Below are 72,089 nucleotides of genomic sequence, written 5' to 3'. Positions count from 1 at the left end.
CAGTCTAAACAAAGCAAGCCCTTTAGAATAGTAGTAAAAAATATTCATTATTCAACAAATCCTGCCGATATTAAGCAGGACATAGAAGCTCTTGGACATGAAGTTCTAAATATATGGAATGTTAAACAAAACATAACAAAAAAACCATTACCCATATTCTTTGTCACTCTAAAAATTAAAGAAAATAATAAAGACGTCTATAATGTCAAGAAACTAGGACACTCGATAGTTACAATTGAAGCCCCTTATGCTAGAAGAGTTATTCCATAGTGCACCAAATGTCAGAGATTCGGTCATACAAAAAACTTTTGCCATAGAGAAACCAGATGTGTAAAATGTACAGGGTCTTTGCAAAATTACACTTTGGAATGTACCAGGAAAATAAAAGATGAAAATGTGACATGTGTAAATTGTGGAGAACAGCATCCCGAAAATTACAGAGGGTGTATTATACATAAGCAAGTTCAAGAGAAAATGCATCCAAAACTTAGAGAACGAAATGGACAAACATCTAAAGGAAACAGGGCTACAACACAAGGAATGACATATGCACAGGTAACCAATCAAAATAATCAACAAGAAGGTAACACTATATACCAACAAAATAGTATAAGTCAACCCAGTGATATCTCTGAACTAAAAGCAATGATGAGAGATCTCATTACGCAAATGGGAACAATAATGAATATTATCACCGCTCTTGTCTCAAATAGGTCATAATGGTCCAAACACTAAAAATAGCATTATGGAATTCAAACGGCTTAAACCAGCATACTCATGAACTCAAAAGTTTCATAACCAACAATGAAATAGATGTCATGCTAGTTACTGAAACTCACTTCACAAATAAAAGTCACCTAGCCCTAGTTAACTACAAAATTTACTTTACCAACCATCCAGATGGGACTGCACATGGAGGCACAACAATACTAATAAGAAACTCAATAAAACATCACGAACTGGAAAGATAAACAGAAAATCACCTACAAGCCACTACCATTGCAATAGAAGGAGTTACTGGAATCACCAAAATATCTGCTGTATACTGCCCTCCCAAGCACAACAATAAAAGAGACAACTATGAGATTTTCTTCCAAACGCTTGGAAACAAATTTATAGCGGGTTGAGATTACAACGCTAAAAACACAGTATGGGGTGCGAGAGTTACAACTACTAAGGGTCGTGAACTACTAACTGCAATGCATTGCAATAATCTAAACTACCTGTGAACAGGAGAACCCACATATTGGCCTTCGGGCCCTTATAAAATATTAAACCTTCTTGATTTCTATATCACAAAAGGAAGTGACAGCAAACTAGTCACAGCAACATCCAGCTGAGACATGTCTTCGGATCACACTCCAGTCCTTATGAACATGTACTCCGATATAACTCAGAATTCAAATCCACCCGCTCTGTGCAATAAAAAGACCAATTGGGATACTTTTCAAGAAGTATTAGATGAAGCAATAGATTTAAAAATACCATTAAAAACACCTGCAGATGTTGAATGGGCGATAACTAACCTTATAAAAAACATACAGAAAGCTTCATGGGCAGCAACTCCAAACTACAAACAGTCAACAAGAAAAGAACCCTGCTCTCCAACTATAAAAGAAAAAATTTCAGAGAAAATAAGGCTAAGAAGAAATTGGCAACAAAACACAACAGTGAGCAATAAAAATAAATTTAATAAAGCCGCAAGGGAACTAAAAAAAATAATACTTGAAGTAAAAAATGATTCTGTACAAAGATACTTAGAAGAGCTTACACCAACGAAAGCCACCGACTACTCACTGTGGAAAGCCACAAGGAAACTAAAAAGTCCTCAGACACCAATACCACCAATAAGAAAAAACAATGGCAAATGGGCAAGATATAACATGGAGAAGGCAGATGCCTTTGGTGGCTATCTCTCACAAGTCTTTCAACGAAACACCTTGGTATCAACACCTGAAGAATTGGAGGAAATAAATAGAGTAGTAAATGAACCTTACCAAATGGAGCTGCCCATACCGAAATTTAAGTACAACGAAGTTAAGGATGTAATAATGAAAGAAATTAATCCTAAAAAAGCTCCTGGTTATGATCTGATAACGGGTAGGATACTACAAAAATTAACAAAGAAAGGAATAACGGCAATATTACAAATTTTTAATGCAATAATAAGATAAACATTATTTTCCGCAACAATTGAAAATGGCAGTTATAATTATGATCCCAAAACCAGGAAAAAACTAGAGGAATTAACATCATATAGGCCAATAAGTTTACTGCCTGTGCTTTCCAAAGTGCTGGAAAAATTAATAATGAAAAGCATCAAGCCAATACTAGATAGCAAAAATCTCATACCAGAACATCAGTTTGGGTTTAGACAAGAACATGGAACCATAGAGCAAGTCCACAGATTAGTAAAACATATCAGGAACGACTTTGAAAATAAGCGATATTGCTCAGCAGCGTTTCTTGACATAAGCCAAGCGTTAGATAAAGTCTGGCACAAAGGTCTACTCTATAAACTAAAAAATCTATTGCCTCATCCATATTATGAACTTCTAAAGTCTTACTTATCTGACAGATTCTATTCAGTTAAATTCCATTCAGAATATTCAGAATTATACCAAATAAAATCAGGAGTACCGCAAGGCAGCGTGTTAGGACCAATGTTGTACCAGCTTTTTACTGCAGATCTACCAACTTCAAGAACTACAATAACAGCAGCCTTCGCAGATGACACTGCAATACTCGCCTCACATCATGATCCAGTAACTGCCTCAAGAAACTTACAAGTCAGCCTTAATAATATCCAAGCATGGTTAAAAAAATAGAAAATTCGAGTTAATGAGACCAAATCAATCCATGTTACCTTTACACTAAGAAGAGGTATATGTCCAGCAGTGTTATTAAATAATCAAATGATTACTCAGAGAAATGAAGTCAAATATTTAGGTTTACATCTTGACAGAAGATTAACATGGAGAACACATATATTTACAAAACGAAAACAATTGGGTCTCAAACTAAGACAACTTTACTGGCTTATTGGCAGGAAATCACAATTAAATCTCACAAATAAGATCTTAATATATAAAGCCGTACTGAAGCCAATATGGACGTATGGAATTCAATTATGGGGTTCTGCTAGCAATTCAAACCTAGAAATCCTACAAAGATTCCAGAACAAAGTTCTTCGAATTATAACCAATGCTCCGTGGTATGTTTCGAACAACATAATAGAAAAAGACCTCCAAGTTCCATCCATAAAAACTGAAGTCACAAAGTACAGTGAAAAATACAAAAACAAAACTAGTGCTCACTCTAATTACTTAGTGCGCGAACTGTTTAATGTCAACGATGAAGTGCGTCGACTAAAGCGTTTTAAGCCTACAGACTTAATAAACAGATTTAAATAAAATTATTTAACGGTTACCACTACATTATTAACTTTGTTTGTTAATTATATGTTAAAGGAAGCCTCTCACTGGAGAGAATTCCTACAAGTCATTTTTTCTTCTAATTATTGTCATAAAATTTACTTATTGTTACGAGTGATAACAGATTGTAAATTAAGTGGAGCTAAATAAAAAAAATCTGTGTGTTAAGACGTCGGAATGGTCATATAAAGTTTAAGACATCCCGCAAGCCTATTTGCTTTTTGTACTTGATTTCTCACTTCTTTCTCACCACTTTCCAGGTCTCCGTAGCTTGACAATGTAATTCCAAGGTATTTTATTTCCATGACTTCTTCAATAATAATACCATCAACTTCTATATTAAATCTGATTGGTTCTTTACTGATTACTATTGTTTTAGTTTTTTGAGATAAAATTGTCATATTGAATTCTTTTGCTCTTACGGTAAATCTGTGGACTAATCTAGGTTGACTTACATATAACCGGACACGTCTCACATTCCAAACCTAAATGTTGGTTCCAACCGAACCGCACGTTAAATTTTCTTGTAACTAACCCCTTTTTCGATCTCTGAGTGTATTTCCTGTAGTTCTTCTCAGTACTCTGCGGTTTTCAGCAATCTTTGTATCGTGGCTGTGTCCGGTCTTATTTCTGATACATATGTCATTATTGGTTTTACACTGGCTTTATAAATTCTTGACTTCCTCTCAGTGATAATATGTCGGTTTTGCCATATTGTGTTATTTAGTCATCATGCCAGTCTATTTGCTTTTCGTACTTGATTTCTCACTTCTTTGTCCAGGTCTCCGTAGCTTGACAATGTAATTCCAAGGTATTTTATTGCCATTTCTTCTTCAATATTGATACCATCAATTTCTATTTTAAATCTGATTGATTCTTTACTGATTACTATTGTTTTAGTTTTCTGAGATGAAATTGTCATATTGAATTCTTTTGCTCTTACTTTAAATCTGTGGACTAATCTTTGCAGACTATTTTTATCTTGGGCTATCAATATTGCGTCGTTGGCGTAACAGAGTATTTTTCTTTGTTTCCCATTCTGTATCCTACTCCTTTGTTGACGCTTTTGAAATGATTAAATTGAGGAGCGTAGGACTCAATTAGTCTCCCTGTCTTATTACGTTGCCTACGTCTAAATTTTCTGTAAGTTGTCCATCTATTCTAATTTCTATTTTATTGTTTTGGTAGATGGTTTCAATAGTTTTTATGATATCTAGGGGGACTTTTCTATTATACAGAAGATCGATTATATCTTTGAGTCCTACTCTGTTAAATGCTTTCTTGAAGTCAACAAGACATAGAAATGCTGATCTATTGTACTCTAGTGATTTATTACTAATTTGCTTTATGATGAATATCTGTACGCGATCTTCCAGTACGAAAACCCATTGTTCATCTGCTAAAGTCATTATTTCATTCACTAGTACTTGTAAAATTTTAGTTGTAACTTTTAGGGTAGTATTTAACAAGTTGATATCTCTGTAGTTTTGTGGCTGCTTTTTATCTCCATTTTTTAATAGTAGAATTACTTCGCTTGTTTTCCATTCCATTTTCCAGCATCGATTTTGATAATGTATTTTGTTAATATTGTTCTATCATTGCTGCTCCACAATATTTCAGTAATTCGTTTGGTATTTCGTCATTACCTGCAGATTTTTCTGTTCTTCAGCTTTTCAAATGTTTTTTAAACTTCCTGTGAACTTATATTAACATATTCATGTGTGATAACTTCTAGTGCTTCCGGTTCTAGCGTCAAACATGTCAAAATCAGTGTATTAAGGGAACGATTTTGTTATTCGGTGGTTTTTTGAGTCGCTGAACATGAATACGTCATCAAGACCGAACCCCAAAGCCCCTGGTGCCCAAGGTTACTGCTAAGAAACGTCATTTTCTTGAGTTTCGAGGGTTTTCAAAACTAAATTATGCAAACAGTTTACTCGGGGGGTTTTTGGGGTTGCTGAATACGAATATGACACCAGAACCGAACCTCGGAATACCTAGTCCAAAGGGTGACTGTTATGTACGTTATCTTCTGAAATTTCAAAGCGGCTCTTTTGGAATTACGAAGCTTTCCGACACTAAATTGGTGCAAACAGAATACGAGTTTCAAAATTGAAGTACGATTATGAAAACGGATACAAATCAAAAAGAATATAATACTTAATACCGTTTGATCTTAAAAACCAGCTCCGTATTTTCTTTCAATTAAGAATTTGAATATTGTTGAGGACATTTTACATTAACATTTACAGTGTTAATTGACAGATTTGTGATTTATCACATTAGTTTTCATCCTAGTCGGGAAATTCCTCTTTGTCTTCGCTAGTGCCACTGTCATCAGCATTTAGAACGGTGGAGTTGGACCAATTGCTGACTGAACAATTTTTACATGCAACTGTACATGATATTCCGTGTCGCCAAAAATTCCCGAGTACTCTTTTGTATCAATTAAGTGTCCGAAAGTCTCGAAATTCCACAATATGACATGCATATCAGTCACCCTGGGCACTAGATGGGTCAGTTCTGATGTCATATTTGTATTAACTAACCCCAAAAAACCCACTAGTAATCTGCGTAAATCAATTTAGTACCGAAAATCATCGAAACTCTAGAAGATGATGTGCTGTAGCAGTACCTGGTGCCCTAGCCACCAGGTACCCCGAGGGTTGGTTCTGATGACATATTCATGTTCAACGGTCCCAAAAACCTCCGAAATAAAATCTGGCCCTTAGTATAGTGATTTTGACATGTTTATGCACTTTTGGATGCATTTTATGAAGTACAAATATGCACCCATTTTTCTATCGTAGATTTTTTTCTGGCGTAATCCCTGGTATAATGCAGAAAGTTGCAAGTAGGTGCTGTATTTAAAAATCGATTTATTCCAGTGGTTTTAGTTCTAAATGCCCTGGTCTATTATATAAGTGAAATAGTTGTAGTTAATAATATTACAAGTTTAGTAATTCTCAATATCCGAAGAAATTGGCATCATCATTTTATTTTCTGGTATCAGTTTATTTTTCTGGAAAGAGTGAATAATTACCTAAGGTTTCCCCAAGAGGAACGCCCGCGTCCAGGGAATATTTTTAAAGGTTTTGCCGTTATCGGAAAGCCGTAAAAGTGAGAGCCACGGAACTTTGTGGACTAATGAAATTTTTCGCGAACATGTCATCTCAATAAAAGTGTTCTGTTAGCGACACAAAAATTTTATGGGTTTGCGTTTTTATGGGACAAATGTTGCTTATGTCTACTGCTCTCTCCAAAATATCCGTTCCTTGGGTTCCATGCGATCGACCCGGCGAAACATTAAACTTTTATTATTGGAATGGGATATTTTGTCTACTTTCTATAAATTGTATCGATACTTGTATGTAGCATACGTGAAATACAATAAAGAAGCAATTGGACTTCGTAAGTTCTAGGTTTTCACCCAATGTGACCGGAAGTAGAACTGGAAGTCGATATATGAACTTTTCGTGTAACTTTGCGTCGATTTTTATACGATTTCACTAATATTGAGTAATTTTGGCCAAACTTCCGGTCATAACTTTTTAATCGAAAATCACATCAAAAGCGGAACTAAATATTCGAGCCTAACTTTTCAATACCCTTAGATTGATACGTGGTTGAATCAAATATGAACCGACCTTTCCGTCCCCGCTTAGCATAAACTGGCGATATTGTCTAAATTAGTCCTTTGGTGGAAGCTTATAGTCTAATGCTAATGTATGACTGAGCGCCACCGTCTGTTCTCTAATGACGTGCAGTCACATGATACAATAAATTTAGGTTTCATTATATCATGGTGCAGTCAGTTACTGTTGCGATGGCCGAGAGTGTAGTGCCATGTTCGGTTGCACAACGCATTGTTATCAAATTCCTTGCAAAAGAAACTGTTGGTTCCGCTGAAATTTGCCAAGGATTAAAAAATTAATATGGGGAATCAACACTGTAAAGTACACAAGTACAATTTTGGCATAGACAAGTTCGTGAAGGACAAGATGCCGTGCAAAACAAAAATCATCAACGACATCCTAAAACAAGCACGTCTCAGGAAAATATTGACGCCATTAGTGACCTTATTGCGAATGACCATAAAACAAATTCAGTGGCCTTTTGTTGCTGGATTTTCTTCACAAGACACGAACCATTAATGTCGCTTATTACTGTAGTCTTTTGGACCGTGTTCGAGCTGCCTATAGGTCCAGAAGACGGGGATGTCCTATGTCCTATACGAAATGTGTTGCCCTTGCATGACAGCGCCCGACCGCATACAGCTGCCCTAACACAAAAAAATAGCGAAAATGCATTGGACTCTCGTTGCATAAGCATCCTGCATACAATCCTGATCTTTCACCATGTGATTACCACATGTTCGGTCCATTAATGCCTGGTTGCACCAACAGATTTTAAGCTTAAGACGTGCTTTAAGCTCAACTTTCGAAACATACGCGTTGCATCATTGAGTTTTGGATCAATTTTCAGCTTGTCGCAATTGGATTGGATCCATCAGAATCGAAAATGGTGGTGCAACGTAAGATATACTTCTTCTTTTTCACGTGCCATCTCCGCGACGGAGGTTGGCAATCATCATGGCTATTCTAATCTTAGATGCTGCTGCTCTGAATAGTTCAGTTGATGTGCATCCGTACCATTCCCTCAAGTTACGCAACCATGAGATTCTTCTCCTCCCTACACTTCTCTTGCCCTGGATTTTCCCCTGTATAATCAATTGAAGTATGTTGTGTCTCTCATTACGCATAACATGCCCCAGGTATTGCAGCTTTCGTGTCTTGATGGTTTCCAATATTTCCAATCTTTTGCTGACTCTTCTAATGACTTCTTTGTCAGAGATACTTAAGGCAGCCCTATCTATAAGTTGAGCTTAGCTAAGCTGGAGCTTAAGATTTGTTGGTGCAACCAGGTATTAAAGGTGCACTAGGCGGAGCGCGTTTTGATGATGAATATCAACTGGAGCAACTCGTAAGCAATTGGTTACATATAGTTCGTCCACTATAACTTTTCCCATCTGTCACGATTCATTTTCAAACAAATTAAGTCAAAGCATAAAGTGAAACGTACGCCGATGTGTGTAGTATATAGTCTATATAGTATACAGTATACAAAATGTATGTACACATCGACGTTCGTTTCTCTTTATGTTTTGACTTAATTTGTTTGAAAATGAATCGTGACGCATGGGAAAAGTTATGGCGGACGAACAATACCCACCCTCATACTTTTTATGAAAATAAAATACAGAAACTTCCTAGCTGCTGGAAAAAATGCATACAGAATGAAGGAATGTATATATATATATGAAGTATTGTTTAATTGTAATTATAATTCAATAAAAAGTAATTAGCAAAGGTCGGTCCATATTTGATTCACCTCTCGTATATCACATGTACTATTTCTGCGAGTATAATGTAGCACTTCCGATTATACCTTTTTAACTGTAAGTAATACAAAAATCGTATGTATTTACCCTCGTATTGCTAAGGCGCGTCGGTAATATATCGCTTGTTCTATTTCGGCGACTTTAAAACAGTACTTCCATTTGCAACTCTGCAACCGGAAGTCCGAGGTTAAATTTTTCATCTTTAATAACATTCTTGAGTAATAAGTAAGCTCTCTCTCGGAGTTATATTCGCAGACAAACAGACGGACGACAAGTATGAAACCGGCTTGCTAAGGCGCCTCTTATAATATATCGCTTGTACTCTTTCGGGGACTTTAAGTACTTTTGTTTGCAACTCTAAAAACGGAAGTCGTAAGTGACATTTCTGACCATTAATATAATCATTCCTGTTCCGAGGCATAATCCTGTTTCTGAGCTGTATGGTCTTAAAGTCTATCAGTAGGGTGCTAACCAGGCTGTAGACCCCCTCTTCCTTAGTAACACTGTATGGCGAAACCGACATAATAACACTTAGATGAAGTCGAAAATTTATAAAGCCAGTGTAAGACAAATAATGACATATGCATCAGAAACAAGACCTGATACAGCCACAACACAAAGACTACTGGAAACAATGAGAGTACTGAGAAAAATTACAGGAAATACGCTGAGAGATCGAAAGAGGAGTGAAGACATTAGAATACAATATAAAGTACAGTGTATAAATGAATGGACACTAAATAGAAAAAAAGAATGGAATAACCATACAACCAGAATGGGAGAGACACGTGTGGTCAAAATACCAAGAGATAAATCACCAATCGGTAGAAGTATCGGCCGACCGCGTAAAGGATGAAGTGACAACCTTCCATAGAGTTATCAGTCCGCCAATTAACAAGCAAAATTGCTTATAAAGAGGAAGAAGAAGAAGAATACCATCCTTGTGTCATATGCTAGTCTAATGATGGAAGAGTTGTGTTTCCAAAGTCTTGTTCCTAGTTTCCATAGTTTCAGAGATTTTTTACTTCAATCAGTGGTGTGTCGGCAAGTACATTCAGTGTTATAGTATCAATTTTTAAAAAAAAAGTCTTTAACACTGAGCAGAACTATTCAGAGCAACGAGTGTAGATGAGGGTGACTTAAGAAGCATTACAAAAATCTACTGGCATGGCTAGTTGCCTCCAAGATCGAGGCTACTAGCTGTTAAACCCTTATAAGCATGCAATAGTGCATCCCATCCCATATTTGCATCCCATTGATTTGTTACCCTTTCATTAAACTCTCATGCAAAAATCAGACTGCTACTTATCACCTGTCATAATTCCTGTCATTTGACATGTTCTACATGTCGGACTTATTATTAAAATGCCCAATATATTTGTCGGGCAAAAAGTTTTTCGTATAGTGTATAAAGTTTGCTAATAAACTTGTCAGAATGACATGTTCCACAATTAAAGTCGCGTTCCACAATTAAAACTTCCCTGTTTCAGTGTTCTTATACATCAAAGTTTGTCCGACTAGACACCGTTAAGGGGCTATTCTAGTGTAAAAGTACGAAATTCATATATTTTTTTGGGTATTTCTAAAATAAAAAATACTGTACCAATTGTTTTGACGATTTGCATGAGCATTAATTATAAAAAGAAGTACTTGAACAACAATTTTCATAAAAAAGTATTAAAAATTAAACGATTTACGTGCTATCGACTGGCACCGATGGGTCCCTCTTTCTCGATTTTTGAGAAATAAAAACATGGCTCCACTGCTGCAGTGATTGGGACTAATAGAGATCCTGAAACATGAAATTTCAAAGGTACTATTGAAATAAAAGATATTGTCTATACCATCAACTAGGATTTTTAAAAAATAATAAAATCAAAAAACCCCTAGTCGACAGTATAGAAAATAACTTATATTTCAATAATAACTTTGAAATTTTATGTTTCAGGATCTCCATTAGTCCCAATCATTGCAGCAGTGGAGCTATGTTTTTATTTTCACGGTGGCAGTAGATGGCGGATAAATTGTTTAATTTTCAATATTTTTATTATAAAAATTGTTTTCCATATATTTCTTTTTATAATAAATTCTCATGCCAATTTTCAAAACAATTGGTACAGTACTTTTTAGAAATTCCCAAAAAAGTATATGAATTTCGTACTTTTACACTAGGATATCCCCTTAAACTATTAACAAATTTTCAGCTTGCTATTAATCAACTTTTTTTGGTACGCGGGGTGCAGGCCTATAGTGACTTATCATCGATCTGTGTTGCTTGCTCGTGCTACATCCAGTTCGGTGACTCGGCACTCGAGAAGATGGTCTTCTCTTTCTCGATTTTTGAGTTTTGTTGGTAATGTAATGTTTTATTTTTTTTTTTTTTTGGTGACCGCAGCCGTTTTTTGTATTTTTCTTTTTCGTAGATTTTTGTCGAGGGCTGTCTGAAACATATAAAATCAACACTAGTAAATACACTGCGACGTCAAAGGTGCGAGCGCGTTCTCTGCTTTTGATAAAACTACGATTATCTAGACTTGTATGTTTGTTAATATATTTGCTGTTTGGGTCTTCTCTGCTTCTATCCATAGTACATAATATCATACCTTAATATCTCTCGCAGGATCCGGTTTGAGTGGTCTTCTAGCTCAGCAAATTTTGTTTTGATTTTTCCTCCATCATATCCAGTAGGTACCATTGTTTGTTTTAGGTCTCTGAATAGGAAACGTTCAGCAAAGGGCTTATAAGCTTATGAAATTTAAGAAAATCCTGTGCAGTCATGATCTCAATTTGGAACTTCGCATAAGACTGGTTTGATGTTATATATTCCCAATACTACTTTACGGGGTTGAAGCATGGACCCTGACCGAATCTCTTTTAAAAACCTAGAAGCATTTGAGATGTGGGTCTACCGACGTATTCTGAAGATCAGTTGGGTAGAAAGAGTCACAAACGGAAGGGTTTCGCAACGTTTGAATAAAAGTTTCGAAGTAGTAAACACGGTTAAAAGGCGCAAATTGGAATACTTTGGTCATATAATGCGTCACCCAAAAAATATGACATACTTCACCTTAATGTTGTTCTGAAGCTATTTTCTTGTGGCATTTTTATAATCAAGTATATTCAAATGGGAAATAAGCCACAATTTTACCTAAAAATGATTTTATTAACGTTTCGACGCCCAAGTCGGGTGTCGTTGTCAAAATACAAAATAGTACTAAATAAACAAAAATGTTGTTGCTTAGTAAAAAATTCTTCTAATAATTTATTTAATCTGACTCATTTATATCGGCAATTCAGACACGTATTATACATTTGAAAGTAGACGACTTTAAAATGATATTGCCAATATTGATGAGTTGCGTTCCTGGGACGACTTTACTAAAAGATAGTTCATTCGATTACATGAAATCAATCCCAACTCAAGAATATCCGCCACAAAAAATCATAGCATGTGATCTGTCTTTAAAAAGACAACCAAATGCAACGGTGGCACTGAAATTCTCGCGTTAGAGATTCCATAGTAAATCACGAAGGAAAATCACAACGACACCCGACTTGGGCGTCGAAACGTTAATAAAATCATTTTTAGGTAAAATTGTGGCTTATTTCCCATTTGAATATACTTGAATACTTCACCTTGTCACGCAAAGTAAAATAATGGGAAAAAGAAGTGTGGGCCGCCGTACAACTTCTTGGCTTAAAAACTTACGCCAATGGTTTGGGAAAACTAGCACTGAACTATTTCGTGCGGCTGTGAATAAGACAGTGATTGTTAATATGCTGGGCAACATGAGAGCCAACGATCGACAAGCGGTCTCGGCACCTTAAGAAGAAGTTAAGGGTTAGGGTTAAACAACTGACATAAGTTGGTACATTGTCAGCTTCTTTGAGGTAGTTGTTGTGCGCTACTTGAATCTTCTTTTTGTTGTTTTGTGCCTTAAGAGATGCATATTCAATTACTGGTGGTATGATGCTGTTTATTAGTCTAAAATTTTCATGGAAAAATTTGTCTTCTTTATGTGAGTCCTCTTTGCGGCTCTGGCCGTTGCTGTTTTCTCGACTGTCGCGTTGACATGCAGTGTGAATTTTTGACCTTGGTTAGTTGTGATTCCTAGTTAATTAGCTTCGTTTTGCTAATCGATAAGTCTATCTGGTAGTGTTAGCTGTTCTTCTGGGTTATCTCTTATCTTTTTGAAAATAACCACTTGGGCTTTTCTGGATTTATTGCTATTTTCTATTGTATACTCCATTTTTCTATTATCATATCCAGTGCCGTCTGTAGATTTTTTACAGCTATATGATATCCAGGCTCCTGTATTTTCTCGCTAAGGGGTGCCAATTTTTTGTAATTTTATTTCAGAATTTTTTTTTAAAACGTTAAGTTTCATGTAATTGGTAACCGCTGTTTGCTATTATGTAATACTATATCGGCGACATAGGTAGATGGTTTAATCGGTGTCCACAAATATTGATACATTTTTGCCCAGGTTAAGTTTTAAAATACATATTATACAGGGTGCCCCAAAAAGATTGGTCATAAATTATACCACATATTCTGGGGTCAAAAATAGGTTGATTTAACCTCACTTACCTAACAATAGTGCACACAAAAAAAGTTACAGGCCATTGAAGTTACAAAATGAAAATCGATTTTTTTTCGTATATCGAAAACTCTTAAAAATTTTATTGAAAATGGACATAAAAAATTTTTATGGCAGCAAAATCTTAAAAAAAATTAAAGTTAAATTTGTGCACCCCATAAAAATTTTATGAGGATTGTGTACCCTTAAACACCCCCAAACTTTTGTGTACGTTCCAAATAAATTATTATTGTGGCACCATTAGTTAAACACAATGTTTTTAAAACTTTTTTGCCTCTTAGTACTTATTTGATAAGCCAGTTTTATCGAGATATTTTGAATATTTGTCGAATCCACCACATATTTGTTGTTGTTCTGAAGCTATTTCCTTGTAGCATTTTTATAATCAATTATTTTCAATGGGAAATAAGCCACAATTTTACCAAAAAAAAAATGATTTTATTTTAACGTTTCGACGCCCAAGTCGGGTGTCGTTGTCAAAATACAAAATAATACTAAATTAAACAAAAATGTTGTTGCTTAGTAAAAAATTCTTCTAATAATTTATTTAATCTGACTCATTTATATCGGCAATTCAGACATATATTATACATTTTAAAGTAAAAGACTTTAAAATGATATTGCCAATATTGATGAGTTGCGTTCCTGGGACGAATTTACTAAAAGATAGTTCATTATGGTCAAGTATGATTATAGACACCTGTTAATAATCTGAAAATTTATTTGTAACTTAAATATTTAGGTATATTTTTAAAAAGAAGCCACATCTCGATAAAAGGTGACTTATCAAAAAAAGACTAAGAGGCAAAAAAAAGTTTTAAAAACACTGTGTTTACCTAATGGTACCACAATAATAGTTTAATTGGAATGTACACAAACATTTGGGGGGTTTAAAGGAACAAAACCCCCATAAAATTTGTATGTAAATATATTAAAAAAGAAGTCGCATCTCGATAAAAACTGGCCTATCGAAAACATACTAAGAGGCAAAAAAGCTTTAAAATCGTTTTGTTTAACTAATGGTACCACAATAATGAATTAATTGGATGGTACACAAAAGTTTGGGGGGGTTTAAGGGAACAAAACCCCCATCAAATTCTATGGGGTGGACAAATTTTACTATAATTTTGTTTTAAGATGTTCCTGCCATAAGAATGATGCATGTCCATTTTCAATAAAAAGTATCTAATAGTTTTCGATATATTGAAAAAAATCGATTTTAATTTTGTAACTTCAAAGGGCTGTAAATTTTTTTATGAGCACATTTGTACTAAGGTAAGTTAGGTTTAACCGAACTATTTTTGACCCCAGAATGTGTAGTATAATTTATGACCAATCTTTTCGGGACAACCTGTATATACATAATATACATATACAGGGTGTTTGGTAAAGAATGGACCATAGCTTAACCTCAGGTTCCTGAGGTTAAAATAGGCCGATTTAAGCTAACTTACCTTGGTACAAAGTTTAAAATAACCGAGATACAGGGTGTCAAAGTTAAACTTTTTTTATTTATTATTGAATATTTCCTGACAGGAATGAGATAACAACATGAAATTTGGTAAGTGGGGGTTTTCTGGGTCGAGAAAACTAAATTCCCTACCAAAAATTATGTATTGTCCAGAGGGCGCTACATACGACTTTCAGCACTCATTTATTACGTTCAAATTTTTTTATCCCTCACTCTGTATAATTTTGACATTAAAATTTTTATTCTCCTATTAGTTTTACTTAAAAAAGGTATACTTCTTTCATCTCCCTAAACTCAACCATTTTCGAGATAAACGCATTTTAAATCTGCGATACACCATCATTTTTAGCATAATATCATTGTAGTTACACCCGAAAAATAACTTAAAACCATAATAATTGTGCCAGTTCTCAAATTTATGTCATTGCATCGCCAAAATTTGCGATACATTTTTGGATAATTTTATGGTTTTAGTTATTTTTCGGGTGTAACTACAATGATAATATGCTAAAAATGATGGTGTATCGCAGATTTAAAATGCGTTTATCTCGAAAACGGTTCAATTTAGGGAGATGAAAGAAGTATACCTTTTTTAAGTAAAACTAATAGGAGAATAAAAATTTTAATGTCAAAATTGTACAGAGTGAGGGATAAAAAAATTGAACGTAATAAATTAGTGCTGAAAGGCGTATGTGGCGCCCTCTGGGCAATACATAATTTTTGGTAGAGAATTTAGTTTTCTCGACCCAAAAAACCTCTACATACTAAATTTCATGTTTTTCATTTCATGTACAAAACTCTTGTATTTAGGTTCTAAATGTTGTGACATTGTGACTAATTATGAAAAATTCCTAAAGGCAGTTTTGGAATTTCTTTTCTCGCCGTATCCGTAATATGCTGTCCGCAAATGATTTACGGCATCATCCATACAAATGAAATACTATCAGATAACGCCCTAGCCTACACCTATTATTTTTAAACCTGTCATTACGGTTGTCGTGTATGCGGTCGCCAAGTTTGAAGTAACGTTGGCGTCACCTAGTCTAATTTTGGCTTTAACTGTTTTCGAGACTTGTCTGAGGGCGGATCTAGAAACCTCCGAAACGACATGCTACATTACAAGAAGCGTCTTTTATCACTTTAATGAGACGTGCAACATGCGCGTTCCTCTAAGAAAAAAAAATAGGATGTTGAGACATTTCTGAGACGGCGTTGAAGAGTGTGAGAGATTAAATAATGGAAACCAAGTAAGGATGGGTGGTGCTGTTGGATAGCTAAAACGGCACGGGAGGTTGGTGTAATTAGAATAGAAATTAGTAAAAATAACCGTCCAATTTTTAATAAACATATTTCACAATATGTAATTACTCCAAATTATAACTTTTATTATATTTTATCGATACATTTAAGGGGATGGGTACGTATTTTCGGCTGCAATGCTATTCAAATGGGGATTCATTTTTTTTTCGAATCCTGAGAAAACTAATAAGTATTGTTGAAAAATTTAAACGCAGAATAAAAGATTACGTTCTTACCGAGGGCCGAAAGTCCCTGAAAACTTCTATAATGTTTACTTTAATAAATTACAGGGGTGAAAACCTAAGAGAAAATGTAGTGTGATTTTTAATTTCAAATATCTCATTCAAAAGAAACTGTTTATTTATTCTAAGCAACTTTCGGCCCTCGATAATAATTTAGTCTTTCATTCTGCGTTTAAATTTTTTAAAAATATTTATTAGTATTTTCAGGATTCGAAAAAAATTGACACCATGCCCGTGGTGATATTTTCCTAACCCCCTCCGTGGCTCAGTGGTAAGAGCGCCTACCTATGGATCGAAAAATCCGAAAAAGGCCGTGAGTTCTAATCTCACCAGGGTCAGAAATTTTTCGTTTATTATAAATTAATAAATGAAAATAGTTTCTGTCCTTGTGGGATCGGTATTCACCGGAGGGACCGCAGACGTTCGGATACAATTAGCGTCTCTTTGCAAAGACAATGACGTCGACTTTGCAAAGTAACAAGACACTTACTCAACAAACACACTACACATTACTCCCCTGAGTTAGTGGTAAGTTGTAGTCTAAAAAACAATTATGAAATTGACTGGCCAGTGGGTTGTGAAAACCAGTACCAATAAAACACAAAACACACACACATATTTTCCAAATCGAATATTCGCTATCTTTGTCATACAACGCACTGACTCAAATAGAATATGATGACAAAACAGTGACAGTTTTAAATATTTGACATGGCATCGGGAATATTTTGAGTTGTTGGTTAAAAAATATTGATAGCGTATTTGATAAATAATTGATTTAAGACGTGAACTTAATAAAAAGTTATTTATTGTTTATTATTTATGGAAGATCCAAGCAGAGAATACATCAGAATATATTCTGTGATCCAAGTATTTTTTTTTGTTAAAGATGTTCAAAATTGTAAGCGTTCCATAGTAACAATATATTATTAAAAAATCACTTTAACACTTTTCCTATTTTCTCGATTGAGTATTAGTTTTTGTTGTACATACAGTCGGAAAAATGAAAGAATACCCATGAACGATCACATCAATCACTTATTTTGTATTGGCTATATTTTTCTGTAACAAACGTTTGTTATTTATAGAAAAAGACAGCAAATACAAAATAACTGATTGATGTGCTCGTTTATGGGTATTCTTTAATTTTTCCGACTGTATAAATTATTAAAATCACTGAATCCATAGTGAAAAAATTATGACATTTATTAAGTGAATTAATAATTTGCAATTATACAAATAACAGTTATCCAAGAACATTCAAAAGCCGTATCTTTAAAGTTAATGATGACATTGTCAAGTAGAATGACATTCTATCTAGTAATGTTTACATATTCATACCAGTGTGAATTTTACTACACGTAATTTGTCGTGTAAAGACAGAAACAGTAGGGATAGCCGTAAAATATTTTCGAATTTGTACCGATGACCTTAAACAGGATCGTACCAGAATTAATATTACAGTAATAGAAATATAAAAGATGGGTACAAAGAATGATTCGATGAGGAATGTGAAATAGAACTAGATGAACGAAATAAATTAAGATTCAAAATGATACAAGTAAAAACACCTGAAATAAAAATGTGTGTACCATTTTTATATATTCGGCTGCAATACGAAGGAAAAACAATCTTACTTTTTAATTAGAATAAGGAGTGCAGCCAGTCCCTTTAACTGCAATTTTCTGCTCTTATTGGAGCTTCATCAGAAGGAACGTAGGCACTGTTCTCCTTAATCCAATCAAATCGCATCGAAATGTTTTTCCAAATATTGCAGCCAAAATGATGGTATTGGGTGGCTAGCGCCATCTGGCCGTAAAAATACGAAGCAAGCTTTCAATCCTAATAGCAAATAATTAATATTGAAAAATATCAAAAATTACTAAAAGATTTTTAAATTGAAAATATGTATATGTATATATATATGTATATATGTATATGTATATATATATAAAAACACCTGAGTTGGTGTTTTTTGAAAAGAAAAGATAGACGGAGAGTTAGAGCCAAAAAATCATCGTCATAAGTAATATGGAGTTTTTCCTCTGAAATGTGTCCATTGTATATTGACAATTATGACCCCTTTCAGGCTGACACCTCAGTGGATACAGGAAGTAGCAATAAGGGATGAAAGGGGAAAGTTAGTGCAGTCATTAAAGGTTTTCACCTCCTATTTTGTTAAACCTCCATCGATTTGCATGAAAATTGGTGACTAGTTAGAGCATACCTCAAGAAATAAAACTGATTTGGTGCCAACTTGCACTTTTACCCTGGGGTGAATACCACCCCTTCCCGCGGGTGAAAATAATTTTATTAAAAATAACCCAACAATCGATAGAGGGACAAATTTTAAGTAAAATTTGATATATCATGTTATTAAAATAAATCAATACTTTTTGAGTTATTAAAGATCAAAGATTTGTCTATTTAAGAGCATATGCGTGAAGTTACGGATGATAAAAAGAACATATTAATTAATTGTTTGTTATTAAATAGTTACTTTTATATTATTTCTATATTTAATTGAATTTTTTCTATCAATATAAACTGAATATGCCCAGAACCTGTAGGGGAGTGCATATAGATTTTCACTTCGGAAAAAATCAAACAAGATAGAACTTTTTGTAATTTCATTAAGACATGTTTAATAAACAACATATCAAAAAGTTCTACTCGAGAAGTGGGTGCTTCATTTTTTATTAAACAAATAAACTACGAAGTTTGATGTTTTTTTAAATGACTCCGAAAATATCAACTTTAGAACAAAACTGACTTGACCACTGGAAAATTCAGAAAATTTTACAAAAAAAAAACCTTATATAAAGAATTTTCTAAAATTAAATCTGTATCTTCTATAATTTTTTATTTATGATGCTAAAGTCACCCTTCTCACAAACATTGGCGCACTGTAAACTAGCGTACGGCAAAGTGCACGGTTGAGTTATTTTAATGTAATTCTTTAATTAATGGATCAAATGAAATTTTACCAACTGAACCTAATACCAGAAGAATAATTAAGCTATCTTATGGTTATAAAAAAAATAAATAAAATGTATGGGCATAAGTACGGTGGAGGCGGAAAGTGAGCCTTACATGAATTTTGTTTAAAAATGTTTTAAAAATGTGTAACTAATACAATTTTTCTTATAAAACTCTCAATTTTGCACAACTTACCTTTCAAGCATCGTACTAAATGATGTTTCATTCAAAAAAAAATCTCAAAAATTTAATTCAAATGATATGACGACTTAAAAAATGTAATTTTTGAAATCTTCGTAGTTTTATAGAATTACCACCATTTTAACACGGTATTACTCAAGTTTGAACAGATCTATTACAGTTTTATAAGTGATTTTTTAAAGCTTAGGATGTAATCTTTAAAATGCACTAAATTATTTTACTTTAGAAATGAAATAGACTATTTCTTTTTAAGAAAATTAAGAAAGATAACAAAAATGTAATACAAAAACCGAAAATTACCAGCTAAAAAATGTTTATATAAAGCTACCAAAACTTTTTTCTGTAAAACTTACCTAAAATAAATTTAATAATAAACTTCAACAATAATAAATGTTCAGCAAAAATTTTTTTTAGCTCTTATACACTATGTCTGCGTAACTTGGAACCTATTGATAACTTTTTTATTATCAGTTTTACGAAAAAAAGTTATTCTTTATAAAATACTCTGCAGCATATATAATCTAAAATACAATCATCAAATATCAAATTTAATGAATTTTATACGAGGTATGTCAAAAAATATGAATTTCACTCAAGAGTAAAGTATCGTTAAATTTCACAATATCGAAAATTGTTATTAAGAAAAGTTGTTTGTAATTATAAAATTTGTTTTAGTGTTCAATTACATCCTTCTAATTAAAATATTGTGAATAATAAAGGCACTCAACTCTTAAGAAAAATTCATATTTTTTATTCGTATAAAATTGAAAAAAATTTTTCGATTAGAATAATGTAATTGTATATTTAAACATAGTTTTTAATTTCAAACAACTTTTCATAATAACATTTTTTGATACTCTGAAATATAAAGGTACTTTACTCTTTAACGAAATTCATATTTTTGACATAACTCGTATAAAATTGATAAAATTTGATATCTGATGGTTGAGTATTAGATTTTTGACTATCCAGAACATTTTATGAAGAGTAACTTTTTGTCGTAAAATTAATAATAAAAAAGTTTTCCATGTGGTTCCTACCTACGCAGACATACTGTATAAGGGCTTCTGTATAAGAATTTTCAAATTGCAATGCCATATTCGGATTCAGTATAATCAAAAACAAAATAGAAACATATTTGATCAAAGTAAAATGATGAATTTAACGATATTTTAAAATTATTAATACAAAACAATTGTTAATGTTTAAACAATTAATAAACAATTAGCGGCCAAATCCGCGAGTAGAACTTTTTACTTTAACATGTATAATATAAACTAACAAAAAAAGTTTTAGAAAAATATAAGCTTGTTTGAATTTTTCCGAAACAATGCATGTTTTCGTTCTAATTGCACTCCCCTACTGGGGGTGTCCAATAATGGGTACATTTGACATATTCGAATACAGTTTTGCTAAATTTATAATATCGAAATAATATAAAAATAATATTTTAGTAACCTACAATTATTAATTAATATGTTCTTTTTATCATGCGTAACTTCACGCATGTGCTCTTAAACAGACAAATCTTTGATCTTTAATTACTCAAATAGTATTGATTTATTTTAATAACATGATATAACAAATTTTACTTATAATTTGTCCCTCTATGCTCTAACTAGTCACCAATTTTCATGCAAATCGATGGAGGTTTAACAAAATAGGAGGTAAAAACCTTTAAAGACTACACTAACTTTCCCCTTTCATCCCTTATTGCTACTTCCTGTATCCACTGAGGTGTCAGCCTGAAAGGGGTCATAATTATCAATATACTATAGACACATTACACATGCCAAACTCCATATTACTTATGACGATGATTTTTCGGCTGTAGCTCTAAGACTAAGACATCAGAGTTGGAAATTGAAATTCATAGAAGAATAGAAAAGAATAGAAATGGCATAGAAAAATAGAGAAATTAGAAACTTATATCAAGGGGCAAAAATGAGAAAAAGGGTTGCCAAAGAAGTCACTACTAAAGCAAAAATGGAAGGAATTTAGTAAGTGACGAGAACATACTTAACGGATGTCAGGATTTCGAAGAGCTTTTAAATGAAATGCCCGCAACAGAATATGAAGAAGAACAAAGACTAAATGTAAATACCATTTAAAAACGAACAAAGAAAAAACCGCCAATTGAAAAAGAAATAAGAGAGAAACTAAAGAAAAATAAGAGCCCAGGACAGGATAAAGTAACAACTGAAATGTTTAAATAAGAGAGGTGTAGTAGGTACTAAAATAGTTAAGCATTTTGAAGTTGTTAAAAGAAATATGGAAACAAGAAAACATATCGAAATAATTAGTCTAGTCGCAATATTTGATGGTGGTATTATAGGTTTTTTGGGTCGCTGAATCCAATGGAAGTGGTCTGGAAGCCCAGATGTGGTGCGTTTAATTGTTATTAACAAATTATGGTAAAATTAGGTGTTTTTCAAAAATTATTAGAAGCCCTGTACATAAATTGATAGTGTTAAGGTCTTCTCTGGTGTATTTTTGGTCGCTGAATCGAATGCGACTAGTCGCGATTACTCAAAATGTGTTCTTATTTTGTTAATAACAAAATAATTGTTTATTCGCCGAAAAGCTAGAAATGCGTTATCTACAGCAAGTTTGTAGTCTTTTTCGTAGTATTTTTATACGCTAAATCGATTGTCACTAGTCGTGATAGCTTAAACCACGTTCCGACTTTGTTATTAATAAATTATTGCAAAAATAATGGTTTGTAGTACGTTTACTCACGATTTTTGCTCTAAATTTTAAAAAACCACTTTGAATGACATGAAATTTGGCACGCACGTAGCTAACATGTGAAACAAAATAAGTGATGTTGTGCCGATGTGTGCTTTACCCTGGGGTGAGTTTCACCCCGTTTCGGGGGTGAAAAAAGAAACTTTTAAAATAAGTCCGGAATATGGAAAATCTTTAGTGGCCCTATTCATCGACTTTAAACAAGCTTCTGACAGAGTTAAACGGAAAGAAATATACAAGACACTGCGTGAAATGGTAATTAGTGAAAAACTAGTAAGAACAAAAGTACCGGCGCTATGGTATAAGGTGCCAGCCTGAAAAACTAGTATAGGTGCACTTCGTTTTTTTTAATTAGTATTTTGTATAATACCAGCAAAAAAGCTCATTTTGGCGCCCTCCAAGCAAGGGCGCCCGCCTGCAGTGAATCCCTTGCAGGTCCGTTATCACTGGCCCTGAGAACGATTTCACCCAACGAAATAGATAAGTTTGAAGTCAGTGTGAAGAGGCTACAGGGGCATCCTCTATCATCACTGTTATTCAGTATATTTCTTGAAATTGTCGTCAAAAAGCCAGAATCAACAGAACAGGATTTATATATCGATGAAAATATTAATACCTAGAATTTGCTGATGACGTATGTACCTATTGGTAGCCAGAAGTAAACAAGAATTAAAAGAAATACTAAAGAGACTTGAATCGAAAGAGGGAAAGAAAGGGATATACAATATATAAATAAAGAAACGATGGAATGGATAGAACGAGAATACATACAAGGACAATAATACCTGACAATAATCACAAACGAAACTTTTAGGCCTGCCTCCCGCGTATCAAAAAAAGTTGATTAATAGCAAGTTGAAAATCTGTTAATAGCTTAACGGTGTCTAGTCAGACAAACTTTGATGTACGGGAACACTGGAACAGGGGAATTTTTAATTCTGGAACAGTTTAAAAATTTGGAACGTCAGATTACGAAAACGTCCCATGTATTTTGTCGGACAGAACATCCAATTGATTTATTAACCTTTCTTTAAACTCTCATGCAAAAATCAGACTGCTATTACTAACCAACACAATTCCTGTCATTTGAAATGTTCTTCCTGTTCCACTCATTAAAATGCTCAGTTGGTGATAAACACCAGTCTGATTTTTGCATGAGAGTTTAATGAAATAGTAACAAATCAATTGGAAGTTCTGTCCGACAAAATATATGGAACCTTTTCGTAGTCTACCGTTCCAAATTTTTAAACTTTTCCACAATTAAAACTTCCCCTGTTCCAGTGTTCCCATATATCAAAGTTTGTCCGACTAGACACCGTTAAGCTATTAACAAATTTTCAGCTTGCTATTAATCAACTTTTTTTGGTATGCGGGATCCAGGTCTATTTGTAACTTTGCTCTAGACAAGTTTTTAATGAATAACAAAATATTGGAAGGGCTAAGAAAAGGATAATAATATATGGCAGTGATAAGATCTATATAGCATTACATGCCAGTGAAACATGCACGAGGAACAATTCCGAACAAGTTATACTACAAGTGTTGGAAAGAAAAGTCATCAAGAAAATATTTGGAAGAAAGCTAAGGAATGGAATGTGGATAAAAAGACCACATTATAGAACTAGAGAAAATGTAAGGAGAACAGAATATCGTATAGATAATAAAATCATAAAGACTGAGATTGTTGGGTCATACCCAAAGGATACCAAACACGTGACTACCCAACAAAAAAAAAACGGCAGAATAGAGGGAAAAAGAAGAAAAGTAGGTCGAAAACCAGGTGGAAGGATATTGAAAAAGATAGAAGAAATTATAATCTTCAATTGTAAAAATAAAGCAGCAAACAGGAAAGAATGAAAAATAATAGTAAACAGGGCCTTCACAGCTTGAGAAAATATCTTTAACTTTAAATGTTGATTGTGATAGTACATCTAAGTCTTCAGCAAAGGCGAGAACTACAGTACCTTATAAAATTATTAGGCCAAGTAAGGAAAAATTTACTATATTATGAAGTTATTTTTCTCATGATTATGAACATATTTGAAAAAGATACTGTTGTATTCCTTTTTTTGTGGATATTAACTTTAAGGTGCGTATCCATTAGGTTTTCTGCTTCGCGCTCCCTGCAACTGCTCCATTCGATACGGCATGCGCTCCTCTACATATAAATCGCCACCAATTGGAGCGCCGAGCGGAGGGCGAACCTAATCGGTACGCACCTTTATCTGTAAAGGGGCGCATGTCGTATCGATTGGAACAGTTGCAGGGAGCGCGAAGCAGAAAACCTAATAAATACGCACCTCAAAGTTAATATGCACAAAAAAGGAACGCTGCTTAAAGTTACAGAGAGCGCGGAGCAGCGAACCTAATGGAAACGCACCTCAAAAGTTAATATCCACAAAAAAGGAATAAAACAATATTTTTTCAAATATATTCATAATTGTGAGAGAAATAACTTCATATAGTAAATTTTTCCTTGCTTGGCCTAATAATTTGGCCAGGTACTGTATCTTTACTCCCCAAACAGCTCTATCTAGTTTGATTTTCTCTGTCTCGGTCCAGAATTTACGTAGTTTGCAAAGTAAGTTGTAAACATTTAATATATTTTCTTATATTCTAACTTGTGTGAAGGAATTACTGATACACATTCGCCTTACCACAACTAGTTTCTTAGGTTTGCCCAGCTCAACGATTCCATTCTATAGTTTTAGATGATTAATTGAATCATAAAATCATAAGTCCGTTTAAAAGTTGTAGAGATCTGATGTACGTCTTGATTATAATACTTCCAATACTTTTCAAGCATTTATCTAATGGTAAATATTTGACCAATTAGGTAATAATTATTGTCGACTTTTAGTCCTGAAGCCACACTGGTCACCGAAAATATTTCTTCGGCGTAATCTTTTAGGAATAGTAATCCTTTTCGCAATACCAAGGCCAATATTTTAAAGCTACTGTTGATTAATGAAATTGATACTTTTTCCGTTGTTTCCATCATTTTCTTTGTTTTCATCATTGACGTTCTGAATCTATTTTCGATTATGTATTATTTTTTTTTTCAACGGTGAGTATTTCTCTATTTTTATATCTTATGAAATTGGATGTCCGTATGTAAGAGCCTATCTTATGTTGTGATACTTCATAGAATGTTTTATAGAATGTTAGATTGTGTATAGGTATGTTCTTCTTCATTTTCAAGTTGTCGTTGTAGATATTGTTTCTTTTTGGTCTTACTGTGTGTCTAGTTGCTATATTGTGTACGTTTTTAACTTAATGGGCCCGATAGCTAATTCATTCTTTTTTTTTTGTTTCTTTTAGGGCTCTTTCGTATCTTTAATCTAACCTTTTGTTTTGTTTTCATCTTTTATCCGATATAATTATCTGCTGCTTCTCTAAGGCCTCGACAAGCAAAAAGCACTTAACGCGAGTTTTGGTAACGAGCGATTACAACTACATACATTTTACTTGAGACCGTTCACATGCTAACGCGCGTTTTAGATCATTAAAACACGCGTTGGCATGTGAACGGTCTCAAGTAAAATGTATGTATCGCGCGTTATCAACACGCTCGTTAAACGCCTGTCATGAGAACGGGGACTTATAGTTCTCTATACGTTGGTAATAAGGTAAAAAATATGAATAAAAAAATTAAACATGGTCACTTTATAGCAATACGTATATCTAATAAAACCAACATTTTACCTTTCGCTTATATTCTGTCGGATTTAATTTATATCCAATAATAAAAAAATCCAGTAATAAAGACAGTGCATTCAACCTTCTGAAACTTCGACTATTCTTTTTAATTTAGTTTAGTTAGATAATCAAAGATCAATTTTGTTTCTGTGCACGCTTTAACAACTACAGACTATTAATTAATTTTAAATTCTGAATGAAACTTGATACTAAATCAATACAATGGATTTATACAGACCTCTAGGGGCACATATATAAACGCGAGCCTAAATACAATAAATTTGTAACTAGTCGGGTTTTGAAAAGTGATCAAATTTTCGGGCAATTGTGTACAGTTGAATATTTTGTTAATATTTCACAAATAATAAATAACCTTTTATTGTACTGACGATAGCAGGATCGAACTTTTGAATTTAAATTTATATATTTCTATAGTGAGGGAGGAAACTCATTGTGTTATTCAACATGATGGAAATCTATTGTAAATTAAAAATGTGTTTTATTATAAAATAAAATATTATTTGTTGTTCATGGATGTTACACTAAAAACAAAAATTGGATACGATATAATAATGCAGTAAATGTAAACTAAGAGAGATATTTAATTAATTTAAATGAAAGATAAAAATAAGATATACCGAAAATTTTTAAATAAAAAAGTTGATGGCTTTTATGTACCTAGAGCACAAGACTTTAAGGTTCAATAAAAGGACTGTATTTGGTTCAAGTGTCTTGACCAGGTGCCAGAGACAAGAAGTGTGTGGCTTGATCTAGAAAAAACAAGAAGTGGAGAGAACCAGTTAATAAATAAAAAAGAAAATTTAGTAACGGAAATCAATAGAAATCAAGCTAGCCCATAAAATGTTTCTGCTGAACATTGTGTGGAATAGTATCAAAGAGGTTTTGATAGCTATTACTTTGGTAGCTACTGCTCATCTGGCAAGGCCACCAGATTCATCAGACTCCATCAGGAATACTCCTGCACCAGATTCCACCACACCCCACCGGATGCACCCATTGTTCTGCAGTTTTAAATCAGTCTGTGTACCAGGTAATTCATCATCCACTCAATATTCCTGACTTCATTTATTATGTTAATATTTCTTCATCTCTCCTTTATGTTGCCTGTAAACGATATTCTCGCCTCTTCCCTTATAAATATGTATAAAGAAGAAAGGTCTAATAGGGTTTCCATAGCTGCACAGTACTGAACTGAGACAAGTAACGTCTATTAACTAACATTACCTACCATTAACGTAATTACTGGTTTCTTGACTATTCGTCCTATATGCTGATTACGTATACTCTAATATTAACCCAATATATCTTAGTTACCAGATTTAGATGTGAACTATTAAGGAATTGAGGATTCAATCTCTCTAAATTCTTTGTTTTGCTAAATTTCATGATTTTGGATGGACTTCTGGGGGCTTATGTTAAGCCTTACATTCGAAGTCCATTCTGTAACTACAGTCATTATATCTGTTGCATTGTATATCTGACTGTACCAGTAAATATATATTATTGTGGACTAAGATGAAGAGGTCATCCGCATTTCCCGCGACATGATGCCTGTTGTTGCTAAGTCTAGCTATCGTCCATGACCAAATCCACAAGAGAGGATATAATAAAGCTCCCCCTATTGCGTTCATACGGCAGTATCACACGGCTCCTCAGTGGGCAGTCTGACGATTTGCACCTTGTTTCGTCTATTCCTTTTAGATGAATCACCGTTGGATTGCTTCGTAGTGTTCCACATACGCGAGTACGTGGTGTTTTCTAAAGCTCCCTCTATGTCAAGAAATGCACTCAACAAAATCTCTTGGTTTTCCAGAACATACCCACCATCTGTACGAGATAGTGTAGTGCCGTTTCTGTAGAGATACCTTCTTGATACGCATGCTGTCCGCGATGCATCGGACTTTCCACAATACTTCATCTCTAATATGCATATTAAGTTGTTTTTCTAGACTTTGGGTATAAAAGCAACCATATAATCCTCCATTCTATTGGTATGTTGTTCAGTGTTCAGAATAGTCTGAAGTATCATACATAATTTTTTGTACAGAAGGGCACTTCCCTCCTGCAGAAGTGTTGGATAAATCAGAAACATACAACTATAAGTCATGATATTCAATCCAGTCTGCTGCCATGTGTCTAGTGTTATCAGTTTTGATTTAGACTCAGAAAAGTGCACCCAGAAAAGTTGTGTCAGGGTATTTTTACCATTCTTTCCACTATTATGCAGTGAGGACGTTTGAGTTTGCATAAATTCATTATCTCGAGAATGAGCAAATTTGAAGAGAAATCCTCAGATAGGTCGATTTTATGTTTAAATTAGGACATTTTGGCATATATATAATACTACTGACGTCATCCGTCTGGGCGTGATAACGTAATCGATGATTTTTTTAAATGAGAGTAGGGGTTATGTGATAGCTCATTTGAAAGGTAATTTAATTCTCTATTCAGCAATATAAATAATAACCTAATTATTTATTCGGGGTGCCCAAAAAAATCTTTTTAAATTAAATTATTGAGACAAAAAGAAGAATGTATGTGATTTATTTAACGCAAAATACATTTTACTGTTGTCCGAAAACAGGAAAACATGTTTACTTGATAAATAAATATTGTTTTTCGCTTAAATTCAATATTAAAGCTGCACCCACCTGCCTCTTAGCAGTTTGAACATTTAATTTAAGCAAAAAGCAATGTTTATTTTTCAAATTAACATTTTTTCCTGTTTTTATGACAGCAGTGAAATGTATTTTGCATTAAATAAATCACATACATTCTTCTTTTTGTCTCAATTAGTTTAATTCAAAAACTTTTTTTGGGCACCCTGTATAAATAATTACGTTATTGTTTATATTGCTGAATAGAGAATTGAATTACCGTAAAATGGGGTGACTTTGACCGATTTTGTACTTTAATTCTATAAAAATCATTTTAAATTTTGCTACATTTTTCTATATACAAATATGTTATGGGTTTAAGCGTCTACTTTCAGTAGCTTAGATTATAATTACAAAAAAATAATCATGACTTAGAAAAAAAAAATAAAAAATGCCTTTGGTCAAGTTCACCCCATCTAGGGGGAAGTTGACCGCATTTTACCTGTAAAATTATTTTTCTTGTAAGTGGTGTTAATTTGACCGTTTTTTAAACCATTTTTTCTTAATTCGTTATATCGGTGGATTTAACAACCCTTGGAATATTAATTCTTTTTTTTTAATTAAAAATGAATTCTTAGATATTTATAAATTTGAATCGTTAAAAATAATTTTAAAAATTATAAAGGGTGGCTGAAGTATATCACAATAGATATTTTTCTATGTTTTCGGTCAAATTCACCCCAGTGGTCAAAGTAACCCCATTTTACGGTACCTTTCAAATGAGCTATCACATAACCCCATAAATGATAATATTTCTTGACTATGATCATCAACTTTAATTTTACATGTAGGTATGGCATTTTTTTTATTAGACCATGGCATTTAACACTAAAAACACAGGAATAAATATATTTTTAAATATAGTAGGTACATAGAGACTTGCAACTATTTAGGATTAGGCATTCGGGATTAGCGACTTGCGTTATTACATTTTAAAGTGTATAAAACTCAACAGATTACTCGAGATTACTGATATTGTGGAGCAGCAATGACAGAACAGTTACATATCATTTAATTTCTATCCATTAAATAGATCGGTGAAGGTCGTTATATCGGATCTTATACTTATACGAAATACTGAGAAATGCGATTCTCTATATGATTACCGGTATACTCAAATACAAGAGTAATCATAGTAATCAAAGTGTCCTACTAATACTAATACAAAATATTTACTGTAAAGTAACAAAAGTAATCAAAGTCATCAAAGTAATCAAAGTAACGGATACTTTAAATGATTACTTTATACAAAAGTAACGATTTGTAACGAATACTCGAAAGTAACTATAATCCAATATCACTACTGCCTAACTACTCTAGAGATTTGTTTATTTCATGTCGCTACCTCTACTTTTGAAATGCTTTCTGACAGTGGTACGAAAAATTTTAAATTTAGAAAATATTCCTCCTTACTAAGCGAAAATTGTAGGCAAAATTTCACAATTGTATAATATACCTGGAATAATTGAATTGGAAGGAACAAACATGCACAGGCGCATTGTTAATTTAATTCATTATTTTATGTGCATATTTACGTTAACATACATTTATTGAATTTATTAACTCCAGTGGTGAATACAACTCCAACCATTTATATCGTGGTTAGCTCAATGAAAATACTGGGGAGCGCTGAAATGGTCCTTTGAGATATATGGATGCATAAATATCTAGAGAATTCACGGCTGTATATCTCTTAAGTTAAGAATTTAAGGTATACTTTACATCTGCTTCTGTTTAATTTCTACATGTATATAGGTCAAAAATTTATGAAGCAGAATGTGTTGCTATTTTATTTGGATACAAAAGTGGTTAAGTGCTAAAAAAAAGTCCACGAGGAAAATAAACTTCCTGTAGCTGGCTGTATACCATAAATCACAAAAATACTAGATTTGTTGTAAAAGGTATATCGTGGGCGTACTGGGAAAATCCACTAACTCCATTTTTTTCAATTTTGACATTTTAATACCATTAAATCCACAAACATCAATATGTTAACAGGAAAAACCGTATATCTCCAAATTCGTCATCTACTGTGCTTAAATCGGTACATTCAATGACAAAGAAAATCAACTAACTCCATCTTTTTCTAAGTATTTATGAATAAAATAATGTTTTTCCAAATATTTTTATGTACATATTATGTGCACACTACCTGTGGTTAACATCCTTGAAAATCATAACCAGGTACAAAAACTTGAACAGCCAGAGTACCCGATTTTTAAGAGGTAAGTCAAAAATTTTAACCACGATAATTTTAAAATACCCTAAATAAGGGTTACAAGACAAAACGTTTTCGGATTAAGAAATCTATCGTCACTGTTCTAAAAGCCCTAAAATTAAGTATAACTTAATTAATTGAGAAAAAGTTAAAAAATTGACAGAGGTTTTAAAAAAACAAGAAGCCATACTTACAAAAAATAGCATGCCTGAGCCACCAAAATGTGTTGGGTAAAAACCCTTTAAATGTAAAAGATTATGTTATGTTACATATTTATATAAATTGCAAATTATGTTCTGTTCAATGGCCAACTGACAACTGAATTCAAGAGCAACCCAGAATGACCCGGGAGTTTGTTGAACTCCTGACCGTAATCACATATATTTGGAAAATATTTGGGAGCTTTTTTTTAAAGAGAAATTTCCATTGAAAAGGTCACCAACGAAATTGTTTTGGTTGAAGAACTAATATATCATTGAAACCACAATGACAAATTGGAGCAAAGTGAATTTAACGGCATTTAAAGTATGCCAAGACGGGTACTAGCAGTAATCAAAGGTAAAGGGGGCTCAACAACATATTAAAAAATACAAATATCTGATATTTTAAAATTGTTTATTGCTGTTTATAATAAAACAGCAATATCTAATAATTAACAGCAATAAAACATTTGAAAATATCACATATTAATTTTTATTTAATATTTTGTTGAGCTCCCTTTAACTTTGATAACCGGTTGTATCCGTCTTGGCATACTTTAAATGCAGTTAAAATTACATTTCTTCAATTTGTCATTGTGGTTTCAATGATATATTAGTTTTTCAATCAAATCAATTTTGTTAGTGACCTTTTCATTTTAAATTTCTCTTTTTAAAAGCTCCCAAACATTTTCCATGGGATTAAAGTCAAGAGTTCAAAAAACTATTAAAAAAATATAAATATGTAATATTTTTAAATGTTTTATTGCTGTTTATTATTAAATATATTATAGTTAATGTATAACATTAACATTACATAACAAAATTAAATTTAAAAATCATATTTTAAACAAAATGTACCTAGTAAATAGTTGATTTTTGTAAAAATTCATAGGTGGTCATAATATGGCCAGAGACTGTACCTCTGAACGAACTGAAACAAATCCAGCCATTTGGCCATGATGAATAGGCCAGGTAGTGAAGTGCAAATTTTAGACCTCCCCGTGTCTTCTTTTATTTATAATTCGCTTGGTTTGCTAGTAATAGATATCACGAATAGGCGTTACCAGAAACTTGGTCTCATTAAAGGTTTTATTTCTCCTGAAATAAAACTTTGAATTGTTTTAAGCAAATGTTGCTACGGCATCCATGTAAGTTATTTTGTTGTAATTCAATATTAAGACGTTGGATTTGTTTCAGTTCCTTTAGAGGTAGTCATACATATCTACACCCTCGCAGGATCTCTAATGCAGTGATGTTGATTATAGTTACTTTTGAGTATTCGTTACAAATCGTTACTTTTGTATAAAGTAATCATTTACAGTGTTCGTTACTTTGATTACTATGATTACGTTTGTATTTGAGTACCGATAATCATATCAAGAATCGTATTTCTCAGTAGGTAGGTATTTTGTATAGGTATTCCGATATAACAAGATCTACTATCTAATCTACATCGGCAAATGGCGTAGATATATACAGTTCTCGCATTCAATCTTTGTTAATGACATACATTACATATTTTACGTATACCATTATACCTCCCTCTGTTTCATCTTCTACCTTTTCCTCGCTCTCACACTCTTAAAACTCTTCATACCGATAACGATATTCGATAACCGGTCCCGTCGGTTACTCGCTGGGATACGATTGGTAAAAAGTAATCAAGTGTACTGGTTGTAGATACAATAGTCGTTACTCGCTCTGATACAATTACAATGGTACGAAGTAATCAGAGTAATCAAAGTAGATACAATAGGGCTTTTCATTCACAGTCATTTGTTTCGAGCTTCTGTCATATGTCGTAAAATTCGTGTATATTAATATTATACAGAGATTATACAATATATGACAGGAGATCGAAACAAATGACTGTGAATGAAAAGCCCTATAGTCGTTACTCGCTATGATACGATTGGTACGAAGTAACAAAGTAATCAGAGTAATCAAAGTAGATACGATAGACGTTAATCGCTCTGATACGATTGGTAGGAAGTAACTAACTAATCAGAGTAATCAAAGTAATGAAAATAACGATTTGACTCTCTCTATAGTAATCGTTACTTTCGGTATTCATAAGTAACGAGTACTTTGTAACGAATAGATACTTTTTCAACATCTCTACTCTAATGAGAGCGAAATGTATGTAAGGGCGTTTATGACACTCTCTGAACGGACTGAAATATAAGACGTCTCTTGATTTCGTTTTACAGCGTTTTTTTTTACTCCTGTTTAGCTACCTCTATTAAATAAAAATCAACTGTTTCTTTTCTTCTTAAAAATAATTTAATTTTCGCTCCAGTTCTTTGCCCGCTCTAAGTAAAAGAAACTAAATCCACCAATGTCTTCTTCCAAGATATTTTTTGTGCGTTTTTATTGATTTCGTCTTTCGTCTTGTATATTTGAGACAAACCTAACTCAATTTTTGCACTCACCGTGTAGGTATTTTCCGAATTGCGCTTGACTAGTTTTCATACCGCAAGCAACAAAGAGCAGAACAATGAAAGAAAGTTAAAAAGAGATGAGAAGCTTGGTGCAAATCGTCGACAGCTAGTCTCTTTTGTTTTCATTTTAGTTCTTGAGGTTGTTTCTCGAGACGTTATAAGGTTATCGAATTAAATGCAGCTGCTCGAACTTTACAATGCACAAGCGTACTTAATATTTTTAATATCGTTTTCTCTAAGTTTTTTCTAAAAATTAAAATTGTTTCTTGCTACTCATAGTTTCTAACTTTAAACTGCAAAAAATTATAAATTTCTTTTATGTTTTTACAACGTTACATAAGACTTTTACAAACTTTTTAATGTTTACTTCCTGTAAGATTATAACAATGTACAAACTATAGGGCCATAAAACTACTTAATCACACCAGAAAATATGGGTGAAAGAAATTGATAGACGAATACGTAAAGAAACCGAAATATCCGATAATCAGATTAACTTTATGCAAGGCTGATTAACAACAGATGCACTTTTCATTATAAGGCAGTTGAGGAAATAATACAGGCATAAAGATAAAAAATAGCCCATATGGTATTCATTGATCTTGAGAAAGCATATGATGGAGTTCCCCGAGAGATTCTGTGGTGAGGAGTACCTGGTAAATATGTAAAGATTGTGAGAGACATGTATGAGAGAGGAACTAGTGTTAGGATGAATGTGGGAGAGATTGATAAATTTCATGTGAAAGTATGATTGCACTAAAGGTCAGTGCTTAGATTAGTTTTGGGTCAGATAATAGCGAAATAGTAAAAGCGACTTTGAGCAAAAACTTGACCAGTGGTGACAAGCTCTTGAGCAAAATGGTTTTAAACTTAGTAGAACAAAAATGGAGTATATGAAACGTTCATTTAAAGATGCAGTTACTACAAATAAAATTATGCCTTTGGATGGTTAAATGATTGTGAAAAGTAGTAGTTTTAAGTACCAGGATCGGTATTACAAAGTAATGGGAAATTAGAGGAGATACATGCAGTAGAATTAGGGTTGGAAGGATAACGTGAAAGGAAGCGAGTGGTGTGTTGAATGACAGGAAAATGCCAATGAAGCTAAAGGCAAAGTTATATAAAACCGCCATAATATCACCTACGATGTTCGCAACTAAATTTTGGGCAGCTAAAGAGAAAGATGAACAACGAATGCATCAACGAACGCGGAAATAAGAATACTTTAATGTTTGAGTGGAGTGATAAATAAGATAAAATGAGAAATCAGTATATTAGGAAAAGTCTAGGGGTAGCACCAATTGATGCCAAAATGAGAGAGCATAGGTTAAGATAGTTTGGTCATGTTCCCATCGAGACCTGAATCACCCAATATGAAGAAACTTTTAGACTTTTACAAACTTTTTAATGTTTACTTCCTGTAAGATTATAACAATGTACAAACTATAGGGTCATAAAACTACTTAATCACACCAGAAAATATGGGTGAAAGAAATTGATACACGGATACGTAAAGAAACCTAAATATCCGATAATCACATTATCTTTATTCAAGGCTGATTAACAACAGATGCACTTTTCATTATAAGGCAGTTGATGACATAATACAGGCATAAAGATAAAAAAGCCCATATGGTATTCATTGATCTTGAGAAAGCATATGATAGAGTTCCCTTAGAGATTCTGTGGTGAATGAGTACCTGGTAAATATGTAAAGATTGTGAGAGACATGTATGAGAGAGGAACTAGTGTTAGGATGAGTGTGCAAGAGATTGATAAATTTCATGTGAAAGTAGGATTGCACTAAGGGTCAGTGCTTAGATTAGTTTTGGGTCAGATAATAGCGAAGTAGTGAAAGCGACTTTGAACAAAAACTTGACCAGTGGTGACAAGCTCTTGAGCAAAATGGTTTAAAACTTAGTAGAACAAAAATAGAGTATATGAAACGTTCATTTAAAGATGTAGTTACTACAATTGGGTGGTTAAATGATTGTAAAAAGTAGTAGTTTTAAGTATCAGGATCGGTATTACAAAGTAATGGGAAAATAGAGGTGATTCATGCAGTAGAATTACGGTTGGAAGGATAACGTGAAAGGAAGCGAGTGGTGTGTTGCATGACAGGAAAGTGCCAATGAAGCTGAAGGCAAAGTTATATAAAACCGCCATAATATCACCTACGATGTTCGCAACTAAATTTTGGGCAGCTAAAGAGAAAGATGAACAACGAATGCATCAAGTACAAAAAACAAGTATTTTGACAACGACACCGCATTTGGGCGTCAAAACGTTAATAAAATCATCTTTTTAGTAAAATTGTGGCTTATTTTCCATGAAAACTAGTTAATTGCAAAAATGCCACAAGAAAATAGCTTCAGCTTCAGAACAACATTATACTTCTTCCATTTAATTTTGGTCTAACGCTTGATATCGAAACTTTTAAAGTGTATGTCTTTTTGATGATATTCTACAAATGACGTACAGTGCACAGATTCTAAAGGTGCCAGTGGGGGATGGCGATGGCGTCTATGCGCAGTATTATAGTCGGTGCATGAGAGAGAAAGTAATGGAAATAATGAAATAACAAATTTTATATTAATTGTTATTTCATTACTTCGAATACTTTGTCTCTCAAGCAGAGTGTGGGTCGGTTGGGCATGGGAAAATTTTGACAGCGTGGGAAAAATTTTATCTGCCACGCCCCACGCCACGCCCACCACAAAGCCACGCCCACCACAAAGCCACGCCCACCGCAAGCCACGCCCACCACAAAGCCACGCCCACCACAAAGCCACGCCCACCACAAAGCCACGCCCACAGACCAATGGTTGCCCACCGGCCAATGATTGCCCACCGACCAATGAGAAGGAAGCCTCGCCCACCCACAGCATCGCCCATGGACCAATGAGATCAAAGTCCAGCGACCAATGAGAACTTAGCCCCAATCACCGACCAATGAGAACTTAGTCCCGCCCAACGACCAATGGGAACACAGCCAGGCCCACCTACGTCACAAACCCTCGCCTTCCAAGATGGCCTCCTCTTTATTTCGTTTATCGCAAAATATACAGGGTGTAGTCAGAAAGCCAAATAAGACACTTATCCATGAAGCACCTATCTGCCATCTGCGTTGTTATTGGTTCGTTTATTACATGTAAGACATTAAACGAAAGAGGAGCAATCACAAAGACATTAGCAAAAGAGCATTAGAGCATGTCTCCGACCTGACTGATCATATATTGTTGGAAAGAGGAAGGCATGTTACCATATAAACAAAGATGTCAGCAATGACAAAACGGCACTATATCATATCTTCGTGTCTATTGGTCCAATTCGTGTGAATATGGTCTCGTTGGGAAAAAGAGGGGATATTGAATATGTTAACATAAAAACAAAGATGTCAGCAATGCCAAAACGACACTATATCTTCGTTGCTATTAATTTTAGCGCAACAGACATCGAAGGGAAGGAGAAACATGGCAACACTGCCAAAACGGTGATATATTAGTCCTATCACAGTTCTTCATCTTATCATGCCACCTGTCGGCTGCAACATGTAACTATGCCCAAACCATCTAGAAGAACGTATACCAGTCTTACAGTATGACCAAACCATCAAACATCCTATCACAGTTCTTCATCTTATCCTGCCACCTGTCGGCTGCAACATGTAACTATGTCCAAACCCTCTATAAGAACATATACCATTCTTACGCTGTGGTCAATTCTTCATCTTATCCTGCCACCTGTCGGCTGCAACATGTAACTATGTCCAAACCCTCTATAAGAACATATACCATTCTTACGCTGTGGTCAATTCTTCATCTTATCATGCCACCTGTCGGCTGCAACATGTAACTATGCCCAAGCCCTCTAGAAGAACGTATACCATTCTTACAGTACGACCATCAAACATCCTATCACAGTTCTTCATCTTATCATGCCACCTGTCGGCTGCAACACGTAACTAATTGACATTGCCAAAACGGCATTACAACATATCTTCTTGGCTAATGATCCGATTTTGACGTATGGGATATCAAATGAAAGCGGTGGCGACACAGATGGCAACTGTCAATTCTTCTTCTGTCAACGTTCAATATTAATTGCCAATTCTTCTTCTTCTTTTCCGTATAGTGCCTAACAGAACGTGACAGTGCCTAACAGAACGTGATGTGCATAACGTCACGTGAATCACGCGACGTAAATAACGTGACGAGAATAACGTGACCTGATGGTTTCTAATGGCCTCTAATGGTCTCTGCTACACTCTATTCCCTAATGGCATAGACTATTTATCTTTAAACCATCCTAACAGTGTACCTCTTTAACGTGACATTTTACCGTGAATAACGTAACGTGAACGACGTTCGACGCAGGAGATGTGCTCCAAAGTTGGAATTTATTGAGACATTTCACGCAGAACATGATCAGTACTAGTATGAATCCCATCGAGTACATACATAGGGTAATGGAGTTTCAAAGTAAACTCAGCCTGTTAAATAAAGATATTAAATCATATGAGGATTTAAAACAAATTAATAGCCAATTCAATAGTCTGCATATTGAGGGGCAAACGTGGAGGTCTGAAGAGCAGCAGCAGCAAGGTCTTTACGCCTTTAGAAAACTACCACAAGCTACATATCCGTTAAGACGTATTCAGCCTACACCATGGGAGCCACCAACAGCGAGAATATGAAAAGTGAAATAGACAATGTCTTGTGTAATATTAGCATCTGTATTTATTTTATTTTTGAAATTGTAAAAAGAAAATTTCAATCTTCATGTAATATAAGACTTGATCAATAAATAAGGTGTTTAAATAAAAAAACCAACATAATCTCCAACATATTTATTAATACATAGAAAAAAATTACAACGGTATTACAGTAGAAGAAAACCAGTGTCGTAGACGATCCACATTTCTTTCGGTGCATGAAAATAGACCAACAGCGTGGCAGGGGTTTGTAGCAGGACCAACGTTTCCAGTAGCAAGAGGCGTACCATCAAACTTGCAAACATCAATAAGAAGGGGAAAAACTCCAAAAATGTGGCATTTCTTGCTTAAAAATTCGGCCTTTTGTTCTCCTCGGACATATATGTAATCAGCGGCACACAACAACTTGGTTTCAAGTATTTCATTTAGTTTGGACAATTCTACATCTCCATAAGTTTTTATTTCATGTTATATATTACAAAGTTATGTATAAAAAGAGCCAACTTTATTCAGTAAATATTTCAACTGTGTAATCAGGCTGTCATCTGGACAAGGAATTCCGAATAAGTTCCAATTAAATCTGCCAATTTCGATGATCTTCTTTGTAAATTCATTATATTTGTAATACGTGCTGCCATCTAGAAAGTATAAATGTCCATCTATATATTTAAATACCGATTTAACGGTGGTCGGTACTCCAGGGAATATGTCCTTTATAAGTCCTCTGCTAATGACTAGGTCTATTATGTCGTCATATTCAATGAATGCTGTATTGTCATACCATATATACGTCTTTCCTGTATGAGTCTGAAATACAACGTTTATCTCGGCATGGGGTGGTAATATAAACAGAGGTATATCTCTTGAAATAGTTATGCTGGGAAATGATACTGAGTACATAGTATTATTTGATGTAACAATTAAGTTACCAGCCGTATTCTGAAACACATACGAAATATTTCTTATTTGTTTAGGTAAATAAGTACTCAAATGGTCGGGATTATTCGGTACCATGTGACCATTTAGATCATTCTTCCATACAAATCCATCATGTATTATATACATATGATGGTTCTTAAACTGAGGATCATATGCCAGAAAGAGAATATTAGGATATTCAATAGCACAAAAAGGCGGTGCAGTTTTCGTTGTTTGGTGAGGTATAATCTCGGTTGGTATAGGACGGGGTCTTGTAGTATGCACCCTCGATTTATGCGATCGAGTTGATGTACTAGCCTGTGTAGGAATATAAGATGTACTTTTTCTCGGTGTTGCCTGGGTTGATGCACTAGTTTGCTGCGTAGTAATATATGTACTTTTGCGTCCGTATAAAGCCTCCATACCGTTAATATCATCCTGAGTAATAGTGAGTAATTTATGTGAATACCAGGGATACATTACAGCATTCTTATCGTTACTATGCGATAAACCTAAACTGTGACCAATTTCGTGAAGAATAACCATAAAGAGATTGGCAGAATCATAATCTGTATCGTTCACATTATAACTCCATTTTTCATCCAAGTCTATATGTATTTCTACGCAAGTATCATTAATGAGGGGAAAATATGCATGTGCTAATTTTCCACCACGACCATCAAACTGCTGTCCACACTCTCGGTTACCCATACAGTTGGAGCGAAAATAATGCTTTCCTTTAACGGCTGTTATAGTGATATCTGGTGTCGGAACAGGAAGAGTTACTCTGCTAAAATGCAAATTTGAAACATCTTCCCACATTTTAAAGGCTCGTTCAACTATTTGAATTATATGGTGCGCTCGATCAGCCTGAGGAAAATACCATCGTAGATTATGTTTATACCATTTTCCAGTAAGAGAGTAATCGTTTTCACCAGTTTGGCATCGAGGTTTTTGCATTAATGCTATGGTTTCATCGTTTAATGTACCATCAACATATAAATTATATCGTTCTTGGAAATGTAGGAGCGTTGTATTGAAATCTGCTAGAGAACCATTTTCTATATACCCATACTGATGAAAAAACCTCATAGCATCGTCTTCGGAAAAGGCGTCGGTTGCTGCTATAAAACGCAGGAGTAGCATACACATGAAAAACACCTCCATCATTGTTTACATACAAAAATAGACTAACCTATATTTGTGTAAGCATCAATTTATATATAATCCCATAAAACATATGATAGAGTGCCAAAGAGACCTTATACATAACATGCTGTTAAAACAGACATCATAACGTAATTTGCCATTCAAAATCCTGTAATGTGAGGTGCTACATGATAAGATTTGACATATAATGCGAATAATATAAGATAGAGGGTCAAAGAGGCGTTATACGTGACATGTTGTTAAAACAAACATCACAACGTAATTTGTCATTCAAAATCCTGTAATTTGAGGTGCCATACGATGAGAGTCACCTTACAATGCTAATAATAAACGATAATGTGTCAAAAGGGCGTTATACATGACATGGTGTTAAAGCAGACACCACAACGTAATTCATCATTCAAAATCCTTTAATTTGATGGGTCACACATTGATTTCTGATTATCCATTCCAAAGATACATGGTACATTGCCATAACGGCCTAAGGGATAACTTGGTTGAACTGTAAATGCTTCTTCGTATATCCTAGGCCGAACGTCACCAACATAAAATGAATGTTTTAAAAAAATATATCATATTTGTACAAAACTAATAATCAAAGACTTGGAATTATTTTTATATAAATATTTTAAATAAAAATATGTTTAAACAAAGTGTTTGTTACCAGCACCGGATGTAGTCAGATGATAACATGTAACCACAGATATTAGTATTATAAACTGTTATCAGTATTCGTTAACCGCAAAAATTATGTTTTTCCAGGTTTTGGTTGTATTTAATAAAAATAAAAGACAACATATTTAATAATACCATTTATTTTTTACATACAATCTGTTAAATCATTTACAAGTCTAATTTTATAATAAAATACATATTCTCTTAAAGCTAAACTTAACAAAGTATCTGGACAAATAGCGCAATATGCGTTAAAGGCTTCAACTGGTCCATACAAAGAGTCTTTGACATACAAATTTTTCTTAATGAAAGTTGAAAGGTTTATATAGTATTCGCGAAATTGTAAACTCTTCAACAGCATCACTTTATGGGACATCATGCTCTGGTCTGCTTCTAGAATTTGATTGACCTCTCCTTCCCATAAATAATATTCGACTCCAAATTTCTCAATGGTTACTAACTTTACATTCTCCATCACCAATTGTCGTAGTGTGTAGAAATCACCGCACTTTAATTCGATGGGGTCATACTCATCGGCAAAAGTAGGTAGGTCTGCTTGGAAAAAATCAACCAGTCTTTCTTTAAGCCACTCAATTATGGTTGCCCACTCGTTTGTGTGTAAACTGATTTTGTTACAAGTACCATGACGATACAGCATGATGGATGGTGAAAAATCTCGAGCTGGAGATAATCCAATTTTGATGTTGAAAGAGCTCATTGGATAGGTAGATTCTAATAAATAATATGGTTCATTTGTGGCAGCTTCTTCAAATTTTGCCAATACTCGATCTAATTCGGCGTCAGGACTGGGTGGCTGACTGTCATCATCATCATCATCATATTCTACACTAAATGATTGACAATCGTAGCCGCTATCTTGAGAACACATGGTGTTGTAACTGAATATGCCACTGTCAGGAGAACTCATCAGGTCTGTTGGAACTACGTATGCCGGTTCGTTGTTGAGAGAATTTATACTGTTCCCTTCCCCCACTCTTGCGGGCAATCCTTTTCCAAAAAATGTATTGCTACGCGGCGGATTAAAAGGTAGATCCTTAAACTACATCTGAACTATTGATCCAACTGTTGTGTTTGCTATCCAGTCCTAGCCATTTAACATACATCTTGGTGCCTTTTCGTCTAAGTACTTTTTCAACCAAGTAAATGTCGGGATTTTTCGTTTTCTGCAATTCTTCTTCGTAAAACCCACCGCTAATCGGCGCACCTTGCATGTCTTCTAGCAAATACGTTATGGGATTTGTTATCTTTACTTGTACAATTCTAAATAATTCTGTAGTCCAATTGGGCGTGAAGGCCTTTTCAAAGAAATGTTTTGCCTTTGATACACGTACAATGTCGCCAACTTTAAATTTTCGCGGGCCGGCAATCTTTAAGTGACTATAACTTTTGTGCAAAATAGCTTTTTCGTTGGATTTGTTGACCTGAGAAGGTTTGTATCCTGTTTTACTATGTTTCGTATTATTGTATTCCTCGGTGATTACAGGTAGGGCGTCTAACCATTTGTATGATCCATGTAAACTGAAATACTTGTACAACTTTGCTTTCAACGTTCTAATAACTCTTTCACAAATGGCAGCCTTTTTAATCGTGTAGGTGCTGTAATGATTAATTTCGTGTTTTTTCATTAAATTTTGAAATTTTTTGTTGTAAAATTCCGTTCCCTGATCGGATTGTAGGTTCTTCGGCACTCGTTGAGTATGGGCGAGAATGTCCGAAAATGCCCGAGTAATTTCCTCACCTGCCTTAGTCTTTAGAGGACGTGTCCATACAAATTTTGAAAAACAATCAATTACAACTAGTATTAATTTATAATTTTTATTCTGGTGCGCATAAGGACGCATTTCAGCCAAATCCATTTGCCACAAGTCATCGAGTCCTTTGATTATTGTTCGTCGACGAGGATAGTTTTTGCGTGCATGTTTATGCAATTCGTTCACCACCTGTTCTTTAGACATTCTTATATACGACTTTCAATTGCTTTTAGGCGAGTATCTATATTCATCGAATGAAGATTGTCTACTACACCCTGTAATGCTGCGTTCATTTCTTTTATCGTCTTCTCCATCCGGTCTACTTTCAACGAATTTTTTGCAACTTTATCTGCAGCCATGCTAACGTTTTTATCTATGTCATCCGAATTGTTGATGATGTCTTGTTTAATTGTAGCAAGAGTACCATTAATTTCGTTTATTTTAATTTGCATCGAAGCGTCATGTGTCTGTAGAATGGGAATTGTAGTTTTATGAAGCTCTTTTCTTACTTCATTAAGGCCGATGGTTAAATCCTGTATATCATTAGTTTTTTGCTGCAACAACTTATTTACATTATTCTCCGTATCCTTTTTTACTGTATTTAAATCATCTTTGATTATTTTTTGCAGCTTTTGCTCGAGAAGTGGGACTGTGGTTTTATGAAGCTCTTTTCTTACTTCATTAAGGCCGATAGCTAAATTATGTATATCATCAGTTTTTTGCTCCAATATCACACCATGTGCTTGAATTAATGGCAGGTGTACGTTACGCAACTCCATTATTTGAGCATCAACGTATTTTTTCGTTGCAGCATCACCATTTTCCGATGGGTCCTTAACATTACAAATTTTTACATGTTCGGCATTAATATTACCGTCAGAAGTATGTGGAAATGTAACTCGCATCACCTTTTGGGCGCTACCACCACCACCACGAGAATGATGACCGAATTTGTCGACGCTCATAATGGAAATGATGTTGTCATTCCCAGTTACTCTATTATATTAGCTTCTTTTAGTTCATTGATGATAGCCACGATTTCGTTGTCGTGAGATGTGTTGCCGGCGTCTTTTGAAGCCACCAAGAGTTTCAGCCGATCAACTAACTCATTGACATCATCCCAATAAATATACTCTAAGGGTGCAGCGTTGTATGTTAAACGAGAGTCATCCAACCCCGTTCCTGTGACCGTAGATGAAGATGCTGACCGAGCTGTTTTCGTTCTGGGTTCAAGTTCTTTTTGTGATCGAGTTGCATGCTTTTTCATTGTTGTCTCAGATGGTTTGAATAGAGGTTTAATAATTGCATGGTATTTTTCTCCGCTGGACCCTTTAAGACGTCCTAAGGCATCCAGATGAATTTCTGTGTTAATCAACAGTGTTTTATACTTTTGTAAATCGTCTTCATTATACTGTTCTGGGCTGGCATAAAATAACAGGTGGTATAGGCCTGGCGTACCACCTAACCTACGTTCTTCAAAATCACGTTCTCCAATTATTACTATGTCTCCATTGGTTTTGTCAAAGTTTATTCGACGTTTTCCCAATATCCATCCACTAATAGTATCATAAAATGGACCATAGTTTCTATCGATTTTGTCATCTTTTCTCAAATATTCTTTTATGTGCTTGTGACTTAGTGGAGGATAGCGGCCGATAAATTCTTCTGTGGCATCCATCGGAATCTCGTTAGAACCGGAGAGTGGCTCTTGAATAATGTTTTCATCAGGTGTCGCTATATCGGGTGCATCAAGAAATACATCCTCCTCATCCTGCTCCTCCTTTTTCACCTCTTCTTTTTTAACTTGTCTAAACTTGTTATCGATAGCATGATGTAACGTTTTTGATGATTGAGCAATATCCTTGAGAGGTGTCGAGATTGGTTTAAAAAGTTTATTTAGTGACTCATCTCGTTCAGTCTTGCCTAATTTCAATGCCAAATATTTCTTGCGAATTGCTCTAGCCAACTCGGCGACTTTCTTCTTGCGCATGGCAATGGCAACCGTATCATCTGACATTTTGTTGACGACTAAACAATTAGCTTACAATTTTATATATTTATCAAATCCTTTGCGGTATCGACCATTGTTGAGGGCAAAATCTTTCATAATTACCAGCGTGCCATACCTGTCACGCCAACATTCTGAACACATTTTTTTAAATTGATCAAATGACACGTCTGGTGATACGTGTTCATCAAATATATGTTTTAAATTTATCTCGTCTTGCTTGAATAATACAATCATGTTACAATTGTCTCTTATTAGCTGCTTCGGTATTTTTGAATATGTTTGGCATAAATAAGCGGCATCGATATCTTTATGTCTGCACATGGAATAATACTCGCGAATCTTCTGCTGTCCATCACATGCAACATCGTCAAATAAGAACACAGAGTTTGCTTGAGCTTCGTCTGGACCGATAATTTCTTCATTGTCTTTGAATGGAAAATACCCAACACCTTTAACTTGCGCTATTACATCTTGCAGTATTTGGTATTTCGGTTGAAAGAGGGATTTCGAATAAACATATACATTTTTGAATTTGGCGCCATTTGGATTAAATAAAAGTGATAGCATGACATTAGTTTTTCCGCATCCACTTGGACCGCAAATAATGGCCCTGAATGAGTTTGGTAATAATTTTCCATGTTTACTGGTTGTCACTTTCTGGACAATGTCTAGATTATCAATTGGCAGCGTCTGCTCTTGTTGAACGACCTTCATCGTGTGACATGTGTAGTAAATAAGTACGGCAATATATTATAGATGTCGCCACTTGCATGTCATCAGTCCAATGTTGGTCTTCGAAGGAGGCGGTCTCGTGAACACTCTCATTAATAAACTGCCGATTGAGCTTCATATTCCTGGTGGTTATCAGTATTGTGGACCTGGAACAAAACTAAAAAAACGTCTTGCACGCGGAGATCCAGGAATTAATCCATTAGACGCAGCGTGTAAACAGCACGATATCGCTTATTCGCATCATACATCTCTCGAAGAACGCCACAAGGCCGATAAAGAATTGGAAAATAGAGCCTGGGAGCGATTCAAGTCTAAGGACGCTAGCTTTGGTGAAAAAAGTGCTGCTTTAATTGTAACCGGTGGAATGAAAACCAAAAGAAAGTTGGGAATGGGACTTCGTCGTGGAAGAAAGGGACGTTATTCTTTCAATCGAGATGTTGTCTCACAAATCACAAAGTCCATGAAGAGAGGAGCATCGTTACAAGATACTGCTTTGACGGCTGTACGAATAGCAAAATCGGTAATTAAAAGACTTGGCGGTCGCAAAGAAATTGATGTCCCACGAGTATTGCCACTAAAATCTGGAGGTTTCCTACCCCTCATACCTCTATTTGCAGGTCTTTCTGCTTTGGGGGCTTTAGCCGGCGGTGCAGCAGGGGTGGCGAAGACTGTGGTTGACGCAAAGAATGCCCAAAAGAAATTGGATGAAGACATACGTCATAACAAGGCGATGGAACACATCGGATCAGGTCTGTACCTGCGTAAGAAACCCAGAGGTGGATTTGGCTTGTATTTGAAAAAAAACTTCCAATAAAGCTACCCAATCGTCCGCTGTACGACTTGGACATTGCACATTACGCAAAAATGCTTAAAATACCGCATTTTCGAGGAGTTTTCATGAATGACACTCTGCCTAGAGACGGTCCTCGACAGCGAGAATGTGCAATAGTTAACTTGGATGTGTCCACACATAACGGAACACATTGGGTAGCATATAGAAAGACAAACGATGACGTAGAGTATTTCGATTCATTTGGTAATCTGAAGCCGACCAAAGAACTTGTGAAATATTTGGGTGCACGTGCCAGAATTTTCTACAATAATCATCAGTATCAAACTTATAATCAAATCATTTGTGGACATTTATGCTTAAAGTTTTTATATAATGGAGCATATTAAAGGCATGGAACTGCTTATGGATCACATGTTTCATAAAAAACGTTTTGAGGAATTCAGTAAAGAAGAACTACAATTAATACCGCTAGATTATATTATACGAACTGTAGAACCTATAGAATTGTTATATATATGGCATAAATTGCCGGGAGAATATCGAGGAGAATGGAACTTGCAGATACTACTTCCGTGCTTCGTACATTACAACAGGCCAGATTGGAGGACTCACTGGGATGGACCAGCCAATTCTCAAGCATCTTGCCATTTATGTAAACTTGCTTTGGAACAAATAAAAAATATGCGAACATAAAATTGATTTTTATTCCGCTATATAACCTATTAATCTATTGGTATGAATCAGTCATCATGTCGCAGTTGTTGAGAGTAGTTAGTACCAATTATACATTTTCATTTCAACCTTTCACACCAATCGTGTTGGATCCGAACAAAGATTATGAAATAGCTCTTCGTGCCTTTCATTCCTACAACAGTATACCAAACATTGAAAATAACAAGTTTTATTACTACAATGACAAAAACCAATTGACAAAATTTGATTTTCCCGATGGATGTTATGAAATTGTCGATATTGAAGAATACATACAAAAGAAACTGGGTGCTGGCAATGAGCTTCGACCGGAAACGATATTTAGTCTAAAACCTAACCACAACACGTTACAGTGCCAAATATTTAGCAAATATAAGATTTCGTTTAAGCAACCAGATAGTCTTGGTACAGTATTGGGATTTTCTCCGGCAATACTTCCTCCCGGCAAAACATATTCTTCGGATCTACCTGTTAGGATTATTAAAGTATCTAGCATACGCTTTGAATGCAACATTAGTACCGGAGCCTTCGACGGTAACAGACCTGGTCACACGATCTATGAATTTGTCATACAATCGAATCCTGGGTACGCAATTGACGAAACTCCTCACAATTTGTTGTATTTACCCGTTGTGCCACAGCGTGAACTTACCAATATCACTGTCTTGGCTCTCGATCAAGAAGGACGACCTGTAAACTTTAGAGGAGAAGAGAGCACGTTGGTTTTGGAACTTAGATCACGAGGGAAATGGGCCTAGTAATAAGGCCATCTACTGCTCCAAGAACGTCATTAGTTGTGCAGCAGTCTAAGCGGCAACATCTTACGTTCGCAAACAAATTGTTTTTACAATCACTTGGTTTTAAACTACAAAAATGACAACAATGTATGGAAAACGAGCACGTTCAGACAGCGTAGTAATGCCTCCAATATTTGATATTTATCGTAAGCCAATCTTTGATGAATCAATTCGAAAGGCTGAATACCGAACTTATGCACCATTCATCAAATCATTCAACTGCAATGATATTGTTGAATTTAGCATTAATCAAGTTGACTCGTTTTTTGCCATGAGCGAAACCCTGTTATGCATTAAAGGATCACTTGAAATAACTGGAAATGGCGATGTCAAACTAGCAAATAATGTGGGTGCCTTCCTTTTCGATTCGTGTACGTACAGCGAAAGCGCAAGGGAGATGGAAACAGTGCGGGATCCTGGCATCGTAAGTGCTGTACGTGCCATGACATGTTATACTCAAGAAGATTCTAATTATATGGTTATGGCTGGATGGAATTACCCTAAGGACCCAATTCTTAACGATACTTCATTCAACATACAGATGCCTCTTAAGCACATTTTTAACATTTTCAACGATTATCCAATGATTACGTGTGGTCGTCAAACAATAAGACTAGTTCGAGCTCGAAACGACAACGATTGCATTGTCATTAAAGAAAAACAAAACGCTGACAAAACTACAACTGTTACAACCGCCAAGATTAAAATTACCAACATTGAACTCAGAGTGAAGCACATATTTCCAAATGATGAAATTAAATTGGAACTCATGAAATCCATTCAACAAGATCAGCCTATAGTTATTCCATTTAGAAAGTGGGAATTGCACGAATTGCCTGCCATTACCAAAGGTGCTAGGCGTGAAGTTTGGGCTGTTAAAACTAGCACATCCGTTGAAAGACCACGTTATGTCATTGTTTTCTTTCAAACAGGCAAACGTAACACAATCACATCTGATCCCACATTATTTGACAATGTCAGCATCCAAAGTATTAGATTATCGTTAAATGGAGAATACTGGCCAAACGAGAGAATGCAGTTGGATTTTAACAAAACTGACTACAACGAGGCCTATTTCAACTATACCGAATTTTACCCAAGCTACATACATTCCCAACAAAAACGACCTCTACTTGATTTCTTAGCTTTCCAGCATCATGCGTTGTTCGTTATCGATTGCTCGAAACAAGAAGAAAGCATGAAAGCATCCACCGTTGACGTAAAACTCGATATTGAAGCGTCTACTGGCTTTCCCGCCAACACCAAGGTCTATTGTATTATTATTCACGACTGTGTAATGGAGTACTTCCCTCTCACCGAAATTGTAAAAAGTCTAACTTAGACGCATGAGGTGTCAGTAGTACACGAGCAGTCATCATGAGAGTAGCATTCATAGATATTCAGGGATTCGATGTGGACGGGTGGTTTGTTCCCAAAGAACTTACCATCGAAATAGGTTTTAAACGAAGCCATTACATATTTTTACCTCCGAAACCATTCAATGCGCTAAGTAATGAGGATAAGAAGACGGCATCATACGTGGAGAAAAAACTGCTTGGTATTCGATATTCTGATGGAGATGTAGAATTGTCCAAACTAAATGAAATACTTGAAACCAAGTTGTTGTATGCCGCTGATTACATATATGTCCGAGGAGAACAAAAGGCCGAATTTTTAAGCAAGAAATGCCACATTTTTGGAGTTTTTCCCCTTCTTATTGATGTTTGCAAGTTTGATGGTACGCCTCTTGCTACTGGAAACGTTGGTCCTGCTACAAACCCCTGCCACGCTGTTGGTCTATTTTCATGCACCGAAAGAAATGTGGATCGTCTACGACACTGGTTTTCTTCTACTGTAATACCGTTGTAATTTTTTTCTATGTATTAATAAATATGTTGGAGATTATGTTGGTTTTTTTATTTAAACACCTTATTTATTGATCAAGTCTTATATTACATGAAGATTGAAATTTTCTTTTTACAATTTCAAAAATAAAATAAATACAGATGCTAATATTACACAAGACATTGTCTATTTCACTTTTCATATTCTCGCTGTTGGTGGCTCCCATGGTGTAGGCTGAATACGTCTTAACGGATATGTAGCTTGTGGTAGTTTTCTAAAGGCGTAAAGACCTTGCTGCTGCTGCTCTTCAGACCTCCACGTTTGCCCCTCAATATGCAGACTATTGAATTGGCTATTAATTTGTTTTAAATCCTCATATGATTTAATATCTTTATTTAACAGGCTGAGTTTACTTTGAAACTCCATTACCCTATGTATGTACTCGATGGGATTCATACTAGTACTGATCATGTTCTGCGTGAAATGTCTCAATAAATTCCAACTTTGGAGCACATCTCCTGCGTCGAACGTCATTCACGTTACGTCATTCACGGTAAAATATCACGTTAAAGAGGTACACTGTTAGGATGGTTTAAAGATAAATAGTCTATACCATTAGGGAATAGAGTGTAGCAGAGGCCATTAGAGGCCATTAGAAACCATCAGGTCACGTTATTTACGTCGCGTGATTCACGTGACGTTATGCACGTCACGTTCTGTTAGGCACTGTCACGTTCTGTTAGGCACTATACGGAAAAGAAGAAGAAGAATTGGCAATTAATGTTGAACGTTGACAGAAGAAGAATTGACAGTTGCCATCTGTGTCGCCACCGCTTTCATTTGATATCCCATACGTCAAAATCGGATCATTAGCAAAGAAGATATGTTGTAATGCCGTTTTGGCAATGTCAATTAGTTACATGTTGCAGCCGACAGGTGGCATGATTAGGCGAAGAACTGTAATAGACGTGGAATCCCCATTAAGTTGACAGGTCAAAATATCTCCAATAGCAACAAATATATCACCGTTTTGGCAATGTTGTCATGTTTCTCCTTTCCTTCAACGTCTGTTGCGTTAAAATCAATAGCAACGAAGATATAGTGCTGTTTTGTCATTGCTGACAAACATATTCCTTGAACCTTCCACTTTCCAACAAGACCTCATACACGATGATCGAGCTAGTAGAAACGAAGATACGATATAGTGCCGTTTTGGCAATGTCTTATTCACGTCACGTCATTCACGTTACGTCATTCACGGTAAAATATCACGTTAAAGAGGTACACTGTTAGGATGGTTTAAAGATAAATAGTCTATACCATTAGGGAATAGAGTGTAGCAGAGGCCATTAGAGGCCATTAGAAACCATCAGGTCACGTTATTTACGTCGCGTGATTCACGTGACGCTATGCACATCACGTTCTGTTAGGCACTGTCACGTTCTGTTAGGCACTATACGGAAAAGAAGAAGAAGAATTGGCAATTAATGTTGAACGTTGACAGAAGAAGAATTGACAGTTGCCATCTGTGTCGCCACCGCTTTCATTTGATATCCCATACGTCAAAATCGGATCATTAGCAAAGAAGATATGTTGTAATGCCGTTTTGGGCAATGTCAATGATTTGTTTTTTAAAGGATTCCGCAGCTCGTTACCCCCACGCAACACGAACGTGATCACATGTTTACATTCTCACGGTTACGTTGTTCATTTCAGAGATAAGATTTCCATGTTTTGCAAAAACAAGACCTTGTGGTTTTTAAAAATATGCGATAACATTTACACAAATAACAACTGTGGTTACATGTTATCATCCGACTCCATCCGGCCTTTTAGCAATGTGGGTTGTCATATCTTTAACGGATTCCTGTTGTTGCAAAAATAACGTCTGCACTCTTTTCTTATCAACCATACACACCCGGCATGTTAACAAACAACTTAAAATATTTTTGTAAATATTTCAAATTATTCGATTTTTCATAATTTGTACAAATATTATATTTTCAGCCCTATATATGATAATCGTATAGCATTTCGCATTTTTATACATGTTCAGAATGACCCATTGTCATGCTCTTCATCCAAGAATGGCCCATTGTCACCCCCCCAGAATGGTCCATTGTCATGCTCTTCATCCCAGAATGGTCCATTGTCATGATGATGATGATGATGATTATATTGCATTTTTATACATGTTAAGCATGGTCCATTGTTACCCCCCCTAGAATGGTTCATTGTCATGATGATGATTATATTGCATTTTTATATATGTTAAGCATGGCCCATTGTTACCCCCCTAGAATGATCCATTGTCATGATGATGATAATGATTATATTGCATACGGTGAGCGGGAATCGGCATACCGATTCTGGCTCACTTTTTTCCCACGGTGAGCGGGAATCGGCATACCGATTCTGGCTCACTTTTCCCACGGTGAGCGGGAATCGGCATACCGATTCTGGCTCACTTTTCCCACGGTGAGCGGGAATCGGCATACCGATTCTGGCTCACTTTTTCCCACGGTGAGCGGGAACCGGCATACCGATTCTGGCTCACTTTTTTCCCACGGTGAGCGGGAACCGGCATACCGATTCTGGCTCACTTTTTTCCCACGGTGAGCGGGAACCGGCCTTACTTATCTACTCTCTCATACACCGATTATAATTAATACTGCGCATAGACGCCATCTCCCACCGGCACCTTTAGAATCTGTGCGCTGTATCTATCAGTATTTCTCCCAACGTCTCCATTAATATATACATAATATACAAAAAATTTTAATGTGTAGAGGTTTGAATTATTTAGATTAGTAGATAACGTATATTTAAAAAAAAGTGTATCTAAATTATTTAAAAATATCTTTAACTTTTAGTCCAAATATTTTGTAGAAATGTACAGAATTGAATATACGAGAAATTTGAAACTCATCTAAACTTTACGGAGATATTAAATGAGACAAGAATTTGTTTAAAACAGGATTTAAAATTAGCAGATAATCTTGTTATTCTATTTTACTCTTTTGTATACATATTAGAATAGGTACAATTCTCAGCACTATCAACTATATTTTTATTTCTTAACATCATATGATCCGTTGACCGTGCTTCGGAGGGCACGTTAAGCCGTCGGTCGCGGGCACGTTAGACACGTTAAAGATGTAAATGGCGCTCGAACCTGTTCGATAGGATCTCGCCGCCGCGCCGGTAAAAATGCCATACGATATTATTGATACAATTTTTATAAAATAAAAACATATTTGATGACGTACCTATCTATCATTTCGAAATGTTGTTCATTTATTTAGAGCGCGACTAATAACCTTCTAATATAGCTAGTCTGACTGCAGTACCGCTTTAATTATTACAGTTCATTTTACTCTATGCTATGAACATCTGTAAACTTGTTTGTTGTACGCTAATGATTCAATTTGCTAGGAACTCTCCTCGAAAAAATTAAAACAAATGAGGCTTTGTATAAAGACCCGAAATTTTCGTTGTTTGCTAAAGAAATTATCCCGATGACGTTTATTAAGTGTGAGTGGCGCTTCAGTTGGTGACGGTCGCGGAAGATACCCGGAAATTCAACGTAAATCAGGCGATGGAATTTAAAATCACGAATGGTAACTATAAAAATCGGAAGAGAAATATGTATGCGAATAATATCGAATAAGTTTGAAGTTTTGTGAAACGGGAACATGCAAAAATACTGATTAAATTTAAACTCCATCATTATCTTTCACTATTAATAATTTATTCCAAGTTTATCTATCATTCTTATACCTGCAATAGTAGTAGAAAGGTAAAAAATGGATTTTGAATTTTTACAAAATGCTTTATTTCTTGTTGAGTACCATTTTGGTGTCGGTCAGAAATACTATTAGCGTTTTCAAAACATAAACGGAACTATCATTACTCACATATATGTGGTCTAGTGGTAACGAAGTACATACTCAACTCCACGATGATCCACAATAATTTGGTTAAAAAACTAATAGTCGGAGAGATAGAAGCGGATTTTGTGCGTGATAAGTAATATGGAAAAACTACACGGGGATATGTTGAATTAGTTGTGTACATGACTTTCCCCAACGGCCGGAAACCAGAGTGGTGTAGGAGGGTAGTTATAAGGGGTCAAAGTCGCGGTTTTTTTTTTGTAACGCTCATGATCGAGATTATTAGATATCAAAAATTTTAATTTTTCGTGAGAAAAATGCGTATTTTTAACCGATTTTTCACAATTAACTCAAAAACTATAAGTTTTAACAAAAAAGTTATTATAGCTATAATTGAAGCTAATAAAAAAGAAATAAACTCCTTGCCAGTAAAACGTTTTACTTACTTACTTACTTAGTCCTAAGATTTCTACTTTTAAGTGTAAGGCTGCTGGAGTTGAGTTTGGCATTGTAGTCTCCATGCTTTCCGATCTTGCGTTAGTTTTCTTGCACTTTCCAATGTCAATCCCTTCTTCTCGACTTCTTTCCTGATTTCATCTACCCACATAACTCTTGGTCTTCCTCTTTTGTTTTTCCCGTGCCCTCTCGTTTCGAACACTCGTTTTGTTAGCCTCTCGTTCGACATTCTACACACGTGCCCGAACCATCTAAGTTGTCCCTCCACTATTTTTTCATTGATTGGCTTTAGTTTTAGGTTTTGTCTAATTGTTTCGTTTCGTATTTTGTCTGTCCTCTTTCTGTTTGCTATTTTCCTCAGGAACCTCATTTCCATAGCATTGACTCTGGATTTTTGTCTCCCCGCCAATGTCCATGTCTCGCTGCTATACATGATTGTTGGTCTAACCACTGATTTAACGCCTGCCGTTTTTACTTTCTCCGGTATCTCTTTCTTTCCCAAAAAATGTTGTTTTCATAGCGTTAAATAAGCTGCCTGTTCGTCCCATTCTCTCGTTTATTTCCATGTCTTGTTTACCATTTGATTCGATTATTACTCCTAGGTATTTAAAATATTCCACTTGCTCTAGTTGCTTCCCGTCTAATTCTATTGCGTGTGTCTTCCTAGTATTCGAAATTATCATTGTTTTTGTTTTCTCTGTATTAATTTTCATATTTATGTTTGATAGTTCTTCTTCTAGGATTTCAAGATTGTTCTGTAAGTCTTCTCTGTTTTCTGCTATCAATACCATGTCGTCTGCAAATAGTAGCTCCGATAGTTTAGTCCGTTTCATTTGCCAGTATCCTAATGTTAGTTTTCTCATTCTTCTCTTGGCTTTCTTTATCGCTTCATCCAGTACCACTGAGAATAGCAGTGGACTCAGCAAGCATCCCTGTTTGACACCTTGACTTGTAGTAAATTCTCTGGATTCCTCGTTATTGGTTCTTACTGTATTTGTATTATTTTTGTACATATCCTTTATTACTTCTATTATGTGTATGTCGACTCCCCTTTTTTTTTAGTGTCTTCCATACGTCCTTTCTTCGAATTCTGTCAAACGCCTTTTCCAGGTCAATGAAGCACATATGTATCTCTCTATTCTTCTTGATTACCTTCTCACTTACTTGTCTTAATGTGAATATTAGGTCTTGCGTGCTTCTGTCCTTCCGGAATCCACACTGTGTGTCTTCCATAGTTGTTTCTATTTGGGTTTTTATTCTTGTCTCTATTATTCTTGCAAGTACCTTCCCAGGGATACTTGATATCGCGATACCTCGGTAATTATTACAGTTTCTCTTGTCTTCCTTTTTGTGTAGTGGTAATATAAATGTCTTTCTTCCAGTCCTTTGGTAATTCTGCTCTATTTATGATATCATTCATTAGTTCTTTCATGCTATCCATTCCATCTGTCCCCATGAATTTTATCATTTCCGGGGTGATAATGTCCTTGCCTGGTGCTTTGCCTAATTTTACTCTTTCTATTGCTTTCTCTAATTCCTCTCTTGTTATGGATTTCATTTGTTGTTCTTCATTCTTTTCTTGTATCTCCCCTATGTTGCCCGTATCTGCATGAGTTAGCTCTTTGAAATGTTCTCTCCATCTTTCCATTATTTGTTTTTCTTCTGTTAGTACGTTTCCATTCTTGTCTTTTATATTCGGCACCGTGTGCTCTTTCTTTTGTCTGAGTTGTTTTTATGCGCCGTAGAAGAGTTTTTGGTTTTCCCTATAATTTTTTGTCATTTTTTCTCCAAATCTCTCCCATGACCTTTCCTTTCCTGCTTCCACCGCTATTTTAACCTCCTGCCTTTTTTCTTTATATGCTTCGTAATCTTCCGGGTGTTTTGTGCTTAGGTATCTCTTCCATTTGCCTTTTTTGTTCTTTATTTTCTCTCGTATTTCTCGTCAGAAACAAAAAATCAATCATAGATTACTTTTTGGTAAGCAACAACAAATGGCAAAAAATACAGGATACGAAAGTGAAAAGAGGCTCAGAGATTGGCAGTGACTACCATCTAGTAATAATTAGAATGAGTATAACAGAGGAAAAAGAAGAAAAGAGAAGAAAGGTAGTAAACGAAAAAATAAAAAGTTACAAATTAAAAGAGGAAAGATATAAGAAGAAATTCCAAGAAAAATTAGATAATACTCTGAAAGGCAGGCCAAAAAATACAAATATAGAAGAAAAATGGGAATATCTAAAAACCAGCATAATCATAATCAAAATAGCAAATACTAACATAAGAAAACGTTTTAATGTTAACCAAAAGAGAGATATAGGTAATTAAATATATATTTTCTTTCGGCGAATACCCAAATCTAAGTATTTAAGCTTAAATAACGGTAAAATGATGCATTTTATAACAAATTTATTAAACACTTGCCAAAGCACATAAAAATATCTATCAAATGAGCCCCCGAACAAGTTCACAGCATTAAAACTTATGCTCCAAAAATTTTTCAAAACTTATCTTTTAAAAATTTTTCCAAAAAATGTTACTGTTTTTTTTTTTATAACTCCGTTAGTTTTTAGATATTAGGTTAAACTAAAATCCATTTGAGAGATAATTCCAAGGGCTATTAAACCTCGTTAAATTTAATCTTTCAAACCCCTTACTTTTTAAATGGCCCCAGTTACATAATTCTCGCAGCAAAATTTAAGATTGAAACGTTTTTATTTCGGTTATTTTTTACTCTACAGAAATAGTATAACGAATAAAATATTTGATATGGGAAAAATTAAAATTCGGTTATATGGTTCTTTTCATGAGCATTTTTCAGTGCGTCACAGTTTTTCGATTTCTCTCTAACGCATTAAATTGTATGTGACAGAAAAAAACGCACGTCTCTGATTACATTTCGTCGGTGACATTTATAACATTTAATCTAGTTGTCAATAGATGGCGCTAATAATATAATATTAAATAATATTATATTATTCTATATAAAAAAAATTTAATCTGTACAATTTATAAGTCTATACAAATCAAAGAAAATACCATTTTTTAAATGCAATAAACAAAATTGATTTATTTTTATACCAAATTGCAAATAAAATGTGACAACTGTCAGATTTAACTAAAATGTCATGTTAGAATAAATGTCATAAATGTGTATTTATCACGGACTAACCTTTTTTTTTCTATCATTTGTGACGCACTGAAAAATGCTCATGAAAAGAACCATATATCATTTTTTATGTGTATTGAGTATTTTTGTAGTTATTAGCAAAAGAAAATGAAAATTACGATAATTTTAGAAATTTTAATTTTTTTAAATTATATCTTTTATTCTAAAATATGCACTATAAACCAGTGAAAATTGTCGAAATCATTACTGATGCTAATATAAAAAATTTATTGTAAGGATTACTATAAATTTTAATTTTTGTGGAAATTGCGTATGTTTTATTTTTCACTTTTTCCTAAAAAATTCGAAAGGGTTCTCTTATTTTCATCATAACTTACTTAATTTTGATACTGTTAACTTCTTCTAAAGCTTATTTGATAGGTACTCCGAAGTAGGTACTTTGTTACATAGGTATATTTTACAAAATGCATCGTTTTCCTGATATTTTAACTTGAATACTTAGATTTGGATTTGAGTACTCGTCGAAAAAAATATACATTCAATTACCCATAACTAACTTTGAGTTAACATTATTTTAGTTCTGTAAGCGAGGAGTGTATTCAATTTTTTATTATATTCAACTTTTGTAACAATAACTTTTCTGTAAAAGCTTATAGTTTTTGAGTTAAACGTAAAAAACAGCTTTAAAACATGCATTTTTTACGAAAAAATAAAATCTTTGTTCTTCAATGACTCAAAAAGTGTCGATTTATGTTAATAACTTTACACAACAAATTTTGCTTAGAATTTGTCCCCCTATCGATTTGTGGTATTATTTTTAATAAAATAATTTTCACCCTCGAGAGGGGGTGGCATCCACCCCCACGGTAAAAGTGCAAGTTGGCATCATGTCACCTTTATTCCTTGAGGTATCCTCTAACAACTCACCAATTTTCATGAAAATCGATGAAAATTCTGGTGAGCAATATGATGTGTGTCGATGATCTACGTCACATCCAATGCAACAGAGAATAATCAACTGAAAATCCACAGGAACAACAAAAATAGGACGCTCAACATAATTGTTGTGGCAAAATATAGCCGAGATTATAAGTGTGAAAGAAATATGAAAGATTGCGATGAACAAAAATCTATGTAAACTAGGAACCGGAAGGCGACTACAAGCGACACAAATGCCCATCATATTTATACTGTGTTACTTTTTGCCAAACAAAAAGTTTAAAAGTTTCTGAAAGTTTGCAAACTTGTCGGGATAGTAAAATTTTCAATCAAAATATAGGGCCATTTTCTGCTTATTAACAGAGTTTTTGTAATACGCAAAAAAGGAAAAATAGAGTAAACTGATTCTTACTTATATTTCATAAAATCACTCCGAGCGTATAATTTTATTGTAGAATATAATAATTCAAATGATAATTTGTTTTCATTTTTCTTGATATGTTTTAACGATTTATCATCTTCTAGAGGTAGTTTTAAAAAATCTGTGTTGAAGTCTGGGACATAAATAATTTTCTTCTGTCTTTTTATATCCATATACTATACAGTCCGTACAATATGGATACCGTTGCACGTCATTATCTACGTTACAGATCAAAGTTCACATTGTTGCCCAATTATAAAAAAATCTTGAATTCATTTTAAATCAAATATAATATCACATAATTATTGCGGAAGTGGATTATACAACAAAACAAATTAATATTCAATGGAAATAAATAAAAACAGAAATAGAAAACAAGAATCTTACTTTAAAGTAAATAATAAAATCAATAAATATAATAAAAGAAATACTTACAAGAAATAAACTTATAGTAAAGCATAAAAACAAATGTGAATTGTCAACACCGCAACTGTCAATAAATGTTACCAATTTATGTCAAAATGTCTTCTTTGTTCAAATTCAGTTAGAGTATAATCCGAACAAGTGTGCCTTATAAAAACGCTTTATAGATTTTGATCCTTGGACTATTCACTACTTATTCTCAAATTTTCAAGCAAATTGATCCATTCTGTAAAAATTGCGAGGTGAAAAGCTTCGGTTCCTGGACTAAATCTTATTTTTTTAATACGCATCTTTCGCTAAACTTTCGATATAAATTTAAAAAAAATGGTAATTGAAAATTGAAAAAGTTATTCTATTTGTTTATTAGCTTAAAAATTGTATATTTGTTTAAAAAATTCTCCAGGCTGTCCTATTCAACGCATTTCAATGACACTGAATTTTATTTTAAAGCCTGAATGTCCAATTATATGCAAGAACATTTGAGTATGTACTTAAACTTTTTTTAGCACTGTATAATTTTGAATAAGTATTAACTTTTTTTCAAAAATTTAGATAACAAAATTATATTGTGAAAACTACTGGATCGACTGTACTAAAATTGTGTGTAACATAAGATTTTATGGATAAATTTTGAAAGTTCTAAGTGGCCTTAAAATACCTGAAAAATATTATTGAAAAACAAATACAAAAATAAATACAAATACTTTGATAAAGAACAAATAACATTTAATGCTAATTTGGTGATTTTACCATCAAGCATAGGAAACGTTTAGACTATAAATAAATAAATAGTACTTTGGCTAAAATAATTCAATATTTTAGAAACAAGTAATTGGACTTCGTAAGTCCTATGCGATTTTACTACGGTTACAGAAATGACTTCAAAACCGGAACTAAAGATTCAAACTCAACTTTTCAATACGCTTCGGTTAATGTGTTACATTTACTATTTCTGCGACTATAATGGCACTTCTGGTTAGAACTTTTTAACCTGAAACGATATCAAAAACCAAAATTTTACATTTGTTCTCATCTTGCTAAGGCACGTCGAATGATATATCGCTTATACTATTTCGGTAACTTTAAAACAGTACTTACGGTTGCAACTCTAAAACCGGAAGTCCGATGTCAAATTTCTGCCTTGGGTTATAAGCTTTCATTCTACACCTTATTTGTTATTCTGTCTGTATTAATAACGGAGGAGTTGTATTCGCGAAGGGAAAGCCAGTCATAAAACCGGAAGTATATATTTGTAGTATATACAGGGTGTAACAAAAATACAGGTCATAAATTTAACCACATATTCTGGGACCAAAAATAGTTCGATTGAACCTAACTTACCTTAGTACAAATATGCACATAAAAAAAGTTATAGCCCTTTGAAGTTACAAAATGAAAATCGATTTTTTCCAATATATCGAAAACTATTAGAGATATTTTATTGAAAATAGACATGTGGCATTCTTATGGTAGTAGTATCTTAAGAAAAAACTATAGTGAAATTTGGACACCCCATAAAAATTTTATGGGGGTTTTGTTCCTTTAAACCCCCCCAAACTTTTGTGTACGTTCCAATTTAATTATTATTGTAGTATCATTAGTTAAACACAATATTTTGAAAACTTTTTTGCCTCTTGGTACTTTTTCGAAAAGTCAGTTTTTATCAAGATATTTTGAATACTTGTCAAATCCACCACATATTTGTATATGGCTAAGTAGGATTATGGAGACTTGGTACCTAATAATATGAAAATTTATTTATGATTTACATTTTTAGGTATATTTTGAACCATTTTAAAAAAGAAGTAATATCTCGATAAAAAATGCCTTCTCGAAAAAATACAAAGAGGCAAAAAAGTTTTAAAAACACTGTGTTTAACTAATGGTACCGCAGTAAAAGTTTAATTGGAACATACACAAACATTTGGGGGGTTTAAAGGAACAAAACCCCCATAAAATTTTTATGTAAATATATTAAAAAAGAAGCCGCAACTCGATAAAAACTGCGTTATCGAAAAAATACCAAGAGGCAAAAAAGTTTTAAAAATAGTAAATTTAACTAATGGTACCACAATAATAATTTAATTGGAACGTACACAAAAGTTTGGGATGTTTAAGGGAACAAAACCCCCATCAAATTTTTGTGGGGTGCACCAATTTCACTATAATTATTTTTTAAAATGTTCCTGCCATAAGAATGCCACATGTCCATTTTCAATAAAAAATCTCTAATAGTTTTCGATATATTCGAAAAAATCGATTTCCATTTTGTAACTTCAAAGGGCTGTAACTTTTTTTATGTGCATATTTGTACTAAGGTAAATTAGGTTCATTCGAACTATTTTTGGTCTCAGAATATGTGATTTAATTTATGACCTGTATTTTCGTTACACCCTGTATAAACCCGGAAGTATAATATACTTTAAAACAGTACTTCTGGTCGTATTTCTAAAACCAGAAGTCCTATGTCAAATTTCTCACATTTAGTACCATCCTTGGATTATTAGCTTTCATTCGACACCGCAATTGTCATTCTACCTTGTATAGTGACGGAGGATTTATATTCGCGGTCGGACGGACAGACAGCCTAGGTCACATTTCTCACTTTTATTACCATGCTTGGATTATAAGCTTTCATTTGTCATTCTCCTGGTATAATAACGGAAGAGTTATATTCGCGATCGGACAAACAGACGGACAGGCAGCCAAGTCAAATTTATTACCTTTAATACCATCCTTGGATTATAAGCTTTCATTTGACAACTAATTTGTCATTTTTTCTGATATAATAACGGAGGAGTTATATTCGCGGTCTGCGGACAGACGGACAGACTACCTAGGTCAAATTTCTCACCTTTATTACTATCCTTGCATTATAAGCTTACATTGGACACCTCATTTGTCATTGTTCCTGATATAATAACGGAGGAGTTATATATGTTCGCGGTCTGACGGACAGACGGACAGATGGATAGACTGCCTAGATCAAATTTCTCACCTTTATTGCCATCCTTGGATTATAAGCTATCATTTGACACCTCATTTTTTATTTTATAGGTTATTGTCACTGGACAGTCTCCTGCAAGTCTCTTTTAATTGTTAAACAATTTACTTATTGTAATCATTATTACAGATTGTAAATAAATGGGATGTTAAAAAAAAAAAATTATTCTACCTGGTATAATGACGTAGGAGTTATATTCGCGGTCGGACAGACAGCTTAGGTAAAATTTCTCACTTTTAGTACCATCCTTGGATTATAAGCTTTTATTTGACACCTCATTTATCATTCTACCTGTTATAATGACAGATGAGTTATATTCGCGGTCGGATGGACCGACAACCTAGGTCAAATTTCTCACCTTTAGTACCATCCTTAGATTATAAGTTTTCATTTGACACCTCATTTGTCATTCTAGCTGGTATAATGACGGAGTAGTTGTGTTCACAGACATACAGACGGACGTGCATAATTCAAAGTTTTCACATTTTTTCAAAATTGGGTGAAAACAATATTGTAAAAATACTACCGATATATGTACTTTTTAATATGTCTAGACTAAATCCTGGTGACTCTAATCGAACTACAATGATTAATTCACGAGTCGAATAGATTTGATCAAATAACACAACGCTTCCATTACCACCTTTTAAACTATAAATAAATCGAACTTTATACTTCTTTAATGGAATAAATCGGTAACAAGGGCTACAGTCAGTCTCGATGCTAGTTCAGTGATGTCAGTCAACGGTTTGGATTCAATTAGAGAATTTCAATCAGAGATTCCAAATAAAAGTTTAACCGGTGGCTAGTGGTGCATTTAAACCTCAGCTTAAATCGTTTTCGCGTCGAGGACTTCGTGTCACTTGCACAGACCTGGACCATAACCACACGGGAATAAATAATACATTCTAACTTTGCATACAAGTAAATAAAGCTTATCCAAAACACTATACTAAAGAAATAAAACACTATAGATCATAAGAAATATTTTACTTGTAGATTAAAATGATCGAAATGCCCTTTTGAAATATTTTTGTTAGTCCAGCGTGGTCTGATATTGGAGCTTCATGCACATATTATTTAATTCTGTCTAGAATTCTAGAAAATATGGTATAAAAGCAGTAAACTATATTTAACAGCAGAATCTGACATATACAAAAACCAGATAGACCAAAATACGGTCAGAACAAACTCAGGTACAGACAAGTTAAGAATGTGTAGTGTTTTGTTTTTAGATTACCTATTGTTCATCCGCTATATCTTTTCTCATGCGTCATGATTCATTTTCAAACAAATTAAGTCAAAACATAAAGTGAAACGAACGTCGATGTGTATATATGTTACAGTTCAAGTTGATTCTTAGTTAGAGTTGACTCCAACTAGTTGGAGTCAACTCCAACTGAAACGAGCAGTAAAAGTTGATTTTAAAAATTTAAATCAACTTTTACTAGTTGGAGTTGACTCTTCCTGGATCGATTCAGTAAATGTTGATTATACGAGAATCTCAAGTGCATTTTTGATGAGTGTGCGTTTCTTTTTTTTTGACCGTTTCAACTACTTATTAGTATAGTCTGTATAACGTCGTTCCCGTTAGGTAAATTATTCTGATTCGAGTTTTTGCACAAACTTACTCAAAGAAATATATCCGTATAACAATCCTTATAACAAATACACAGGGTGTCACGCGGTACCGCGGTCGAAAAATTGTTTAACCAATTTTTGTTAACCAAATTCACAAAAATAATTTTTATCTACTCTATCTCATATTATGTAAAGCAGCGGTTCTCAATCTGGGTACATGTACCACTGGTGGTACATATCATTATTTGCGGTGGTACACAAAACACACAAAAACTTAAAATAGTAGTACATAGTAAGTCTTGATTATACAATCTAAAAATATAGAAATATAATAAAAGAAACTTTAGATGGTACATGACTCAAAAAGATTGAGAACCGTTGATGTAAAGGTTTTATTGTGTGAAAATTGTAAATATAGATAGCAGTACATGAAGGGTTTAAAGTGTGTCTGAAGTAACAATGTATTTTAAATCGGTTTTACTTTTTCGCACTGTTTTTTAGCACACTTTCATATAATTAAACATCCTTAACTTTCGCCTTCGGGAGGAAATCAGACACGCCCTTGCAACGGCAACTGAAATGCTCACAAAACAGCGACCACGGAAGCAAAGATGGATGACAGAGGAAATATTGAATTTAATGGACGTCAACTAATAAACAACAAATCTGTAGGATAAGATGAAATACCAGCTGAGCTATTGAAGTTAATCAACGAGGAAAACTTAGACCTTCTTAGACTATTTAATAATGTTTACAATACAGGAACTATCCCTAAAATATGGCTTGAATCAGTCTTCATACCACTGTCTAAAAAGAAGAACGACAAATTATGCCAGGACTTCCGCCTTATAAGTATATTAAATAAGATTCTGAAGCTTTTCTTGCGTATCATACAGAACAGAATATATTATAAAACGTGTGATGAGGTCACCGGTCAAGAACAATTTGGCTTCAGAAAAGGTATGGGGACACGAGAAGCAATATTCTGTCTTCAAACTCTGGCACAAAGATACAAAGATCAGCAAGCAGACCTTTTTATCTGTTTCATAGATTTTGAGAAATAGTTCGATAGGGATAAATTTTATATTATATATAAATTTTATATAAATAAATTTTCGATAGCACAAGACCTTGATAGAAAGATTGAACGACGTCGGAGTCGACAAAAGAGATTCTAAAATTATAGAGGCTATTTATTGGAATCAGACAGCAATCATAAAGACCAATGGTAATACGTCAAGGTCAATTGAAATACAACGAGGTGTTAGACCGGGTTGTGTGCTATCACCCATACTTTTAACGTCTACTCTGAGGTAATATTTGCGAACTCTTTATCGCACTCTTCAAAAGGAATCAGGATAAACGGGCAGAGAGTAAATAACATCCGGTGTGCAGATGACACAGTATTAATGACTGATTCGGACCATAGTCTGCAGATACTGTTGGATAGGGTTACTGAGAGTTGTGAAAAAATGGGGATGAAGATCAATACTGCGAAAACCAAAGTTATAAGAATATCAAGGAACAAAAATTGACCTCTTCCAATAAATATATGAAACACCAACAGCTTGAATACGTAAGCCAGTACAAATATCTTGGTTGCTGGTTCAACAATCAACTTGATTATAAACAAGAAGTCAAGAGCGAGAATAGAGGTAGCCCGACAGGGGTTTATCAAAATGAAAAGCTTATTTTGTAACAGTAGCATTAATATCAGCCTTAGATGTCGTTTTCTGCATTACTATGTGTGGTCAATACTTCTGTATGGAATGGGGACCTGGACACAACACAACACTGATGAACAAGTTGGACGCCTTTGAACTCTGGCTTTATAGAAGAGACTTGAAAATACCTTGGACAACCTGCACCACCAACGAATATGTTCTGAGGAGAATAGGTACAGATAGGGAACTGCTAAAAATCATTAAAGTCAGAAAAGTTAGCTACCTGGGACACATAATGAGAAAAAAAAAGTACCGCCTCACGCAACTGATCATCCAGGGTAAGATTGAAGGAAAACGGGGTCCCGGTAGGCGCCAGACTTCAGGGCTTAGAAATATCAGAGACTGGACCGGCCTTGATTCAACATCTTTGTTTAGAGCCGCATTGGACAGAGACAGATTTTCCAGTGTAGTCGCTAACCAGAGTCGCACCACAAGAAGAAGAACTTTCGCCTTGTCACGGTGATGACATGTGAGCAATAAATTAAAAAAAAAGTTTTGACAGTTTTGTGGTTTGACAGAAGTTTGAATTTTTAAATGTCAAAATGGTGCAATAGTGCATCTCACTCGCACTCACATTGATAGCTGCGTCAATACGCTCCTAGCGCTCATTGTTAATAATTAAAAATAACCGCTTAGTAATAAAATAATAACAAAAATTTCTTCAGTATCTTGTAGGGGGGTCGTTAAAATTCGTATGACAGTAATGACAGATGACTTTTGCATATTGTATACCTACCTAATTACTAAATCTGTAAAGTTTTGATTTATTTTGTATGAATATAATTGCAAAACACTACAGAATTTTACTTTTTGACATAATAGGTCTGGATCCCGCGTATGAAAAAAAAAGTTGATTAATAGCAAGCTGAAAATTTGTTAATAGCTTAAGGGTGTCTAGTCGGATAAACTTTGAAATATGGGAACACTGTAACAGGGGCAGTTTTAATTGTGGAACAGGTAAAAAATTTGGAACGGTCAGAACACGAAAATGGCACATTTATTTTGTCCGACAGAACAGACATAAACTCTCCGAACAGAGATTAAACTCTCATGCAAAAATCAGACTGCTATTTATCACCTGTCATATTTCCTGTCATTTGACATATTCTACATGTTCCACTCATTAAAACGCCAATTTGGTGATAAATAGCAGTCTGATTTTTGCATGAGAGTTTAATCTCTGTTCGGAGAGTTTAAGTCTGTTCTGTCGGACAAAATACATGTGCCGTTTTCGTGGTCTGACCGTTCCAAATTTTTAACCTGTTCCACAGTTAAAACTTCCCCTGTTCCAGTGTTCCCATATATCAATGTTTGTCCGACTAGACACCCTTAAGCTAATAACAAATTTTTAGCTTGCTATTAATCAACTTTTTTTTCATACGCGGGATCCAGACCTATAAATTTTATTAATAATAAGATAAATTTTGTACAATATTTTTAATAATTAAAGTAAATAAATTTTAATTTCACTCAAATAAATAATCGATTGCTGCCATTGACCACTTACATTCAATCTCGGTTAATTTGATTAATAATCGCGGCTGGTAAAGTAACATTCTTCTTTCAATACAACAAAGTGTTACTTTACTGCCGAAAATGAGGGCAAATGAGTACAATAATGGATGATTTTAGTGACGTTTGGCAATAAACAATGATTTTAAACAAATTCGCAAAAATAATTTTTTCACTTAGTACAAATTTTTTTTAGATCCTTTGGGCCTTTTTTCGCTAAAATTGACTGTTGTCGAGTTATTAGCGACTTAAATTTTTAAAAACGCCAAAATAACCATTTTTAAGGTTTAATAACTCGCTGGCATAACGGCATAATCGCTGGCCTCATACGCCAGTGCACGTGGGTTCGAGCCCTGCCAAAGACAAACCATTTTCATTTCCAATAATGACACGAGCCGTCTCACCGTGCCTCGGAGAGCACGTTAAGCCGTCGGTCCCCCTGGGCTAGTGTACATCGACACTAGTTACTTGAAACAGGGTTAAAGATGTAATTGGCGCCGGAACGCCTAATACGCACTTAGCGCTCATTGTTAATAATTAAAGATAAAGCTTAGTAATAAAATAGTGACAAAAATTTCTGCTGGATCTTGTAGAGGGGGCTATAAACTTTGATTTGGCCACTTTTTGACTTTCATAATAATGGATTTTAACCGAGTTATTAAGCCTTTAAAAAGGCTATTTTCGCATTTTTCAAATTTTAAATCGCGTATAACTCGACAACAATAAACTTTAGAGAAAAATCACAAAATACCTTTTTTTGCTCAGAATAACCCAAATGATCTAAAAAAAATTGTTCGAAGTGAAAAAACCATTTTTGTGAATTTGTCTAAAAAAATTGTTTAAACAACGTTTAAACAACAAATTGTTATCGATCAAGGTACTGCCTGGCACCCAGTAGATTTGTTATAAGGACCTCTTTTTGAGTAAGTTTGTGAAAAAAATTCGAATCGGAGCTAACGGGGGCGATGATAGAGCCTAGACTAATTTGAACATATTCAGTAACATTTAATTTCCAGAATCGGCTGTTTGTGTGAATCAGAATCAACTTTTACTAAATGGCATTGGGAAGAGTATACTTTTCCTAGTTGGAGTCTACTTTTACTAGTAAATGTTGAATATAAATCTTCATTTTATATTTATAATCAACTTTTACTGAAACCAGCCGTAAGGTTAGGTTGTAGAGAAAAAAAACATACATTTACAGTATACATTTTGTATACTGTATACTATATACTACACACATCGGCGTACGTTTCACTTTATGTTTTGGCTTAATTTGTTTGAAAATGAATCGTGACGCATGGGAAAAGTTATAGCAGACGAACAATATACATACAGTCGGAAAAATGAAAGAATACCCATGAACAAATATATAAAACACGCTGTATTTTCCTGTAACCGTGTCACAAAGAAAATTGTCCAGTGCAAGTACATGTAATAATAATTATTACATGTACTGGCGCTGGCCAATTTTTTGTGTGACACGGTGGCAGGAAAATACAGCGTGTTTTATATGTTGGTTCATGGGTATTCTTTCATTTTTTCGACTGTACATACACTGTTCTGCATGTACTTAACTTACCTAAATCTGACGATTTCCAGTATTTCTAAGGATATGTGATCTTGTGACTCGCTTAAGTAACTGCAAAAATCCCCTACTGACCTTCCCTACCATAATTAGTTTTGTATATTTAAACAATCAATTTTAATTTTGTAAAATATTTACGCCCTACATTCTGAAATATTAGTTGAAATTCTTGAGATAAGAAATAGGTAAATGTAGAAAGTATTTTGCAAGCATTTTCTTTTAAAATTGGGCCATACTTTATTCGTTTGCTGAAATAGTAGCTTTTATTATTTTAGAAACTTCAGAATTAACATTTTAGATAACCTGAATAAGGTAAGTACTTCTTAACAATAAGTTCGTAGGCTTGAATCTTTATTATTAAGAGTCATCACTAAGTGCTGTGTCTGTTTCCTGAGTAATTATCAATATCAACGTTTTCATTGTTCTTATTTCGTGTTAATAATCTTTCATTTACTTGTGGGTTTTCTATAACTTCATTGTTATCGAGAATTTGCAAAGTTTCATTTGTTACAGTCTGTGTTAAGTTTAGCTAAAGATTGGTCGATATCAAAATTTTTGTAAATGGGATTGTTTAGATTTGATTCTGTGTACATTGCATTAATAGGAATTATTCGAATTCGTTTGTCCGAGTTTATATTTTATAGTACAGTTAAATTATTTTAATTTAAAGCTCCATAGAGGTCGGATTACACAAAATTTCTGGTCCACTTTAACAACTTTGCCGGTTTTACACTTTTTTTAAAAGAAATCTTAAATAATCAATTTTTGGTAACGCTTTCCTGAGTCGAAATCGAAACGTCAAATTTGGCTAAAGATGTACCTAAATGTCATTTCAGTTAATTATCAATTAATCCTATATAAACACAATATTTAAGTTCACAAGAAAACAGTTCTAAACCCAATATTTATTTTAGTTTCTTTACTGTTTTATTAGTAAACACATTAGTGAAACAAACGATTATACCAAATAAATCCGAATTAGAATAGAAAAGGCTAGAAGTCCATTCACTAATATGAAACAAATATTGTGTAGTAGAGACCTCAGCCTAGATCTTAGAAAGCGAGTACTAAAATGTTATGTATTTTCTGTTCTTTTGTATGGTGTGGAGACATGGACTCTCAATAAGCAATGCCTATTGCATTTGAGATGTGGACGTATCGAAGAATGCTGATAATTTCCTGGACAGACAGAATAACCAATGAGAAAGTACTAAGGAGAATACAGAATAGCAGGGAGATACTGGATTCCATCAAAATAAGAAAACTTCAATACTTGGGTCATATAACACGTGATGACAGATATGAACTCCTAAAATTAATTATGCAGGGAAAGATTCAAGGGAGGCGTAGCATAGGTAGGAGAAAAATGTCCTGGCTGAGAAATCTCGGAGAATGGTTTGGATGCAGCTCAACTGAACTCTTTCGGGCTGTAGTGTCGAAAGTGAGAATAGCAATGATGATTGCCAACCTTCGTCGCGGAGATGGCACGTAAAGAAGAAGACTGTTTTATTTATTTTGTGTTTTCACTGTCTTATTTCTGCCTCGATGTGTTCAGTGACACCCGAATATTAGCTTTTAAGAAAGGCTCAAAAAGTAACTAAGGTCCTCTAGGGATACTGGTACTCATACACACATACAATTTTCATCTATTTTTTTTATTTAGGTATAACTAAATATAATGAATAATGGGTTTGAAATTTCGCGTTTTTTTTTTGTCTGAAGGTACTAAGGTACATTTGTGAATGTTCTTTTATTGGTAGTGTCTATTTCTAATGCGAAGTTCATGTTATTCGCATATTATCAGAATAAGATGTATTCCAGAATCGTTTATTTTGTCTTCTCCATACCTACCTATGATATTGGACTGTTTCCTGGTCTAATATTTATATCTGCGTGAGGTACAATTTACTTGAATTAAGTTTCTTATTTCGTATTCACGTGGATTTTCTTGGTCATAATAAGATACTTTTAATATAGGTCTGGATCCCGCGTATGAAAAAAAAGTTGATTAATAGCAAGCTGAAAATTTTTTAATTGCCTAAGGGTGTCTAGTCGGACAAACTTTGATGTATGGGAACACTGGAACAGGGGAAGTTTTAATTGTGGAACAGGTTAAAAATTTGGAACGTCAGACCACGAAAACGTCCCATGTATTTTGTCTGAGAGAACTTCCAATTGATTTGTTACCCTTTCATTAAACTCTCATGCAAAAATCAGACTGCTATTTGTCACCTGTTATAATTCCTGTCATTTGACCTGTTCTACGTGTTCCATTCATTAAAATCCTAGTAATAAATAGCAGTCTTGTTTTTGCAGAACAGTTTAATGAAAGGGTAACAAATTAATTGGAAGTTCTGTCCGACAAAATACATGGGACGTTTTCGTAGTCTGACCTTTCAAATTTTTAACCTGTTCCACAATTAAAACTTCCCTTTTCCAGTGTTCCCATACATCAAAGTTTGTCCGACTAGACACCCTTAAGCTATTAAAAAATTTTTAGCTTGCTATTAATCAACTTTTTTTTCATACGCGGGATCCAGACCTAATATTGTTATTCTCCTAAAGAAACTTCCATTTTAAAACTTCTAGGTTGTTTTAAGGCTTCTAGGTTATCTATGATTGCTAAAAAAGCTTGATTTTCATATAAATTCATATAAAATACAAAATATAGTTTTAGCACAAACAATGGTCGCGAATTTCTAGAAATTGAGGCCTATTGTTTCGCATAACTCAAAATTAAAATTTTGACTGTCTTGTTGCTTTTTATTATTTTGGACAGTTTATTAAATTTTTTTAGGTCATTTGTGACAGTGTCGTTTAGATTTCAAATAACTCGTCAATCTAATTGTATCTAGTAAACCGTGAGTTGTAGCATAAAACTGATTCCACTGGTTTTGACATACGTCATAAGATAAAAAATCAAATTCTATTGAACGTAATTTTTTGCCGCAGTCTGAACTTTTGTAAATAAACGAGTGGATAATTTTTAACCCTGGTTGCACATTTTAATTAACACTTCCCAACTAACCGCTGGCTACGAATCACATTTTTAACTAAATTAACAAAAATGATTTCCTGTCAATACCACTCGTTTGCAAAAGATTTTTGTTCTAAAAATTACACATTAAAAACTTGAATTTTTTTTAAATGTTTATATTCATACTCATCAACCAACGAAAAAGCTATAAATCGTGAAAATTTGAAAATTACAAAAGCTATCATCGATGTCAAAAACGAGGGACAATAACAATGCCATGCAGTCAGTAGCGGAACGGATAAACTGTTGCGTTTAAGCAGAAGGCTAGAGAATTTTTAATTGTACTTAAAATAAACTTATGTCCGGTTAAAACAGATAACTTACCGAAAAAAACCTTAATGTCCTACTGGTATATTATTTGACAAATAATGACATGATTTCAAATTCAGTTAAATATGATATATTTCCATAGGGCGTTATTTTTCAAAATAACACCCTAGGGTATTAAATTTAAATAACTAGTTAAATACTGTATAATAGTCTCCCGTTTTATACCGATGACGCGGCTTTATGATTATAGCAGGGTATTTTGCTATATCTAGGGCCTACGGTATACAAGGAAGGTAACAGGGCCAGTGCTACGCTTCAACCGCCTATTATTACCCCTGGTTTTACCCAAGGTACTCATTTTATT

At 34.3% G+C, this 72,089-nt stretch overlaps 2 protein-coding genes and 1 long non-coding RNA gene across 3 annotated transcripts; 1 reads left to right on the top strand and 2 right to left on the bottom strand.

The window, feature by feature from the left end:
* Window positions 1-36,232: 36,232 nt before the first annotated feature.
* Window positions 36,233-37,832, bottom strand: LOC126879584 (uncharacterized). The gene is made up of 2 exons (XR_007696134.1): window positions 37,356-37,832; window positions 36,233-37,263 (listed from the first exon to the last, which is right to left on the bottom strand). It is a non-coding gene; the product is annotated as an uncharacterized LOC126879584 (long non-coding RNA).
* Window positions 37,833-38,809: 977 nt separating this feature from the next.
* Window positions 38,810-40,414, bottom strand: LOC126880771 (matrix metalloproteinase-18-like). Its single transcript, XM_050644826.1, has one exon. The coding sequence runs from the start codon at window positions 40,412-40,414 to the stop codon at window positions 38,810-38,812; it is 1,605 nt and encodes a 534-aa protein (XP_050500783.1).
* A 7,576-nt stretch (window positions 40,415-47,990) lies between these two features.
* LOC126880770 (uncharacterized) lies at window positions 47,991-49,247 on the top strand. The gene has a single exon (XM_050644825.1). It carries the CDS (start codon window positions 47,991-47,993, stop codon window positions 49,245-49,247), a length of 1,257 nt encoding a protein of 418 aa, XP_050500782.1.
* The last annotated feature ends 22,842 nt before the right edge of the window (window positions 49,248-72,089 follow it).

This window comes from Diabrotica virgifera, chromosome 2, assembly GCF_917563875.1.
Source record: "Diabrotica virgifera virgifera chromosome 2, PGI_DIABVI_V3a".
Lineage (NCBI taxonomy): Eukaryota > Metazoa > Arthropoda > Insecta > Coleoptera > Chrysomelidae > Diabrotica > Diabrotica virgifera.
The sequence above is the reverse complement of the archived record's forward strand: the minus strand, read 5'-3'. Positions and strand labels throughout refer to the sequence as shown.

Coding starts and splice junctions, on each gene's coding strand:
- LOC126880771 (XM_050644826.1), bottom strand. CDS start 40,414: ATGATGGAGGTGTTTTTCATGTGTATGCTACTCCTGCGTTTTATAGCA.
- LOC126880770 (XM_050644825.1), top strand. CDS start 47,991: ATGTATGGAAAACGAGCACGTTCAGACAGCGTAGTAATGCCTCCAATA.